This window comes from Vigna radiata, chromosome 6 (assembly GCF_000741045.1).
Source record: "Vigna radiata var. radiata cultivar VC1973A chromosome 6, Vradiata_ver6, whole genome shotgun sequence".
NCBI lineage: Eukaryota > Viridiplantae > Streptophyta > Magnoliopsida > Fabales > Fabaceae > Vigna > Vigna radiata.
This window is the reverse complement of record NC_028356.1, coordinates 10564307-10635353: the sequence shown is the minus strand read 5'-3', so window position 1 is coordinate 10635353 and position 71047 is coordinate 10564307. Positions and strand designations below refer to the sequence as shown.

At 33.5% G+C, this 71047-nt stretch overlaps 4 protein-coding genes across 6 annotated transcripts; 2 read left to right on the top strand and 2 right to left on the bottom strand.

The window, feature by feature from the left end:
* Positions 1-18857: 18857 nt before the first annotated feature.
* Positions 18858-20218, top strand: LOC106764474. Its single transcript, XM_014648756.2, has 2 exons — positions 18858-19235; positions 19455-20218. The coding sequence occupies exons 1-2, from the start codon at positions 19074-19076 to the stop codon at positions 20049-20051; spliced, it is 759 nt and encodes a 252-aa protein (XP_014504242.1). The 5' UTR covers positions 18858-19073; the 3' UTR covers positions 20052-20218.
* Positions 20219-23180: 2962 nt separating this feature from the next.
* LOC106764929 (endonuclease MutS2) lies at positions 23181-49930 on the bottom strand. 3 transcript variants are annotated; one of them, XM_014649372.2, is made up of 22 exons: positions 49595-49930; positions 48809-48937; positions 48513-48680; positions 48350-48433; positions 48046-48096; positions 41437-41493; positions 41273-41355; positions 41033-41156; positions 40894-40953; positions 37777-38019; positions 36925-37069; positions 35778-35905; positions 35457-35504; positions 35239-35369; positions 29403-29485; positions 28066-28169; positions 26903-26973; positions 25720-26030; positions 25313-25503; positions 24073-24241; positions 23856-23950; positions 23181-23693 (listed from the first exon to the last, which is right to left on the bottom strand). In XM_014649372.2, the coding sequence occupies exons 1-19, from the start codon at positions 49790-49792 to the stop codon at positions 25346-25348; spliced, it is 2376 nt and encodes a 791-aa protein (XP_014504858.1). In that variant the 5' UTR covers positions 49793-49930; the 3' UTR covers positions 23181-23693; positions 23856-23950; positions 24073-24241; positions 25313-25345. The 3 variants fall into 3 exon arrangements, with proteins under 3 accessions (XP_014504858.1, XP_022637813.1, XP_014504859.1); XM_022782092.1 differs by having other exon boundaries at positions 24073-25503; XM_014649373.2 differs by lacking the exon at positions 24073-24241.
* Positions 49931-55283: 5353 nt separating this feature from the next.
* Positions 55284-58025, top strand: LOC106764391 (UNC93-like protein 1). Its single transcript, XM_014648679.2, has 3 exons — positions 55284-55864; positions 56248-56956; positions 57641-58025. The coding sequence occupies exons 1-3, from the start codon at positions 55399-55401 to the stop codon at positions 57807-57809; spliced, it is 1344 nt and encodes a 447-aa protein (XP_014504165.1). The 5' UTR covers positions 55284-55398; the 3' UTR covers positions 57810-58025.
* Positions 58026-67841: 9816 nt separating this feature from the next.
* On the bottom strand, positions 67842-70635 carry LOC106765053 (L-type lectin-domain containing receptor kinase VIII.2). The gene has a single exon (XM_014649541.2). It carries the CDS (start codon positions 70471-70473, stop codon positions 68437-68439), a length of 2037 nt encoding a protein of 678 aa, XP_014505027.1. The 5' UTR covers positions 70474-70635; the 3' UTR covers positions 67842-68436.
* Between the last annotated feature and the right edge of the window lie 412 nt (positions 70636-71047).

Below are 71047 nucleotides of genomic sequence, written 5' to 3'. Positions count from 1 at the left end.
CTTACATACCAAGTGCTCACTGTCTTTAGAAGAGAATCCTTCAGGTTGTTTCATGTAAACCTCTTCTTCTAGATCACCATTAAGGAATGTTGTTTTCACATCCATTTGATGTAACTCAAANTCAAAATGAGCTACTAATGCCATAATTATTCGTAAAGAATCCTTCTTAGACACAGGAGAAAAAGTTTCTTCATATTAATTCCTTCTCTTTGAGTGAATCCTTTGGCAACAAGTCTTGCCTTATGTCTCTCAATGTTGCCTTTTGAGTCCTTCTTGGTTTTGAAAACCCATCTACATCCAATGGATTTTACACCATCAGGCAACTGAACGAGATCCCAGACTTTGTTGGATGCCACAGAATCCATCTCGTCTTTCATAGCATCATACCATAGGTTTGATTCTTTAGAACTCATGGCTTGTGAAAACGTTTCAGGATCATTTTCGGCTCCAATGTTGTAATCCGATTCTTGTAAATACACTTCATAATCACTAGAAACTGCTGGTCTTCTGATTCTGGTAGATCTTCTTAATTTTGTCTCAACATCTTGATGAGAAGCTTGTTGTTCAACCGGTTGTTCAACATTTTCTTGTTGCTCCTCGTCAACAACTTGATCTACATCATCATTCTCAACAGTTTGTGGAACTTCAATTATTGGTTATCTAATACGCTTTTGAGCTGGAGGAGCGTGAATGACTACCAATCTTTCATTTGATTGAGAGGTTTGAGCTTCATAGTGATCTTTTTCAAGATCAACGTCTTGATTTAAATCACTCTCACTAATCAAGTCATTTTCAAGAAACTTTGCATTTCTTGATTCCACAATCCTAGTGTTATGATTTGGACAATAGAATCTATACCCTTTGGACTTTTCAGCATATCCAATGAAATACCCACTAATAGTCCTTGGGTCTAGTTTCTTCTCTTGTGGATTATAAATTCTTACTTCAGACGGACATCCCCAAACGTGTACATGTCGTAAAGTAGGTTTCCAACCCTTGAATAACTCAAAAGGTGTTTTTAAGACAGCCTTAGTTGGGACCCGATTTACTATATACACAGCCGTCTTAAGTGCTTCAGTCCACAAGAATTGAGGAAGTTTTGAATTACTCCTCATACTTCTCACCATATCCATTAAGGTTCGATTTCTTCTTTCTGCTACACCATTCTGATCTGGAGAGCCAGGCATGGTATATTGGGCAACAATCTCATGTTCTTGAAGAAATCTAGCAAACGGACCAGGTGCTTGTCCATTCTCCGTGTATCTACCGTAGTACTCTCCACCTCTGTCTGATCTCACAATCTTAATTTTCTTTCCGCATTGCAATTCTACTTCAACCTTAAAAACTTTAAAGGCATCTAAGGCTTCATCCTTAGAACGAAGTAAGTACAGATACATGTATCGTGAGTAATCATCTATAAAGGTGATAAAGTATTTCAGACTACTTGCATCCATATCCGGACAACAAATATCTATATGAATAATTTCTAGTAAATTTGAACTCCTCTTAGCACCTCTTTTAGACTTGTTAGTTTGCTTTCCCTTTATGCAATCCACGCAAGTCTCAAAATCAGTAAAATCCAAAGTACTAAGTACTCCTTCACTTACTAATCGCTTAATTCTTTCAATGGAGATATGTCCCAATCTTCGATGCCATAAAACAGAAGAATCCTCATTCATAACACATCTTTTTAACCCAGCGGAAACATGCATAGAACTATAAGCAGCGTTGTTTTGCAATTTAATAAAGTAAAGACCATCGCATAATTCCCCAAAGCCAATAACTTTGGATTTATTCAATAAAGTAAAACCAGAATCCGTAAAATTAAAAGAAAAACCCAAAGGCGCAAGTTGTGAAATAGAAATTAAATTCTTGCTAAAACTAGGAACATAAAAGGTCTTTTCTAAACATAAAACAAAACCACTGCTTAAAACTAAGTTGCATGTCCCAATGGCTTCAACATGTGAACTCATCTTGCTTCCTGAATAGATGCGTTGTTCACTTCCCATCGGTTTCCTTAGGTTTTCCATACCCTGCAAGGTATTAGAAACATGGATTGTAGAACCAGAATCAATCCACCATGTGTTATGATTAAAACTAGTCAAATTAGATTCATAACAGACAAAAGGAAACAAGTTACCTTTCTTTTCCAGTCAATCCTTAAACTTTTGACATTTCTTCTTCATGTGTCCCTTCTTTTTACAAAAGAAACATCTGGACTCCTTCTTAATAACTGGCTGAGCAGGAATCTTCCCCTTCTTATTAACTTGGTTCTTCTTATTCTTAAACGAAGTGGTCAATTTCACCTTCTCCCCTTCTTCAATCAATAACCTTTCTTCTTCTTGAACGCACATGGTCAATAATTCATTAATAGACCACTTGTCCTTATGTGTGTTGTAAGAGATTTTAAAGGGAGCATAATGGTGAGGCAAAGTACAGAGAATATAATGCACTAGGAAAGAATCCGACATGGTAACTTCCAAAGCTTTTAGTTGAGCCACAATGTCCCTTATGCGCATGATACGATCACGCACTCCTCTAATTCCAGTGAGCTTTAAGGATGAAAACTGCATTATAAGAGTGTTGGCAAGAGATTTATCAGATGTCGTAAACTGTTCATCAATAGCCTTCAGTAAATCCTTGACATTCTCATACTGATCAACCGAACCCCGAATTCCAGCAGAAATATTGGTTTTTATGAACGTTACGGAGAGACGATTTGACCTCTCCCATTTTTCATAAAGTTCAATGGCATCTGGAGTGCTAGTCTCAGTAATACTCGGTGGTTCTGGTTTTCTAATAGCATAGTCTATGTCCATCCAGCCTAAATGAAGAAGAACTCTCTCCTTCCAGATCCTATAATTATCTCCTTTCAATTTGGGAATACCACACTTGATATCAGAAAAATTCACAGATTGAGAAACTGCAAATTCAAAATCATGTTCATTATCATAATTTGAGACTAAAATGAATGTCATGTTTTACCAATGCAAAACATGTCTTTACCAATAAGTCTATTAACATAAAACTTGCTTGTGGGCTAAAGTCTTACTCAATTAGACTCATTTAACCTTATGATAAAACTATTAAATTATATTTCATTCCTAATTCCTGTAGGAAAATTAAGAATTATAATTAATATTTTATCCTAATTAATTATACAAATGTAACAAAAATCCTGTGAGTATATTTCATCACAGTATATATAATTAATTACAATTAATGTTTTAATAAAGTGATCTTTATAATATAATTTAACTAATTAAAGATGTTGTGGCTACTCTCTAATTATTAAAAGTTATATTTATCACTAAGCATTAAATTATCTTTAAGTCTTATATTTAATCTAAATATAAGAATTATATTATAAATATATATAATATTCAAAATTTATTATATAATATTAAATATTAGTAAATATTCCACGCGCACTTTAATCCTAATAAAGTGTATAACAGTGTCTATAAAAGTGCCTAACATATATACAAATATATTAAGCATGTAACATTAACATGAAAAGCAGGGAAATTCACTTTCAATCTAAATGTTCAACGCGCATAATTAAATGCCTATCAAACGTGCATATATAAGTAATCATAAAAGACATCCAATAAAACGTAATAATATATATTAAAATATATGTATTGAAAGTAATCAGTGTGTAGAGTGAAAAGACAATTCTGGATTAAAATCTGAATTAAAACCAGAAGCAAGAGCGTAACTTTCACCTCCAAACCACCAGTGCACGTACGTATCCAACAAGTAAAGAAGAAAAATAAAAAATTGAAATATAGGTTTATGAAAGATACCCAAAATGAAATGCAATGCCAAATGTCGTTTCAATCATCTTCAACCTTTCAGCATCAAAATTTTCACGGAAAATTTTACAGAAAATTTCACCAAAAATTTCTTCTTTCTCCAGTTTCTAAATAATTAATAATATTGAAAACACAATACGCAAAGGAGTGAACCAAACAAGGCAAAGGATAAACATGCTCTGATACCAAATGTAAAAACATGTAAAAGATTCATACTGAAGATTCAATAAATCTAAATATATCAAACAAGCACATTTAATCATATTCAGATTTATAAGAATAAAAGCGGAAGCAGAAAGACCAACCTCCAGCCATTGTTGTACGCTTGCCTAATTTCTGGTTTCTGAACCCTTGCTCTTAAAACACGATGGTGATGTATATGAAGGAAAGAGTAGGCTCAGTGACCTGATATGAAATTTTTCTGTAATCTGTAGTACTCTAAAAACCATCACAGAGTATTTAACGTTAAAAGAGATTGTGGTGGAGAAATCATGGGCACGTTTTTTAAAAACGNTTTTTATCTTAAAAATGGANCACTTTTCAGAATATTAACTGNTTTATAATATTAACTAAAGGAAATAAAATAAATGGGAAAGATATAATATTAAGAATATAATATTAAAAATGTAACCTTTCTTCTGTATAAGGCTAACATTCCCTCTTTTCTTATGCTGATTCGCATCACAAGGGAGGGAGTTTCTTCCCTTTTCTCTTTCTGGTTCAGTTCTGGTTGCAAGGAGGAGGGTGCGAAACCGGCGCTTCAGATGCAACGTTCATCTGGTTGCCTCTACGGTGACGAGGGTTTCTGTGTTTCATGGCCAGGGTTTTCATTTCGGATTTTTGAGTTCTCTGTTCTCACGCGAGGCTTCTGTGAATTCAAGGTTCTGTGCCACATAGGGAAAGAGATGGTGGGACCAAACAAAGTTTCGTGATCTTGATTCCTTTCAGTGGCGAAGACTCAAATGGGTGTGTCGAAAATTCACCATCTACGACAGAACCCACTATCCTCAACTTCCACCAGAATGTAGAAGAAACCGTGAAATTTAAATTTTCATCTGCAATTTTTATCACTTCTTCCTGTGTTCTACCACAACTTGCTCACTGCATTCATTCATCATTTACCAGTTACCATACTTTATTCCTACCATATTTATTACCATTGTATTGTTTGGAATTTGTAATTAAGGCCTTGGCTCTGATTACAGAGGAAACTCTATAATAAAATATGTATGTTATATTCTTATACTTGGCACCACCATTTCGGGTTTTGATCTGTTCTTGTGCGAATTGGGGGTGGTGGTTTTTGATTCTCTTTCTGCAGATTGTAAAACGATTTGGCGTTCAACTGTTGCGATTTTGGGTTTAGGGTTTGAAATTGGATTTGAGAATTTCTTTGAAGGGTTTTAATTGGAGAATTATTGGGATTTCTCTTTCTCTCGCAGGAACCCAAATTTAGAGTCCCAGATTTTTTTTCCCAATCTGATTTGGATTTCTAAATTGTAGGGTTGCACTTAATTTTTTTTTTTTATTTTGTCCAATTTGCCTTTGACTACATCCGAAACAATTAGGTCCTTTTATTTCTTGGTATTTAAAAAATTCAATTATCCAGGTCAATTATCCACATCAGTTAAAAAACTGACTCCAGCATGCCACGTGAAACACACATTAACGTCATTGGATCCAATTTAACGGAAAGGATCCAATTGTTGCAATTTTCAAAAAATTGGGACCCAATTGAGAAATCGAAAAAGAACGGGACGAAATTGAGATTCCACGCGAAAATAGGGACTTACAGAATGATTAAACCTTAATTTTTATACTGGTTCGAATAAGAAGATGATACGTCCAGTTATTAATCACTATAAATAGTGATTAACCTTTTCACTAATATATTGTTTCATAGATAACAATTTATATGGAATAAAGAGTAGAACAAAAAACACCTTCGACAAAGGAATGGAAGAACCTTCCTTCGATAAACGAACTGAAAGAAAACTGCTCAGCCAACTTGAAGAGAACCGCTTCGACCTTAGACACACTAAGCGCGAGCTTCTCCTATTCACAAAAGCTTGACAACAGCACTCTATCACTTGAGAACTTCCTCAGATAAACATTGTATTCTCAAATGGCATAGATAACCCTCTAATGGGTTTGGTAAAAAGTATATATAGCCTAAAGGTCAGAAACTGAAAAGACATTTCTCAATTGCTAGTGATAATCGATTATTGTAAGTAATAATTGATTATTTGTGTCTGTTGTAGGGTTTTCAAAAAGGTGATAATCGACTATCCTGAGGAATAATCGATTATTTACACAACTTGGACAATTCTGATTCAGACCAGAATAATCAATTAATAATTGATTATTTGCGCGAGCAACTCTTTTTCAAATGAGCTCGTGATAATCGAATATTAACACCAAATAATCAATTATCTGCGCAAACTATCTCTACCTAGGAAAACTTCTAAATGTTTACATCAATAAGATTAATCCTAATACAGTTATACTACAATAATGCTTTTAAACATATTACAACAAGGATCTTCAAGTTCTTCTCTTTGTAGCATCATCAAAATTATAATCTCCTCAAATACACCAATGCACCTCATTGGTAACAATCTCTCCTTTTTTATGATGATAAAAAATTCCTTGTTTTAAAAGCATCTCTGATTTCCTGCATATATAACAGACTTACAAACAACAAAACATGTTAGAAGTATCTGCACTGTATGAAACATTATCTCCCCCTTTTTTATCATAGGCAAAAAGTAAGATAGAAGTACTCCCCCTCAATTTGTTCTCCCCCTCAACAAATCAATATATGCAATAAGATAATGAAAAGATTTGGTATTATATAGGCAAATGAAAGTATAGCACACATACAATAGGTAGGAACATAAAAGATAACAATGAAATGTTACAAACAATCATCTAAACTAAAAGGTAGGGCTTGGGGACGTTCTGAAGGTTGAAGGTTTAGACGTTCTTCAATGTTGCCCAACTGAGTATCAAAGTCTTCAAACCTTTCATAAACATAGTCTTGGTGAGTTTGTTGCATCTTAATAAGTTCATCAAATTTGACTTGATGAGCCAAACTCATGTCCTTCAATTGTTTAGAAAGATTGACAAAGTATTCTTCCATAGAGAGAGTTGAGGATGAAGGCATTGTAGAGGGACCAACTTCAGATGGAGTTGCAGCTCATACAAGTTCTGCCATATGGGCATCCATGTCATCATCTTCTTCATCCTGGTTGTCTTCATCGTTGTGAATAAGCACATGTCCACGGGCGAAAAATCCCATTTGGCAAAGGGTTGTCTCTCCAATTTCAGTGCCAATGGATTGGATGGCTTGGGTCTGCTCACCATCTATGCTTACTCCTTTGTATTCAAGAATTCTAGAGATTAGGCGAGCACATGGTAGGTGGTATGCAGAATATTTTTTAGCCTTCAACATGGTATCTGTGATAAGGGTAGGCCAATTGATATGAACATGATTCAAGATCTCATACAAGAGGAGAAGATCTTACTCAAAACATTGAGCATGATTGGTAGCACGAGGGCACAAGATCCACACAATCAAATAGTGGATCATTCTCTCTTTTACCTTGAATCCACCAACCAATAATTGACGACGGTTGGTTTGTTGTTGGGGGTTGCGTAGAAATGATTGGAATGTGAGAAGTCGATTGAAGTCAGGAACGCCAAGATGAACCTTTACAACATCATCCCGTATTGTGAGTTGTGCGACATTGGTCCATATATCGGTATCAAGAATGACTAAGGTTCCTTTTATCTTGGTTGTCACAATGCCATCACGATAATTGAGGTTGTAGTAGAACACTTTAATTAGGTCGAGATAGATGCATCCCTTTTGTTCAACCAAATGGGTGATACTTTGGGTTCAAAATAAATCAGGAAATTGAAAGCCATAGTATCTGTAGAACTCCAACCTGACATATTTGACTCCCATGATGCTACGCTCCTGCCAAGAATGGACAAATTCTTCTTGTTTCTCCGGGACAGAGATCCATCCTTCAATGGAGGCAGGACGAGGAGCTCTAGGACAAGATGATGAAGCAGCGAGGTCGCCTTGAGTCAGCCATTATAAGCAAGGGAGGTAGGAGAAGAGCATATGAGAAGAATGATGAGAACAAGAGTGAAATCTTGTGGGAATTTTGAGTTTGGTAGAGTTTGGGTGCAAAGAGTGGCTGTCAATCGATTATGAAGGAGTATTTATAGAAGAATTTGAAAAACTAGCAATTTATGGCCGTTTATAACCATTTTTTATCGTTTATAGATCGTCGTAGTTGAAAAATACTTGCTTCCTTCTTATGCTAGAAAAGTGTTCATAGATCCAACATTACTTAAATTGTGTTATACATTTCAAAAATATATCAAAACAAAAAATCCAACACAAATATGTACTTGTAGAATAGTGCAATATGAAGCTATTCAGCAAAGCTAGTATCCTCGAGCTGCTCATACGTATGTGCAAGTTTCGTGACGCCCCAAGCATATCTCGCACAAGAATTAAAGTCTCAAAGCAAATACAAGACTCGAATGAGATTGTCAATCTTATTTGCAAAAATGGTGCATTCAACCATATGCAACTAGTATGCATGAGCCATGCACTCCCAAAGTTTTTGCTCACAACACCCCTCATACACATCCTTGAGCCAGCTCAACCTAAGTTTAAAATCGCATGTTCGTGTCATATTAGTTGTAGCCTTTGAGTGGTCGGCGCCCAAGAGATCCATGATAAGAGATCAAGTCTTCTCAAATTTTAACGGCTTAAACTCACAAAATTGACCTATAATGCGTAGGTGCAACAGATTGTTCACATTATCTAATGTGATGGTCATCTCACCTACTGTGAGATGAAAAGTATTTGTTTCAAACTGCCACCTCTCCGCAAGTGCTAGAATCAATCCATGATCGGCGTTGTCATATGATAAGTTCACTAAAGACTCAACCCAAACATCGTGATTAAAAGCTCAATATAGCCTTATGATATAATCCAATTTTTTTCACTTTTTTTTTCGTCATGGGAGATCACCTTGATCTTCCCTCTATTCTACAAAATAAGAACAAAATATATAACATATATATATATATATATATATATATATATAACCAAGTACGAATTAACAATTAGGTTGTGGTATGAAACAACATGCCTAGATAAAAATAAGTTTAAGAACCAAACAAGAACAATTAAGAAATGAAATTAAAAGACTAACAATGAAAGAGAGAAAGGAGAGGAAATTTATGAATTGGAAGACATGCCATTTAAAAGGATCCAAGATAAATGCAAGGAGGATCGCCACTTGTTCTTCATAAGATAAGACTCAAAATTAGATTAAGAGACAAAATTCTATCTCAAAGAAGTAATGCAATTTAATGCAAAACACTCTTTATATTCAAATTTGAAGATGTGTCTACAAAGGAGACCTTACGTTACTTATATAGTACTAGGTGATGAAGTAGGTGGAGAAAACTAAAGGATGTGGGACTTGGAGGCCTACTCCACTCTTTCTGTACAAAGGTATAAAGGAGCAAATAAATAAGATGATTTCATTTAGTCATGCTTCTTGTCATCCTTTTATTCTCTTCATCCTTTGTCCTATTTATGATCACATTAGGTTGTGTACTAACCTGACCTTGTCATATGGCAAATGTAATATGTTGCGTACAATGTGTAAGCAGCAAGGTGTTTTGTGGACTTCTTGGGAATCCACCTTCTACATCTTGCAGTTGAGCAACATCCTCTTGCTCAACATTAGTTTCTTTTGTGCATGTTCTATGAGATGATGTCGTAGATCATCTTCTCCTTTCACCCTGTGATGAAAAGCAGTGTGGTATCCTGTGGACCTCCTAGAAATCTATCTTTTTTATCTTGTTGTTGAGCAACATCCTCCTGCTCAACATCCTCCTCCACAACATCAACATTAGTTTCTTTTGTACATGTTCTACGAGCTGATATCGTGGGTCATCTTTTCTTTTCACTCTATGATAAACTTTCACCATGATAAGTAGATGCATTTCTAGTTCTAGTCACATCTGTCAACCAAATATATTAAATACTTATATTTAAAAAATTGAAAAATAATACAATATTTCAATTTTACAGTATTTCAATTTTACAATATTTTGAATAATATATAATTAACTAAATATAATATAAACTTAGTAAATAAAAATATCTTATTATTAAAATATTTGAAAATTTAAATTTGTCAAGATATAAAAAAATAATTATAAAATATATGTAATAAAAATTTAAATAATCAACATGAAAAAACAAACAAATATAAAATTCAAATTTTAAAAATAAAATACAAAAAAAAATTAAATTCGTAAGTTTAAAAAAAATAGAAAATTATATATAATTTATATTACAAAATAAATCTAAAATAAAATTACATAATAAAAAATATTTAAATAAATAAAAAAATATAATATTACAAATTATATGAACACAAAACATAACAAAATAAATGTAATATAAAATTAGAAAATCATAAATTTTTAAATAAATAAACAAATATAAAATTATAAATTATAAATACAAATAACAACTAAATTAAATTCCTAATTTTATAAAATACATAACAAAATATTTTAAAAACATTTTTTTCTAAATAAATAAAATATAAAAATACAAAAATATAACACTAAAATAAACATAAAATATAACAAGAATATACAAGAAGACAAGTTAGAAACAAAAGTTCTAGCAGAAATTAAAAAATAATAATAATTCAACCAGAGTTAACTGATTTTTTGAAGGGTTCAATCGATTTTTAAAAATTGATAAAATCTTACCGCAATTTAAAATATATCTAGATCTTAACCAATTTTTAAAAATCGATAAAACTTCAACTATATTTCAAAATACGGTTAAAGTTAATATAATTAAAGTTTCTTCAACTTTTAAAAATCTCGTCATATTTTAAATCACAATGAGATTTTAATTAACTTTTAAAATTCAAGGAAGCCTTAAACTTATTTTGAATTATGTTATGATTAAGGTTGTCTCATCCTAATTTTCACATCCTATGATTTGAAACATGAAACATGCATCAACCATGAACAACATCATAAAAGAGAGAAGAATGAAACTTACCTTCAAGACATCACCGAAGACAAGAAATAGCATTATCAAAGAAAAAAATATCATTATCAGAAAACTTGGATTCAAAAAATATCATTATCAGAAAAAAATATCATTATCAAAGAAACATTCGAAACTATATTGGATATGCCATCAAACCAATGTATACACAAATAATTGGGTTGGTTGGTGTTGAATGTAAATGTACCAAAATTGATTTGTTAAACGATATCTTTTAATTTAAGTTTTATATGTTTAAAATAAATCAGTTAATGCGGTTCAATTATCAATCCACACGTTTAACTAATCTATGCACTAAATTAATTATTTCAATAAAAAAAATTTAAAATATTGAATAAAGCCAAAATAGTATCTAAGAATATTATTGGAATAAACTTTGCAAAAATAAAATGAAGTATATATTACAAAATAAATGGAAAGGAAAAAGTAATTACGTATTAAAAATCAGGTGTTACTCCCTACACCTCCCCATATCTCCCTCCACCTCCCCTTTTCTCTTTTATCCTTCAATTTATTTTTCTATTTCTATTTTATCCAAGTTTATTAAGAAACCTCTCTTAAACAGATCGATACGAGATTTGTTGACGGATTTCAACTTCAAGTTAAGATAAAAACGGATGTCGACGTCCGTTTTATTATCATCTTCACTCGCCACCGAGCCAGCGGCACCAAGCTCATGCATTTTCTTCGCCTCCATTGAATCATCACGCTATCATCAAACGATCCAGAAACAGAAGCACAGCCTTGCCGCCATCATCGCGCGTCCTCGTCATCTTCATCAAAAATTCGACTCGCATCTCTTCACGCAGCACCATCACCACCCTCACATAATCACCACAACCACCAGCAAGTCGCCATCGCGAGCCTACACCTCATCACCTTCGCATGTCACCCGACCTGCATAAGAAAAAAAACAAACGCAAAACCCAATTCCAGGTCTGCTTATCCAATTTCATAAACCTCCAAACCAGAGAGACGCACAGTTTGGTCATCTTCATCGCAACGCATAGAGGAACGCAGCTTGCTCGCAAATTGCCGAAGCCAAACCCAGGAATCTCAAATTGCAAATCGCACACAAAATCGCAGAAGCCAAAACGGACTTGCCACCCGCTGTCCCAACTTGCGCCGCCTCCAGGTCATTGACGCCAACCAGATGGGGTTGCTGAGCGTCACGGAGGAGCGTCGCGGAGGGGCTTCGCGGAGGGGCTTCGCGGGGCGTCATGAAGGGGCGTCGCAGAGGAGCGTCTCTCGAACTGCAGTGTGCGGAGGAGCGTCTCTCGAACTACAATGTGATTCAAAAGCTTGGGAAGGTAGGACTAGGAAGGTGCGCTGTGAGCTGAGAGTAAAGTAGAGTTGTGAGTTAAAAGTTAAAAAGGATAAAAAAGCAAAAAAGAAGATTATTTTTGTAATAAAAAAGAGTTGAAAAAAAGTTGGAGAGATAGAAGAAGGAAATGGGGAGATGGAGGGAGCAACACCCTAAAAATGCTACATCCTATGTAAAAAACGTGTTCAACACTTACCAGACATTTTATTACAAGCTATTGCTTCCTGCATCCCTACATTACTAACTGCAACCTTCAATAACAAAAAAAAAACTTAAACAATCTTCATCACTGTTGCTGTAGCGGAAAAGTAAGAAGAGACTGAGGAAGAAAAAAAGAGAAAATACAAAGAAAATCTCATTTCGAAAAGTTTCTTTTGGATCATATTTTATGTGGTTTCATGCAAGGTTGTTATGGAAAAAACATTTTGAAAATTCGTTCTCGAAATTTTGTTTCAAAAATCTTATTTGAAAAATTCCAGAAAGCTTCTTTTGGAAAGTATCCAAGTCATATAGAGAGTGGTAGATCTAAGATTCTAAGTTAATGAAGACAAATGAAATAGTATATTTGTACATTCTCATCTACACACTAGTTTATCATAAAGCAATAGCTAACGAAGGATAAAATAAAAAAATTTCAAGTACTTGATAATAATTTTAACAAAATCAAATACACCTATACACCCTCGTGTACAGTACACATACGTCCGTCAGCCACTGCTCTTAGAGGGTGAAAGACGAACATTTTGAAAATTTGAGGAGGTGCGAGAAGAAATTGTGAGGGTGCAGGAAGTAAAAGCCTTTTCGTTGGCTTTTTGTTTGAATTGTAGGGCCTAGTTCGACTCCAATTTGGCGAAATAATCTTAAATAATATTCACACTCTTTAATCTTTGTTATTAGAAAAATAAGGATTATCATGATTAATCTCTTCTTGCTAACTCATATTCCTCTTTTTACGATTTCATTAAGATTTGACGCGTCCAAAAAGAAGCAGGAACAATATATATTTATGAAGCCCAAAGTTTCTTATTTTTAATAAAATCACACTCACTTTTCTTAATTTATTTAAAAGTAATATATTCATTTAAAACCATGAAATTAAAATATTAAATTACATAATTATTATAAATAAAGCATTATTCTCCTTCCTTACTATCACTTCTTTCTATTCTTTCTCACTCTTGGATTATCTGTTTGACGATCAAGAAGTGTTTAGGCAATCCTAACGTCGAGGACTACCATTCCAACCGATCAATTTCTTAATTTGAGTCGGTGAGTTCGTTTCCCTTTTCTTAGTGATTTCTTGACTCTTGATCGTGCAAGGAATTTCTCTTTGCATGTGTCAAGTAGTCTTTTCCTTCAATTCTTGACTCCATTTAAGATCTAAGGTTGGTTTCCTATCACCAATCGATGATTCATAGGTTTTTCTAGAGTTTTCTTGTAGTGCAAGCATCAGTCGGGATTTTTCTAGAGTTGTGTAGTATTTCACTAAGGTAAGGGAAGCTAGAATTTCTTTAGTTAGTAATTACTTGTGTAGGTTTGGCAGTTTAGGATTTTTGAATTGCTTGAGCTGAATTCATGTTGTTAATGTAGATGAAAAATGTGTAATTGGATTGTTTGAGCGTGCAATTGATGAACTGTGATCGTGAACTGAATTGTATGATGTTTAATCTGTTATTGGTCATATGAAATGTGATAAATCTGTTATAATATTGGTTAGTTAGGAATAGAGTCACTTTGTAGTGGTTTAGAGTTTTGAGGAATTGAAGTAGTGGAAATGTGAATTTGGGGTTAGGTGCTCAATTGGTCTGTTAGAATAGCTTTAGTAAGCCAAATGGGACTTACTTGAGTCCCTAAATTGCTTAAAATTGTGTCAAAAGTGGTAGAAAATGATTTGGGTCCATAGGTTGATGATTTGTAAGTTTTGGAGATTGAATTGTTTAGTAAATACTTTAGAATGAGGTTAGAAGGGTTTAGACACACTTGGTTAAGTATAATTAGGTATATAACACAATCTAGGAGGGTTAGAAGTTGGGAAAAATAGTTGGAATTGGTAAATTTGGTGGATGTTGTGTAATTCTGTAAATTTTGTGTAAACTCACTAAGCGAGTGGAGTTGCTCAACGAGTGGTCGTGGAGGTTGGCAAACTGTTTGATGATTCGCACGACGAGAAGGTGCGTTGAGTGAGTGGTTGAGGTTTGGGAGCACTATCAATTTTATTCGATCAGCGAATGGATGCGCTTAGCGAGTGTTTGAGGGGTCTAGACCACTGTCTGGACTTTCGCACAACGAGTTGGGTCGCTGAGCGATAGATTGGGGTTTGGTAGCACTGGGACTTTTATTCGCTCAGCGAGTTGGGTCGTTGAACGAGTGGTTTAGGTTTGGAGGTACTATCTGTGGATTCGCACAATGAGTAGGGTTGTTGAGCGAGAGAGTTCTAAGAGCGCTTAGTGAAAGGGTTCGTTGAGCGATCGATTTGAGTTTGAGTCCACTCTTTTCTTTCTTGGTTCTTGAGTGGTTTGAATGGAGTTTTGATTCATTTTTGTATTAGGTATGTAGTTGTATTAAATTATGTGAGTATCAAAGTTATGAGTTGTTAATCAAAGTAAAGGAAAGTATGATTTGAAGTTATGAAAGTAAGTTTCAATGTGGAATCTCTAGGTGAGGTTCAATTTTGTTTAGAATGAATGTAGGAGCTCGATCTTAGGAGTTATCCTGAAACTCCAATGGTCATTCTCAAGTAGAAATGATTAATCCATGTCGTGAAGAGTAGCAGGAAGTTTTAGTTTTAGGGGCTTCCAGTATGTCTCAAGACCCGAAACAGACTAACCTTGTGAGTGTGGTAGGATGAAACCCGTTGGCAATGGTTTTGCAAAGCAGTAGATGCACCACAAGTGCATAACCCGTCATAGCTCGACAATCATTCTAAGTCTGAACAGTCAAGACTAGGTCATAAAATGTTAGGATATTTGAAGTCGTTTATCTTGTATGTATACTTATAGGTATTTTGTATTTTGTATGTTATATCAATGTATGATTTTTTTTTTATATCTAGCTTATTCTTCTATTTATGATTGGGTTTTGTCTGTGTGACCCTACGTTGTTCTAGTACACTATTATTAATAACAAAATTATATCGATTTAAAGAGTTAATAACTTTTAAAAAATTTATTTCCACTTATTTATTATAAATTAATTTTATTTTAATTAACTTGAGATGTCCAACTGAATTCTAAAATATTAATAATTCAAATGTAATTGATTCTAACCATATTTATTATATATAAGATAACTTTTTTTTAATAAAGTGTGTTTATTAAATAATTTGAAAGAAAAAATAGAAAATGTAAATAAAATGACATGAGTGTGCAATGTGAAAGGCATTCTTGGCATAAGAAAGCACAGTTAGATAAGCATTAACAAAATAGATATTAGACGTAACCAAATTAAATAGCTCCACCATTCAATTAATTAAAAATCCATTAACATAAATTATTCATGGGAACATATATAATACTTTATGGATTTGGATTAAGCAAAAACCCTATCTTGCCATTTAATGAAGAAATTCAAAAGTCAAAATCCAAATTCCAAAAGTAACTTCAAACTCACTCCATTAATTAGTCTTTTGTATGTATATAGTGCTTTTAGAGATGACAGCAATTTTACACGAGACTACATTACTTTTAGATAAACAATGTTATTAAAATAGAATAAGATAAGTATGAAAAATAAATAATATTATCACAATTGTAAACTTATACTAGTTTTATCTTAGAAATGAAACAAAAAATATATCCGCATATATTTATTATAAATATGCAAATAAATATTTTAATATCTATTTACAAAGAGATTGGATATAAGTATTATATTAATCGACTCACAAATACTCGTTATTCATAAAAATAAAAATAATAATTTAATTTATATTTTATTATGTTAAATTTAATTAAAATTAAATTTTAATTTATATTTTATTTTGCTTATATTAAATTTTTTATATATATATATATATATTTTAATTTTATTTTAAGAAAATATAAAATATATTTTTTAATATTTATAGATATCTACAAATATATACGAATTTCGAATATTTTTTAAAACAAGTACTTGCATAAATAATGGACCATTTTTGAGTAGAGTTTTCATATTTACAGTTGGAATCGTAAATAAATACTATTTGTACCTAACGTGTTTCCATCTATATATATATATATATATATATATATATATATATATGGTTATTATTTGTTCAAATTTTGTAACTGTTAAACAATTTAAAGATGTTAAGTACAATATTTCATTTTAAATAAGTTAATATTTTTTTCTTGAACTTGGTGTAATTTTTCTTAAAAGAAAATAATTTCATTAATATATATATATATATATATATGTTTATTTATTTAAATTTTGTTTATTGTTTGTTAAATTTAAAACTACATTAACTATTGTTTGACCAATTAAACTTTTTTTTATAGAAAGAAACTTATTTTCATTGAATTAAAAGAAAATAAACTTCATATACTCTATTAGAAGCATTTTGATGGAGAGAGAAAAGTTAATACTTTATTATATAGAGAGAAAATAAATTATTTTAAAGAAATAATTGATGTTTTTATGTGAAGAGAGAAAATACATTATTTTCAGTGACATTTTCAATGTAAAACAATGTGAAAATGATAAAGATATTGTTAGAAAAATAAAACAGTTTATTAAAAATTATAAAAGTTACCTTTTTTTATCGATTTCTTTAGTTAAACGTCAAAAGTCATCTAAAGAAGAGAGATGTATTGATAAAAAAAGAGAGAAAGATTCGTTAAGAATACAATAAATTTTCTCTAAATATTTAAGACAATACATATTCATTTTCTAATTTTTGTTAGTTCTCTTCTTCTTTTTTAATAAAAAATGTTAATTTTTAATCGTCATTTTTTAAATTTCAAATATAAAATAATTCTTTTTCCTGATTATATCGTTAGTTTAATTAATAGAGTGAATGAAAATAATTATGAGGAGAGAGAACAAAATATGATAACACATTAAATACATTAAAAGAAAAAAATTGAAAGAAATGTAATAAATAATAAACTTAAATCACTGACAAATGATTATTTAGTGATTGTTTTAAGTGAAAAGTAGTAATTAAAGTGAAACTGAGTTGTAAGCATTACTATGGTTACGTGCTGAAAACATTTTTAAGAGAATTATTAAGTAAAGAGTAAGATTTGATTTTGAAGACTATAAATAGCATTAATGTTCTTAAACAGAAAATTTTGGAGAATATGAAGAGTGATTAATAATATTAGTTTTTTGTAATGTGAATGTTTGTGGGGAAAGTTAGTGGGTTGGCTATGACATTCCTGTATAGCAGACACCATCGTCACAACAAGCTTTCACGTTATATATATATATATATATATATATATATATATATATATATATATATATATATATATATATATATATATATATATATATATGTTGGAGGTGGAAGAAAGATGTCCCATGGTAGGATTAACTATTGTAAATGTAAAATGATATTTCCATATATAAAATTTTTATATTTATTTCATATTATTGTTTTTTATATTTTACTTTTTTCTTTTTTTCAAAAAATAGAAAAATTTATTTTTTTATGACCACTTAATTTTTATATATTATAAGTCAATGTAAAAGTATATTTTATCACTTTTCATTGTAAAGTAATAATAGTCTTAATTTATTGATAGAAACAAGTAAAAAGTTCATTTTGCAAAAATTAACCTATATTAAATAAATAAATAATAATAATAATAATAATAAAAAGATAGTATTTGAATAAGATATATTAAATTTTACTTTGTGATAAAAATACATATTAAATATATAGATATAAAAATATACGAATTAAATATTTTTTAATTTTTAAATTTGATATAAAATTGAAATTTATTAGTGTTTAAAATTTCGATAAACTTTTAAACTGAAATACAATTTGGTATGTTTAATAAATTTAATGCAATTCAATTAGAAAAATTTATATATATTTAATTTTAACCAAATCAAAAGAGTTATATATATTTAATTTTAACCAAATTGTATTAAAATTTTAGATACTTTTTTTTTTTAATTTATATTAAAATTTAAGAACTAAAAATATATTTAAAGTTAAACAATAACTTAAATGTTATCATTAAATAAAAATTAATAAAACAATAATTTATTTTCCCAAAAGTTATTATTATAACGAAACTTTTATTATTGTGTTTAGATTAATGACTTTCAAATTGATATTAATTTATATATATAAATGATCAATGATATATTAACAATTTTTTATAATAATTTTTAACAAAAAGTCATGTGTCATTAGTTTATCTATTCATTTAAACAAAAAATATTTAAAACAAACTCATCATAAACCTTCACACAGACACGGTTAAAAAATTATAAAAAAGAATTTGTTAAAAAAATATTTTTCATATATATATATATTATATTATATTATTCAGACGTTACCTGAATTGATTGATGAGTTTAGAAAATAGGGAGTGAAAATGGAATGGCATGTGTGTTTGATTGTTCATGACATATAACTCCTCCATGTGTTTGATAGTTCTATATATACCAAATTTCATTATTTTCTTTCCATACATTCACGGCAATACCCTTCCTCCAATCTTCCATAATCACTTTTTCATCTTCCTCACAATTCAATCTCCAAATCCATTTTGTATTCTGCCCACACAGTTCTATCTCTACTGTGCCATTTTTCTTTCGTTTGTTAATCGATTCATTAACACATTGCCATTGAATGGAAAAGAAGGATCTGGATTTCATACTAGTCCCTGCTGGTCTACTTTTGATGTTGGTCTATCATTTCTGGCTCTTCTACCGAGTCATCAAACACCCCACCAAAACAGTAATTGGTGTTAATGCAATCAATCGCCGTATCTGGGTCCAGGCCATGATGGAGGTATGTCCACTGCTCAAAAGTTTCGATTTTGATTCTTGGGTTTTGCGTAATTTCAAAAATTATGTTTCTGGGAACGCATTACTCATTGCATGTCTTAGAACTTGTTTTACACACATCAGCTTTATCTAGGTCATGGATAGAAAGTCATTTGCTGTGATTTTTAAAGTAATTACTGGAAAAATCTTAAAATTCATTGATTTTGGATGATAATGTGTGAAGGATGTATCGAAGAATGGGGTTCTAGCGGTGCAATCATTGAGAAACAACATAATGGCATCGACCCTTTTGGCTTCCACAGCTATAATGTTGAGTTCCCTGATTGCAGTGTTGATGAGCGGTGGACATGAGAAGAAAACGGTGGTATCTGAGGTTTTTGGGGACAGGAGTGACCTTGGTTTGTCCATAAAGTTTTTTTCCATATTGGTATGTTTCTTGTTGGCATTTCTGCTGAATGTTCAGTCCATAAGGTACTATAGCCATGCAAGTATCCTTATCAACGTGCCCTTCAAGAAAGTGACTCCAAATGTGAGGCACCAAATGCTGACAGCTGAGTATGTTGCGACCACTGTGAACAGAGGCAGCTACTTCTGGTCACTTGGCTTGCGTGCCTTCTACTTTTCATTCCCTCTGTTCATGTGGCTCTTTGGACCAATTCCAGTCTTCTGCACTTCCTTTGCTCTTGTTTTCATGCTCTACTTCTTGGATGTTACATTTGATTGTGGATGTGCTGGGGTTCCTGACACTGACATTGCTCAAGTTTTTCAATTGAACAAACACCATGTTGATGTTGATGTTGAAATTGGAAGGGATAATTAGGTTGATTTTTCTGTTTGTGCTTCATTCTGTAACTTTGTTAGCTTGTGTAGGGTACTAAGATATGTGTAACAATGCAACTTCTGCAAAATACTGAAGATTCAAGTTCAACTCAACATGTAAACTTGATCCGAAAACTCTTATAAATGGTTATAATTCAATAGTGTTGGAGATGGTTAAACGTGATATTCTATGTATACATATATATATATATATATATATATATATATATATATATAAAGTATAATATGGAAAAACTTCAAAAAGACTTTTCCGTTTTAAATATTTTTTAAATATAAATTCAAATAAATCAATAAAATGATAACATGTGTGTCATTATAAAAAAAAAAATTGTCAAAATATCATTGTCCTTATAATATATAAATAAAAGCATATGTAAATTTTATTCTATAAGCATGTGGGTTGTATTAGACTCTTAGACATTGTTAGAATATATGATGATTTATTATTTGTTAAGCATATAATTCTTATTCAGATAATTTATTGATGTATAATTTTGTAAAATTGAGTAAAATTTAAAATTAATTTTATAATCGAGATTTCTTGAATTAAAATTAAAAGGGCAATTTTTTTTCGAAGGGATTGAGTGATTTACACTTATGGAGTAAATATGGGTTTTTATTTGTGACTTGTGATGTTATTAGATGTAATTGGTACCGGAAAAGAAGATATTTTGTTTTCCTTTTTTTTTTCTTTTCTTTTTTGTGAGGTTGAACAGCACCAAAAACGCAAATAACAATATTCCGTTTAGGTTCAGTATTTTGTTTTTAGTTTCTTTTTATAAAACTTATATGAGATATCACCGTCGACTATAAAGAATATCTATCAGTAACTATTACAAAAGCTTATTAATAAAAAAATAAAAAACATTTTTTATTATTTTAAAAAGTTTACATAGAAAATAATGAATACATTTTTTTTTCTTTTGATGGTAAAAGGAAGTTCAACAGAGACGAAGATTCAAAGAAAATATTCTGTGAATGCTAAAATAAAATATTAAAAATTGTTTCCAAGATGTGTGCATATTAGAAATAAAAAATCAAATAATTATATATAATATCACACTTTTTAAAAAGTAAACCAGCTTAATAATTTTAAAGCAAATTATACTAGTTTGATAAAAATTTGGAATATAAAGTTAATAGAATTACGTAAAGAAGAACGTTAATACTTTCTTTTAACAATATTTAAATAAGAATAATGTTAGAAAAAAAATGTAGACTGTTCCCTGTGTTTTTCTTGCGTGAAATGAGAAAATAAGAATGTTTTCAATTTTGATTTAAAATGCATTAAAATTAAAAATAGAAAAATATTTTAATTTAAATTAATTGTGGGTAGAAACGTATTTCTTCGTTTTATATATTTTTTATACAATTCCATTCTAACTTAAAAAATCAATATCTTATTCTTGAATTAAACTATTTTTAAAGAATTGTTCTATATTAATTTTTACTTTATTTTTTTCCAAAAATATTTTCTTTATCTAATTTAATTATTGCTTCCAGTTAAATTAAAAAAAAACTTAGGTGTTATTTTCCAAATTTGATTTTTAATAATTTATCCCGTTATTTCTGTCTTAATTTGATTTTTTTTAATTCTTTAATTTTTTTTATTCAATAAAATAGGACATTTATTTTTTATCAAGAATGAAAATATCTACTAGCTTTTTATATTATTTTAATAAATTATACTTAAATTGGAAAATACCTTTGCAATAATTAAAAAAAGTTGTTGATGGCATCCCTATATAATTCCCTAACAAAAAATAATCCAATTTGTATTCCACATCTTTGGAAAATTATGGAACTCAATTTCTTGTTGTTGATAATTGTTGTTAGCTCTTTATACATAGAAAAAGTATATTCATCAACAATGATTCGTTGTGAAGAATTCATCTTCATACATAAAAAGAGTATATTCGTCAACAATTGTTAATTGAAAAAAAAAACAATGAAAGTTTTATATTAAATATAAATGAGTAAAATAAACAATACATAAACAGATCGATTTACATTTTTTTTAGAAATTTTAAGTTTAAAAGATAATATTTTAATCTCTTCTATGAATTGTCCAATCCATCTAAAATCTTAAACTTGTGCCAAATTAATGTGTTTCTTAAACTTGAGTACCACTCTAGTTTTTCATACCAGTAATTCAAGGAACATATAAGACTAAAACAGAGAGAAAGGTGAATGTTATGATGCTAAAGCATTTAGTTATTTTAATGAATGTATATTTATATGTCACTATCTATTGTGGGAAGTTGATGCTTGCTACTGTTGCAGGTAATGTTGTATAATTTAGAATAATCAACAAATGTTTCAGCTTGAGAATTTAAACTACTGTCTATTGCCTCATTTAAATTGTTTAAAATTATGGTCTATTGGTAACAGTTTGAAAATTTAATTGAATCTGTGCAAGATAACAGTAGTGGTGTATGATGCAGCAGAAATAAACAATGGCAGAAAGTACAAGGACTAGTACAAAAGCAGATTCCAATGGTGGCGTGTGATGTAAAGCTGGAATACTTCGTTATGTGCAATATTTTTTAGGAAGCCAAGTCAAAACACAATGCAAATTCAAAACATAAAGTTAATTCCACTAACTAATTGTCTTGTGGAAAAAGGTATTGTCGTGACTCTGTTACAAACTAAAACACAACTCAAAAGAAAGAGTCTTGAGCTTTGTGGAAACAAAAATTTTGATTACAATCTTATATACCCAAATGACAAATGACAGTAAAATTTGAAGCTTTATAACCACAAAATCGTAAATACCAAGCAACACATGGCATTAGCAGTTGCATGAACAGAAGCATAGTATATCAATTTCTCCTTCTTAGTTGGTGATTTTCTTTCAGCTACCCATTAGTGCTTGATGAATGAAGTTCCACCAACTTGGTGGAAGTTTTGAATTCAAAATCTTTTGCATTTTTAATTTGATCAACTTTATTTTATGATAAAGTCAAGTACGTAATTGTTTTCCAACTTGGCCATTTTCTTAAGAAAATATTTTTAAACCTCGGATCCAGTAAGCTACTGTATCTCATGCCTAGTTGCAACTTGCAATAACAACAAAATTACTCCGTTTATTCCCTGACAGTACCACAAAGAAATTAAAACTAAATCAGTAGAGGGGGCAATAAACTACAATAATTACATGTGTGTTTGGACATGCATTTGAGAAGGTAAAATCACTTCTATTTCTTAAAAAGAACACAAAGAAACTTCACTAGGTTGCTTATGAAAAAAACTGCATTTCATACATTTTGATTGCAGAACCAAACACCCTACACAAAACTGTGTTGGAAATAAGAAAACTAGTTTTGTACATCAACCTTGTGTTTTTACCACACTCAATCTTTCTAAGTCACAAGGGTGGGGCTAGTAGTTGGGGAATCGAGATGATTTGTACAATATTCTAGATTCTGACTTGGTTATCGCCATTGTACTATATAGCAGATAAAAAAGTGTTTCTACAGTCACACCATGATCCCCTTTCAGAAATTGATTTTGTAAGGAGGGTGTTTTTTCAGTTAAAGGAATCCAATCACATAATTGGAATCCGGTAGAATCTTCTTCAATAGAGTAGGGACATTCCATCTCCATCAGTGTCAAAAAAGGCCTAAAATAGACAACACAAACAAAGGGGTTCATTTCTATAGATAATACGATCAGCAGTACCTAAAATAAATTGTACCTAACAAACTAAGAGGGCTCATTTCAATATAAAGTGAAAACAAACAAAGGGTAGAATACCGTAAACCTTTTTGTTTTCTATGAATACCTGTCACTGTTCTTTCCACTAAGCAAGCACCATGTGATGTTCACAACTTTCTTTAACTGAATAGCTTGTTTTCTTCTTCTTTTTTTTTTCACATTCTGACAAGGAGACAAAACAATAACAGGGTAGTGCTTCTCGATTTGCATTTGCCAACAGTTTAAGTTGCTTAAATTGCAGATCCGTCAATAGAATTTTGTATGCATCATCAAGAAAAATGTACCTTGCATAATTAGCACGCCAACTATTTGTACTGCTGATGACATTGCAAAACTGTATTTTTGACACATCCGGCTAAATCTAGGAACTGAAGTTTCTGATATTGAAAATCCCCCCACCTTTTTTTCCACTAGTGCCACATCGTATGATAGCACTTTCAATGCACATTTTCCCTTTTCAAGGGCATATAAATAAGTTAAACATATATTTTGGACTTCTAGAGGGTAAGGGTTGTTAGATATGAAAAATAAAAATAATAAAACCGTTTGGATGTCTTCACCTATCAGATCTTTTGGACATAGTTGGCTCATGAAATGCTGTCAAAGTCTATGACCAAGTGTTCTCTTCTTACATATATATATATATATATATATATATATATATATATATATATATATATATATATATATATATTCTTCAAATAAGTTAAAAGTTAACATTTAGTACAAGATGGATGCACTTGTGTAAAGGATTCTCATGTGAGGTACCATACTAGAGAGGCAATACAAAACTATTCATGTTTCTTCGGTTAATAGCAAAAGCATTCGGGATTGCTGGTTCATCACAGAAAAGGGTGGCTATATAGATCCAAATTTGTGAACCCATACTTAAGTTTGCAGACTTTACAGATAACAAACACTTTTTTGGAAATCTGCATAATTATAATCAGTTTACAGGCTCGGTCTGTTAAACCAGTGGACTTGATATTGCTGCATTTTATAAAAAATTGAATTTTGTTGAGTTCAGTAGATTTTAGTTTGACTTGATAGACTTTAATGTAGTAGATACTAGTTTGATATATTTTATCCTAACAAAGAAAGAAAGAATATACAAATTTCTTTTAAATTGATATATTTTTCATTTTTTTGGATTATCATTGAATCCATGGACTGGTCTGTTTATCAAGGGGCTTTTGTGTGGATCCAATACAGAAAAAATGAAGGCCTTCAAAGATCCGACTTATCTGGTTCATTTAAAACATGGGATCCACCGGGTCTTAAATGGGTCAGACTGGTCTCCTTACCCACCTCTAATCAAGGGATGGCGTATGGTCGAAGGCACAATAAAATGCACTGACTTCTAAAATAAAAAATTATAAAAAATCAACTTTTAATTCTCAAAACTTGATGCTGCATAATTTCTATTAATATATGGACTTTCCTGTGGTGCAGGGTTATTATTATTACTATGCAGTTAGAAAAAGACACCATATGAGAGATCCTATGCAAACAGAAAAGACTTACTCATTTATGACATTGGTCATGGTTTCCCTACTTCTATGATCTCTGAACGTCAGTTAGTTTCAGCTTCAACTTCATGATTCCAGCTTGAACTACAATTTCTCCTTTGGATGAATCCACTTCTAAAACCGTCACCTTTTTCCCAAGGGAAGAGATATGAACAATATCACCAACCTTGGGAGGCTTAGGTTTATCTGCAAGATCAATAAGGTGAATGACATTTGCATCAATATTTCTATCATTCTAATCCTCACTCTAAGACTAGACAGCATAACTTTAGCGTGTGCTATCAGCAGGTAAAAATAAACTAGAGCAGTACTCTTAATTCAGATGCAAGAAATTAAATATATTAACTCATTGGAGTTAGGTTTCCTTCTAAACCCCTCATGTTTCATTATCTTTGCACATACCTGAACCTGATGATGATTCACTAAAAACTTTTACGGCAGATGTATTTCTATCAGCAACAGCAGATTCTCTGTTATTTGCTGCAGTTTGGCTTTTGTTGGTTGCTGATAAATGAGAGCTACTAATAGTTTTGATGTTCTGTGGAGGTTGCTTAGCTGATACATCCAACTCCCTCACTTTCTTGTGAAGGATGGATCTTGCCATTGCCGCAGCCTCAGATACATCTCTCATCTTCTTTGATCGTATATCAGTACTATGTTTCATAATCTTCCTTCTGGTGTTCAATAGACTATTGTAAAGTCCTCTGGAGTGCCTACAATTACAAACAAAAAGAAAAAACTAAAAAAATTCCCAATTAAAAACTTACATATGCTCCAAGTCCAACGTAAAAGATGGGTCTTGTTAACAATTATCAGGAACAAGTTATGATGGATCTTGTTCATGATTATGTTAATAATTATTTTCAAGAATTAATTATTATAAGCTAAGGCAAAGAACTGCAGTACCCAGTGGCATGAAATGAAACAGTAAAGAAAATTAAGTTGATTTTAAATGGTTTGTGCACAATTAGTCATAATACAAGTAATGGGAAGATGATAGCCAAACTTTCCTCATTTTTGCAATCTGATTAGACCCTACTAAAGAATCTGAACAAGTTTACTAGGATTATATTTCCGTAATAAATTTTTTTGAATGGATTATCTACGAGTAATACTAATATATAGTACAGACTCATGCATATATTACTAATTACTAACAATAACTGTTACTAAATATATGGTTGGTTCAATGCTCAAATAAATGAATCCTTCAGCGTTAACCAACATTTCCATCCATTGCATAGAAGAGAACCCAGGTTAACAAAATCTACAGGTGATCAGTCTAACAAATTCTCTCAAATTATTAAAACAGAGAGATGGAAGCCTTATTACAAGTATTGACAATTCTTGTAATAACTAAAGAAAAAGAATAGTCAACAACTAAAGCAAGATGCAAATATGATTGCATGATCCATTTTTCCTTGAATGCATTAACAACTGAATGAGCTTACTCCATTGTTAGATAGAGAAATAAGTGCCCATGTTATAATCAGGAAACGACCTCTCTTTCAAGTATTGCATGAAATACTAATACGGGGATAAAGCATGCAATGAATTTAATCTTTTTTGAAGCAAAGAGTCTCACATCAGATAATTACGCGCTTCATCCATCAGCTCTTGGTAATTTTGTTTCAACCTTTCCATATCAGTTATTACCTACATGAAAAATAAACTATGTTAGAAAAACTATAATATTTGCAATACATTAATAGTGTGTTTGAATAGGGAATTTAATAGGGTAATTCATTTTTTTAAAGAATTTGAAATGCTTTATGGTAAAATACGTTGTCGAGGTAAGGAATTTCGAAAGAAATTGAAATTCCAAAATTTCATTGAAGTAATTGGTATGTTTAAAATTATATGATTTCAAATTCCACTTTACTCTTCAAATTATCCCCTCAGCCCAATTTTGCCTTTGGACATCATCCACTTGACCAAGGTTGAGTACGGTTGAGTTAGGCTTAAAATCCACTTCTTAACCGATGTTATTGGTTAATATTAATCAAGGAAAAGTCAACTTATCATATGTCTATTGTGGTTATTTCTTTTGTTGATGTTTGCAGTGATTTTTTAACAACAAAGATGTTATTTTTCTATCAAGAATTTGTTATTTTTTTCCCTAATTTTAGCTAGAAAACTTTCAGCAAACATTAATTAGAGTTGCCTTTTTACCAATGTTGATTGGAGAAATTTCACAGTCGACGTTGATAAAAAGGTTGATAAAAAACCCCAACCATCAACTTTGTAAAAATAGTTTTGACTAATGTCAGCCTAAATTGTATTCGACATAAACTGAAAACAATATTGACAAATAAATCTTGACGAAGTTTGACCGAAAAATAACTCAACCAAAATTGACTGGAAAAGATAATATCAATTTTGATATATTTTAATTTTTAACAATTATTTGATGTTGAAATAATTTTTTGTATTTGGTGGTACTTGAAATACTCTATTCAAACAAGAGAATTAATATTCATGAAATTGAATTGCGTTATGCAAACAAAACATTTTAAAAATGAAACAACTTGAAGTGAGATCAATTCAAATTCAATATATTTAATTGTCTTAAAAATTGAGAAATTTCCTGGTAAAAAAATTAGAATTAATAATGTGGTAAATATATGGAGGCAATTCATTAATTGAATTTAAAACAATAATATAAATAAACATCACGTTCTTAGAATATCATACACAATCATTACCAAATAATAAATATAATTAAGATATATCTCAGAGTACTCATACCTCATCTATCTCTGCACTAGCAGAACCATATAAGTTACGAGCGGTATCTACAACAACAGATGGTAGTCCCAACCTCTCAGCTATATTTATTGCATTTGAGCGCCCTACAATGAAAATCTCTTTTCGAGTTATACACATTAAGCGTCTACTACATCTGACCACATTTCAAATTGTCCATGAAATATGCAATTTCCTGTTTAGAACATAAAATTTAAAACAATGCTTCTCCCGTAATATACTGCAAACATAGCTAAAGAACAGAATGAATAGGTTAAACCAGAAACTGGTCCATCCGCTGGTAGGGTCCAGCCTTCCAAATTATTAGTAAACTGACCATTGAAGTGCTGTACTAGGTGCAAACCATCCTGAGTATTACGAAGTGGTCATCATTTGATTTGTAATCAATTAAAACTTTAGTCTAGAAACCATCAGTTAAATCTCTGAACCAGATGTAAGTCATTCTGTAAGAACCACTCATGTTTTAATTGATGACCACTTCATGCCTTATTTCATCCTGCTAGAATCTTCTAAATATAGTAACGGTGGATATTGGAATTTATTAGATTGATTCTATATTAAGGTCAAGATATTGTTACTTCTATAGATGATTTTTCCCGTTGCATGTGATTATATTTAATAAAAGATCGGTCAAAATTATTTTCTACTTATCAATCTTTTTTTAATGAAATCAATAATCAATTTGGTGTCCCTATTCAAACTTTACAAAGTGGTAATGTACATGAGTATTTGTCTGCTAAGACCTTTTTATAGTGTTCATAAACATCTTGTCCTTATACCCCCAACAAAGTGGGGTTGTTGAATGCAAAAGCAACTCATGCTCCACGCAACAAAAGCAATTCACGATTTTATGTAGGAATGAATTCAGTAGTGATAGTAAGATGAGATTTGTAGCTCAACCCACTTAACCATAACCTGGTGTCGAATACCCAACTGGAATAGTTAGAGCTGTCCATCTTCTCAATATAAACAATGTTGTAAGAAAAGGGAGAATCTATTCTGGAGGTTGATGAGATGTTGGAAGATATTCCTTTCTAGAGAGTTAGAAGAAAAAAAAGGGAAAAGTAACACAAACATACACACAAAGGAGATCAATCCAAACATAGCATCTCCTTTTGTTCTGACAGAGTTTGTGGCATACTGGAGAATAATACAAGGAATATTCGGTGTATGTTTGGTCCAATTCTTTTCTTTTCTGACATAGGATCATAACACAAACATACACTCAAAGGAGATGAATTCAAACATACAACAGGATATTAGAAAACAAGTGAAAGGCATAAACAAATGTGATTATGCATGAGTCAAAGAGTGCTTACCTGGAACACCCCACAGAATCTTGTAAGTTGGCTTCAAATTCACTTCATCAAACTCCATACATGCATTTTCAAAGGCTTCATCACTGCTCATGAATAAAAGTCAAATGTCAAAGCAGAACTAGAGATCACGATTTTGTACTTTTCATGAGAATACAAGTAAAAGGATCATATATTTTAAATGCATTGAAGAAAAGATGCATAGAAAACAAACATCCAAACAATGGATTTAAATTAAATCTGTTCCATTTGTATAGAAGTTCAGAATTATCAGTGAATTATTCCTGTAATTAGCAGATCATTAGTTTAAAAAATATTCTCAATGTCTTCATAGTAATTAGGAAAAAAACTTTAGAATATTCTGATTATTCATTTTAGTATATTTTTATTTCCTTTTTTAAAGGTTTTGTTTATTACAAATAGAGATGGTGAGAGTGTAATTATTGTTATGGTTATCAATAGAATAATTTTTTACTTTCTTACACAATTCAAGTTGGTATTAGAGTTGTCAATCTTGGGAGCTTTGTTTCCTCTCCCTTTTTAACAACCGTCATTGCCGTTGTTCACCATTAATGTTGTTGGAGATCACACATTGACTAAAGATAAGGCAAGTTTATAGTATATAAATGGATGCAAACCTTACCTTATATGCTAGTTTTGTTGGGTTCAGTTAGGCTTAAAGTTCACTTCATGGTATCAGAGTCATGAGTTTGAGCTTATCCTAGAGAGATTTGTTGTTTGATGGGCCTATCGTGCCACCCACTCTCAGGCCGCTATCGGACTACCCATTAATGTCTAGTCTCACACTCAAGATGTATATACCTCGGCATGACGAGGTGTGTTGAAGATCTCACATCGACTAGAGATAAGGCAAGTTTATAGTATATAAGTGGGAGCAAACCTCACCTTACAAACTGGTTTTATAGGATTAGTTAGGGTTAAATTCCACTTCTAACAATTTTTAAGGTTAGTGGTGTGACTTCTTGAACACCAAGGGGGTGGTGACATCTTATTTGATCCTAATTTAGTTCTTTTGAAAAACAATTTTCTTTTTGTTAGTAATCAAATCGATAAGGGTTGAATTTTTATTATCTCTTTGTCTTGTATTTTTCAATGTTTGGTACAAAAGCTTCTAAAGAGGAAATTAACCACTTGAGAAAAAAATGTTGAATCAATGACTAAGTCCTTTATATCATATACCCTACCCATGAAAGGTAAGATTATGTTCAATACTATTGACCCTTTGATTTAGGGTGTTTGGATTCTTGATTTAGGAGCAACTAATCACAACTTATTATAGTCAAAATGGTGATAGTGTACATATAATATGTCAAAATGACTAGATAACAACTTATTATAGTTGCAAATGGTGATAGTGTATGTATATATGGATCCAGGAATATAACTTTAGAATCTCATCTATTGTATTAAAGGATGTTTTATATATCCCACACCCGACCAATAGTCTTATCTCTACACAAAAAGCTTACAAAAGATTTGAATTGTTGAATAACTTTTTTCTCTTATTGAATATATCAAGAACTTGCCATGAGGAAGACCATTCTAATTGCTAAGGAGCAGAGTGCATTACATAGAGTGTGTTATATTTGTTGGAATCCAAGGTCCAAAACAAAACATATGTCATAAGCCAACAAGGAACATAAAAAACATGGGAAAATTCCCAAATATGTCTTCATCATAAAAGACTTGGGAATCTCTCCCAAATTCTGAAGCTTACAATGGAAGGAATAAAGTGTGCCTCCTAAACAATGCCTTACATGATGTTGAACAACTCCAAGAGCACGATTTGGGAGATTCACAAAACGCAATGGTTTCCTTATGATATAAACAAAACCAAGGAGTTCATACTGTATTCACAAAGCACTCCATTATAGGTAAACTTACACTACTATTGGTCTATGTTGATGACATGATTATTGCAAAAGATAATGAAACATAGAAACTGGCTTTAAAGGAGAAATTGGCAACCTAATTTGATATGAAAGACCTAGGAAAATCTAAATATTTCCTTGGAATATAGGTTGTGTATTCAAAATAAGGGATTCATCTTCCAATGCAAGATAAAGTATATTGTTCTAATGCAAAAGCTGAACTTCAAGCCCTTGCTCAAGGTGTGTGTGAAAGATTTCAGATGAAGATCATATTTGATGACCTTAAAATAAGGATTGACATCCTATGTAATTGTATTATGAATAACAAGTCAATCATGACATTGTCTATAGTTCAGTTCAATATAATAGGACCAAACATTTTGAAATTGACAGACATTTCATCAAAGATAATCTTGACAGGGGCCTAGTAGTTACAAGTAATGTTCCTGTAGATTGCAAATAACAAACATTTTTAGTAAAGGGCTTCTTCTGAGCAAATTCTAGGATCTTTTAGCCAAGTTGGAAATGATTAATATTCATCTACCAACTTGAGGGACATTGTTGTTACTAGAAGACTATTAGGAGAGAAAATAACTTTAATATTGTTAGGGGCTGGAAAGTATATGAGAGAAGGAAGTATAGGAGAGAGAGAGAAGGGGACCGAACGATAGAAGACAGGGACCGAACAGTAGAAGGCGGGGAGCGAACGGGCCGAACGGTGGAAGGCGGGGAGAGAGCGGACCGAACAGTAGATAACAGGGAGTAACCAAACCGAACGGTTGGAAGCAATGAGGAAGCATCCTAACTACCACAACAGTTAGGATGGGCGGGAAACTAATTAGAGTAATGAGAGCGATATTCTGAGAGGATATTTAGCAAGAGATAATTAGAGTAAACAAGGCCATATCTTAGTATAATATTCGGCATAAGATAATTATAGTAAATAAGGCTAAATATATTCAGTATAAGATAATTATAGCAAATAAGGTTATTTTCTAATATTCAGTACAAGTTGGGCGGGAAATAATTAGTATAAATAAAGGGAGAGTCTAGGGTTAAAGGTATGCTTTTGATTTGTGAGTTTTGTAAAGGAAGTTATGCTCCAGAATAATTAATGGAGGTTATGCTCCCAATTATTGGTTATTTTCTTTGATTAAGATATTTCTTTCAATAAAGCAAACTTATTCAACCATTATCTTTTATTGTTAACCATTGGTCACAAAAGGGCTATAAGTGTTTTTCCCCTTCCCTCAATCGTCATTTCATCTCTGCTAATGTCACTTTTGATGAATCTTCGTTTTACTTTTCACATTTATCTTCTAGTTCTGTGGGGCGCATTCTGAGAACTACTGTTGATATTCCTTTTTTCTATGATACTTCTCCTTCTTTAGACTCTCATTCCCTACAGGATCGTCCTTCAACTCCACCCCTTCAGGTTTATAGTCGCTGCAATCGTCTCCCTCATGACTCACTTCCAGTGTCGCCTCCTGTGTCTCCTCCGGCTCTAGCAAATGAGTCTGACCTGCCCATTGCCCTCCGTAAAGGTATACGCTCCACTCGTTACCCTTCCCCCCATTATACTGTTCTTAGTTACCACAAATTATCTCCATCTTTTTACACATGTCTCTCATCCATTTCTTCTGTGTCAATTCCCAAGTCTGTGGGTGATGCCTTAACTCATCCTGGCTGGCGTCAAGCCATGCTGGATGAATTAAGTGCTTTACAGAAAAGTGGAACTTGAGAGCTTGTCCAATTACCATCTGGAAAGTCCGTTGTTGGTTGCAGGTGGGTGTATGCTATCAAAGTTGGTCTTGATGATACAATTGATCGTTTGAAGGCTCGACTGGTTGCCAAAGGCTATACACAAATTTTTTGTTTGGATTACGGTGATACTTTTTCTCCAGTGGCAAAAATGACCTTTGTTCGTCTATTCATTGCCATGGCCGCTCTTCGACAATGGCCTCTTTACCAAGTTGATGTCAAAAATGCTTTCCTTAATGGTGATTTGCATGAAGAAATTTACATGGAGCAACCGCCCGACTTTGTTGCTCAGGGGGAGTCATCTGGATTGGTATGTCGTCTTTGCAAATCCCTATATGGCCTAAAACAGTCTCCTCGAGCCTGGTTTGGTAAATTCAGCTGTGTTGTTCAACAATTTGGTATGTCTCGCAGTGAAGCGGATCATTCAGTATTCTATTGCCACTCAAGTGCTGGATGTACCTACTTAATAGTGTATGTTCTCACAGGAAGTGACTATCTTGGCATCTCTCAGATGAAACAACACCTTTGTCACCATTTTCAAACCAAAGATCTTGACAAACTCCGGTACTTTTTGGGTATTGAAGTAGCACAATCCAATGATGGTATTGTCATATCTCAGAGGAAGTATGCTTTAGACATCTTGGAGGAAACAGGGTTAATGAACTGTAAATCTGTTGAGACACCTATGGATCCTAACATCAAACTCCTACCAAATCAGGGGGAGCCTTTCTCAGATCCTGAACGGTACAGAAGATTAGTTGGTAAATTAAACTATCTTACTGTTACGCGTCCTGACATTTCCTTCGCAGTTAGTGTGGTGAGTCAATTTCTAAACTCCCCATGTAAAGACCATTGGGATGCAGTTGTTCGCATACTGAAATATATTAAAGGATCACCTGGAAAAGGTTTGCTATATGGTCCTAACAACGATACAAAAATCGTTTGCTATTCTAATGCTGATTGGGCTGGTTCCCCTTCTGACAGGAGGTCTACTTCTGGATATTGTGTCTCTATTGGTGGCAACCTGATATATTGGAAAAGTAAGAAGCAATGTATTGTGGCAAGGTCCAGCGCAGAAGCAGAATATAGAGCTATGGCATCTGCTACTTGCGAGCTTGTGTGGCTTAAACAATTACTTAGTGAATTGAAATTTGGAGATGTCACTCACATGACACTTATATGTGATAATCAAGATGCTCTTCACATTAGCTCTAACCCTGTCTTCCATGAGAGAAGCAAGCACATTGAAGTTGATTGTCATTTTATCAGAGAAAAATCATATCTGGAGATATCAAGACTGAGTTCGTTAACTCAAGCAACCAGTTGACAGACATATTCACCAAGTCCTTACGAGGACCTAGAATTGACTATCTTTGTAACAAGCTTGGAACATATGATTTATATGCTCCAGCTTGAGGGGGAGTCTTAGATGTTATGTTGTGTGCTTATGTTAATTGGGCTCAGCCCATTCTGTATTTCGGGTTTAACCCTTATCTCTCATTATAAATAAACTACCCTATGTGTATGCTAAACACAAGGGAGATTAATCCCATACATAGTTTTTCAGTATATTTAATACCAACAAAGCTTCAGGCGGATGGGCCAACATTTTGGCCAGTACAAGTTTTGGGGAAGAGACAAATACAACAAGAGGAAGAAGCAGTGAACCAAGTTTTGGTTGAATGGCGAGAAGGAGGCGAAGAAGGCGTTACATGGGAAGATAGCTTGACTATGCAGGACCAATATCCTGAGCTTAACCTTGAGGACAAGGTTGTTGAGGAAGCGGAGGGTAGTGTTAGGAGATTGAGAGTTTATGAGAGGAGAAAGAGGAGTTAGTTAGCTTAACTGTCAAGGCAGTTAAGGAAGTCAGGATGTGTTTGTATAAATAAAGTCTGTTAGTCGTTAGAAGATACTCTTTTGAGTCGTGTTATTTTGTACAGGCTTTGATAAACCTGTAGGGGGAGGTTAAGCTCTCAATGGTGGCCTTATACTTGTATTCTTTTGTTGATAATACGAAGAAGAGGTTATTCAGCGTTCTTTGGTGTTTTCTTGTGTGTTAGAGTGGGTTTATTTTACGTTTCTTGATCAGAAACCTATCAATGTTTCTCTATTTTACAGGTGAAGAAAATTCTATGTAGTATATCCAAAATCAATATTTTAAAGCTGTTCTCATTTGTAATGACTACCTGTATTTTAGTGTTTTCAATTCACCATGATGAGTCGTTGCCATAGTTAACAAACAACTATCATGAGCAAAAGATTCCAACAACGACATTCCTAGCGCTGCTCCTTCAAGAGGGTTTGTTCCTGCACCAACCTAACAATTGCAAACAAAGTACTATCCATCACATACTTATATGACATTACCAGTTCAAACTGTTAATTAAACTCAAAAAATACATGCCTCATCAAGTAGCACTAGCGATTGGCTCGTTGCCTGTAATTTAATATGCTGCAAGATAAAATTAGAAGGCAAAATAAGATTTTCTTTTAAATTTTGAAAATAATAAAGGAAAATTGTCACTCGTTACCATAACCTGAAAATATCAACATTCAAAATTTACTGATAACACTAAACTGAAATGTTTTTAAGACAATCAATTTAATCATAACTCTGTTATTATGCATAGAGGTATGAAATAAATAAGCAATAACAGAAATTGAATAACAAAATGAAAGGGTCTTCAGCATTTAAGTTATGCACAATTAAAACATTATTACTTACACTTATCTGCTTTAAATGGCCAGAGAACGTAGACAAAGATTGTGATAAGGACTGCTCATCACCAATGTCAGCAAAAACAGAATCAAACCAAGGAATTTTCGCAGATTCTGAAGCAAGAACATAGAGACCTGAAACATTGCAGATTCTGAGAATAATATTCAAATTTTTAAACAGCACAAGCAGAACACTTATTTGATTCAAATATATGATTTCTCTAATTAATCCTACATAGCGTATTCATGAATAACAATGGTATACTGATAAGTACACCAACACTTGAGGAACTTACCCTAGCTATTAAAGGGGAAGAACCAAACACTTAAATATTTTACCAAACATTTCATACTACTCAATGTGAGACTTGTACCACATAATACCGAACTTCCTATTAGAGCCTCGTCTCTAAGAGTTGATGTCCTGACAACTTTTTACTTGGTGACACTTCACTACACTTTTTGTTAGTCAGAACTTTCCACCGATCAGAATCCTCCGTAGGTAGTCCAATTTTGAGACAATGATGACTGGATCTGAGACTGAGACGAGTTGAAAGACAACCTTTTTCTGTTTCTTTTCACTCTTTCTTAAAAACTACAATAGAGATTCTCCTATAATTTATTAGGGGTTGATTTCTAATACTCCCCCTCAACCTTGGGAACAAATATTAGCCATTCCCATGTTGCCAACATTAAACTCAACTACATCTTAGTGAGCATCTGCTTCCTATTGCAATGGTAAAGTTGCACCTTGGTGAATAGTAAGGTCATGAGTTTATATCAAGAATACTCCTAAAAACCAGGTGGGCGTATAGAGTTTGCTAGCATACACTTATTCTTTTAGAAGCAATATGTTAGCAAACTATAACTACAAATTTCTTAAAATACACCTAGTACACAACTAGTTAACTTATTCCTTTTAAAATACAAGAGGTTGTAAGTTAGTATGATGTATATTTCATGGATGAGAAGACAGTGAATTAATTGAAATTAGATCACAAATCAAATGATTCACTCCCCCTCCAAATTATCATGTCCAGGTTTGAGGAAGATGTCATAGGATATTCATGTCCAGCAAAGAAAACCAAACCATGTCAAGAAACCAAAGGTTAAATATCAATAGGCTCTCAATAATTTAAATTAAATGAACATACCTGATTTTGCCATCATAGCAGCCAATCCTACAGTCTTCAAACATATGGTTTTACCACCAGTATTTGGACCAGTTATAACTATAACACGAGTTTTCTTAGACACCAAAAAATCAACTGCTACTGGTAGGGCATTGTCTGTGCCATCCTGACTAGCAGAAGTACTTTATCATGAGTAATCACCAAATGCATGATAAGCACATAAAATAAAAACATTCAAAGTTTCAAGCAGCATATCAAATGTCCAGAAAAATAAAATAAAATATGATATACATTGGTTTCAGTGGAAGAACCCTAAGGCAATTTCCTAAAACCCCAAGTTACATTTCTCCTCTTTATGATGTATTCTTTTTGTCCAATTTTGTCCTGAAATTTTCTCACGGGAAGAAAATAAGAGGTAAATGGAAGTAATTGATCAATATAAGTAACAATCACGAGACCTTTTTTTTAAGCCTACCTAGATCGAAAAGTTTGCGGTATTACAGACAATCAACACACCTTTTCATCAAAGATTTTCCACCAAGGAATAGAAACCACTCTCCCATCCATTCACCAATAAAACGAAAAAAAGGGGACACAAATTAATATGAACGAAACAGTGGTTTTCTGTTTTTCAAAATACATTTTCTTAAATGCATCCCCCAATAAAGCACTAACGAAATATATTTTTCATGTATCAAATGTTTAAACACGTTTAGTGTTCATAGGCGTTAGTTGCATCACATATAATCCTAGGGAGATAGTAGTCTTCACTAGGTCTACCAAGAGAGTATAAATTTGTATTTAGTGTTTATCTCCTCTCAAGTCCCCCCACCCCTTTTCTTTAAACTCAACATGTGGCATCTTTGACTTAACTGAAGTAGCAAGATTGACATCCTTTTTGGTCTTCCGCAAATTCTCCCTATGCCTATGGAGCAAAAGAGGATGATAAGCTTTTAAAAGATACAACTTCCATTCCCTTTTTTTGGGCAATGGTCCATAGGAATTTTCATTCCTTCTTGAAAAGGCATCTGTAGTAGAAGAGCCACTCCTGTCTGGCAAAAATATATGGGGACTTGACCCTCCAAATGAAAGTCCATAAGTAGCACGAGCATTAATCTGCATAATAGGATCCACATTACTGACTATCTTTTCGCACAATCAGAAAGATTATCATGTCATCAAATATACCTACCAAAGCAAGCTCTTGAGTTTGTAAGCAATTAAGTGGGGTGGCCATGGGGGCACTAAATCCTAAGTTTACACTTACACTAACACTATTATTGTGGTTTATATTTTATATGATGTCAAAAGATAATTTTAAGGGCAATCATAAGTATAGTCAATTCCATTGGACCTCTTAATGTCAGATGCAATAAAAAGTGATCATAACAAACACAAAATTTGTTCAAAAGCAACATATGCATTTACCTGCCAAATCTTATACTGGCTGAATCAATTGCTTATCAACTTAAGTGATTTTGTTAGAAACCATGAATTGAAATAAGAAAAAAAAAATGGTTCTTTTATTAAATAAGGTGAGAAGAACAATGAATAGGAGAGGAACTCTCCTCCAGGGGTTCCTCTTTCACAAAGAGCCAATGCTCAATTTATAATAACAACAAATCTCAAATCTTTCCCATCCTTCTTCCTGCGTTTGCATCAAACTAATCCCTCTAACTAAATGACTAACTCATTAATTTATTCCAATTATCTTAACTATCTCCCCTTTCTCCTTATATCCTAACAATAACTAATTCACGCTGCATTGAAGGAGCCATGCATGTGCACACATTTCTTGTTGTGCCCAAGTTTCACATGCCACTGCAGAAGGGGAACCAGCCCAATCAGCATCTGAATAACAAACGATCTTTGCATCGTTGTTAGGACCATATAGCAAACCTTTTCCAAATGATCCTTTAATATACTTCAGTATGCGAACAACTGTATCCCAATGGTCTTTACATGGGGAGTTTAGAAATTGACTCACCACACTAACTGCGAAGGAAATGTCAGGACGCGTAACAGTAAGATAGTTTAATTTACCAACTAATCTTCTGTACCGTTCAGGATCTGAGAAAGGCTCCCCCTATTTGGTAGGAGTTTGATGTTAGGATCCATAGGTGTCTCAACAGATTTACATTTCATTAACCCTGTTTCCTCCAAGATATCTAATGCATACTTCTTCTGAGATATGACAATACCATCATTGGATTGTGCTACTTCAATACCCAAAAAGTACCAGAGTTTGCCAAGATCTTTGGTTTGAAAATGGTGACAAAGGTGTTGTTTCATCTGAGAGATGCCAAGATAGTCACTTCCTGTGAGAACAATGTCATCGACATACACTATTAAGTAGATACATCCAGCACTTGAGTGGCGATAGAACACTGAATGATCCGCTTCACTGCGAGACATACCAAATTGTTGAACAACACTGTTGAATTTACCAAACCAGGCCCGAGGAGACTGTTTTAGGCCATATAAGGATTTGCGAAGACGACATACCAATCCAAAAGACTCCCCCTGAGCAACAAAGTTGGGCGGTTGCTCCATATAAATTTCTTCATGCAAATCACCATTAAGGAAAGCATTTTTGACATCAAGTTGGTAAAGAGGCCATTGTCGAAGAGCGACCATGGCAATGAATAGGCGAACAGAGGTCATTTTCGCCACTGGAGAAAAAGTATCACCATAATCCAAACCAAAAATTTGTGTGTAGCCTTTGGCAACCAGTCGAGCCTTCAAACGATTAATTGACACAGAAGAAATGGATGAGAGACATGTGTAAAAAGATGGAGATAATTTGTGGTAGCTAAGAACAGTATAATGGGGGGAAGGGTTACGAGTGGAGCGTATACCTTTACGGAGTGCAATGGGCATGTCAGACTCATTTGCTAGAGCCGGAGGAGACACAGGAGGCGGCACTGGAAGTGAGTCATGAGGGAGATGATTGCGGCGAGTATAAACCTGAAGGGGTGGAGTTGAAGGACGATCCTGTGGGGAATGAGAGTCTAAAGAAGGAGAAGGATCACAGAAAAAAGGAATATCAACAGTAGCAGGTGGAGGTACAGATCGAGAAGATAAATGTGAAAAGTAAAACGAAGATTCATCAAAAGTGACATCAGCCGAGATGAAATGACGATTGAGGGAAGGGGAAAAACACTTATAGCCCTTTTGTGACCATGGAAATCCTAAGAAGACACATTTGTGAGATCTAGGAGATAACTTATCAAGACCAGGACTAAAATCGTGAACAAAACATGTAGACCCAAAAACTCTAAGAGGTAATGGATGTAAAGGGTCTTGAGAAAATAAGATAGAATGAGGGATTTTGTTATCTAGGACAGAAGACGGCATGCGGTTTATGAGATAACATGCAGTAAGAACTGCATCACCCCAAAAACGCGAGGGTACTTGACCATGGATTAGAAGTGTACGAGTTGTTTCAATAAGGTGTCTTATTCTTGCGCTCAGCCACCCCATTTTGTTGAGGGGTATAGGCACATGAGGTTTGGTGAAGAATACCATGAGAAGTCATAAAATGTTTAAATGGTTGAGAAAGGTATTCACGGCCATTATCACTGCGTAAAGTGCGAATAGAAACCCCAAACTGAGTTTTTATTTCATTGAAAAAAGTTTGGAATATAGAAAATAACTCAGAACGATTCTTCATTAGAAACAACCAAGTACACCTGGAATAGTCATCAATAAAGCTAACAAATTCCTTGTGTTGTTTATACACGAGTTTTCTTATTTATAATGAAGAAGTACAATAATAATAAACAAAAATCAATATCTAATAATGGAAAATATGTGGTAAAATATTTCCCATCAAATTATATCATATCTCCCTATTTAATTTAATCAAATCATATTTCTAACATAAACAAAATGAATCTCACAGGAGAATAAGTGCATATGGTGTACTATAAAGAGAGAAAATGAAAAGTGGTGATCCACTTCGCTTTAAAAACATCACTAGGTATTTACCACATCTAGTTGAACCAAACTGTTCAATATCTTTTCAATATCATCAACGTCCAACTGCATCTGTACACAAATTAAGGAGACATCATATGAGAAGAAAAGAACGTGACCATTAAAATCTTTATAATATGACATTCATAACCTTTTTGGTTAATGTCAAAAGCACATCTGCTTCAGCCTTTTCCACCGAACTTCTTGCTCGCTGCAACTCATCATTTAAAGGCACAACAGAAAGTGGCTCTATAGTACTTCCAATTCCCGATCCACTGCCAACAAATACTATCTTAAGGAATGGAATTTACGTGTACATACTAGCTTTATTGACAAACATTATTTCATGAACAATAAATGATCAAAGTTATGTTGATAAAATTTTGTGCACCTGGACAATAATAGACCCTTAAAACTTGTCTTTTGTCTAGAATCAACTTTTATGCACCACCTGCCATCTACATTATTCACTTCCTGTTTGATTTGTTACAAAATCAACACAGAAAGAAACAATTATACGGAAAAGAAATACATGTAGAGTCAAGTGAATCTTACAAGAATTGAGGTTTCACTCCTTTCGCTCCTGATTATGTTCTCTATTAGCTGTTTTACCTGAACAAAGGAATTAAATAATCTTAATGGAATGTATAAAATGAACTCTTATAAAGTAAAATAAACATACATATATTGCATGTCTGACAATATAGATATACTAATACACCGTCTTACATATTAAGTGTGTGAAAGAATTCATTGCAAAATAACAATAATGTGGAGAAGAGAATATATTTCACCGATATAGAACTGGTTTAATGGTGAGGTATAAATTGGAAGAGGAGAACAATTCTCTACAATAATTTGGCCTAAAAATCAGGAAAATAATTATTCTGATAGGAGACTGAGAGTTTACAAGAGGAGAAGGAAGAGTTAGTAGAGTTAGTTACTCTAACTGTCTTAACAGTTAGAAGGGGCACGGGTTGGACTTGTATATAGATAGTTGTTAACTGATGAGGGACACACTTAGATTACTTGTATTCTTTGTACAGGACTCTTATTCCTATTGGGGGAGGTTAAGCTCACATAGTTACTCTGTATCTGGTATTCTTTCTGTGAATAATATGATTGGAGGAGATTCAGTGGTCGATTGTGGGCTTTGCGTGTGTGTTCTTGTGATTTTCTTTAGGTTTCTTGATTAGAAACCCAACATATTCATATAATTGCTATAGCTTTAAAGAAGGGAAGACATTCTAATTTCATCAAGCATTAACAGCATAAATCAGACTGTATTAATCTTGATTGATTTCCATATATACAAAAAATACCTTGATTCTGGTTTCTTTCCTTAATTTTCAACAATATTATATCAGTATTAACTCCAAATCTGAATTCAACGTTCTCCTAATCAATTTCCACATGTTTTGTTTTATCAAGATGCACAAAACCTTTTGCAGTGCTAATGGCAGCTTTATTATTGCATAATAAACTCATTGTATAATTAGTATATGGACCTTAAGCTCTTAAAGCATTCTTTGTATCTATATTCCTTCACAAGTTCCATGGGACATAGCTCTGAACACAGCTTCTGCAATACTCCTAGCAACAAAAAATTGTGTCTTACATCTTCAAGTAACTAGTTTCTCCCAAACAAATGAGCAGTACCCACTAGTTGACTTTCTGTCAGTCACTAAACCAGCCCAATTTGCATCAGAAAGTTTTTCTACATTAGTAGTCGAGTTCTTGATATGAGCCCTCTTCCTAGTGCTTTATTAAGGTATTGTCAGAACCGGTTTACCCCTCTCATGTGTGCCTCGTTGGGCCATTCATGTATCATCTTACTGTGCTAATAGACTGACCAATGACAATTTGAGTGTATGTTAGATTGACAAGTCTCTGAACCAGTCTTTGGTATTATCCCTTGTCCAGGGGTGGACTCTCTTCAACTCCAACTTTCACATATAATTCCATAGGTGTATAGGTGCAATCCAAGGTGGTGACAAAAATCCCTACATTTTTGTGACAACCTCTCAAAATACTCAAGATTTTCAATTGGGTGTTGGGTCCATGATCTCACCCCTTTCCTTAAGGCAATATGTAAGTGATATGAATCTACTTATGAATTAGCTAGAAATGGCATGGGAACTTGATTTCTTTAACCTTGTTTAAGGATTTAAGAAAAACAAAGAAACTCAAAGATGTCCACCACTAAACACAAATTTAATCCATAGAATTATGTTCGTGTGAAAGTTTGCATCTATGAGTAGAGCAAGAACAAAAGAATTTCAACCCGACAAAAATCAACAAGATAATGGTGGAAATGGAAATGAGAAAACAAAGAAAAGATGAGAACACTTAAGAGATGGAGAATGGAGCACCACTTGTAGAAGAGGAAAAGGACTTCATGCTTCTCCAAGACCAGCTCCATGTGAAGAATCACCACTTGACTCCTAACAATCAGGATAAGACTCAAAGAACTTCATTCCCGCTCATTGCCGAGAATTCTCTCTCAATTCAATATATTAAAAGTGTTTTACAAGAGAAGAAACATGGGTACTTATAGGAGAAGCTATCTTTCAAATCAAATCTAAATGTAAGTGCAAATCCTAAACTAATAATCCTTGGAGGAAATGTATGGAGGGAAATTTGAATTTTAAAAATTCAAATTCCCCTTTGGTTGCACCGAAAATTAGAGAAGTATGTGTGATGCTTGGGTTATTCTTTCTTTGATCCAAGTAGTCATTATTGCTCCAAGTAGTCAGGTTTTCCTTGCCTTCTCTTTACACCCATGAACCTCCAAGTACACCCCTCTCTTCTTTGGCCGAAATTTTGCACTTGCTTGGATTAGCCCACTAAACATATATTCTACAAACTACTAATTACACCAAGAGAATAAAATAAAAGCATCTCTTAATTTTTCTTGGAATTGCTTACTCTTGCTCATTTTATTGATTTCCATTTATGAACTCATCATTATGTCCAATTCATCAACATTGGAAATAACATCTACTAAATTTGAAGGAGAACCAAGAAAATGTGTTACCTAGTGAATATTTTTAGGTTCTGAATATTAATCAGAATCTAGGTTTTGCCTCAGAAGGGTGCACATTTCTGCCTCAGTTTTAGTTTTCTTTTTCCTTGAGTGGACTGGTAGTACTTTATCTTTGAGACCATTAGAGATATAAATATAAATAGTTAGATATCTGTTTTAGTGCTATGATTAGTTAGTTACTGTTGCAACCTCTTGTTGAGCCTATATATGCTCAGCTTGTATCTTCTTTCTCATTCAATACAATTATAATCCATTCTCTTCCTGCTAACCTCTGTTTTCTCTCACCTAAAATTTTGATACCCTACCTAATGAATCAGAAACTAAGTCTCTACCTAAGCCTCCTAATAGTTACTCTATGCAAACACGATCTAAATCCAGTCTTCATAATCCTAGAATTCATCCTTCTGTGTTTTTAATCAACCTTGTAGTGTTAAAAGGAAATGAATAATCCAAATTGGGTTCCAACTATGAAACAGGAGTATGGTGCTTTAATTCACAACACGTGAGATCTGGTTTCCTTATCCCCAGACAGAAAAACAAATAACTTCTAACTTCCAGCTGAGTAACTGAATGTTTACATTTATATCTCTAACAGAGAGCATTATGGAGGTACTCCTTACCATTGTTAGTTCAAAGGACTTGAATGTCGACTTGAAACCATGTTTGGATCATTTAAGGAAATTTTCAAAAACACTTGAATAGTAGGAGGGAATGAAGAAATATTTTATTAATACAATCCAGCTAGTTACATTCTCAACTCTAAATGCAACAATCACATTTTCTTAAAAAAAGAAATAAAATTTGTTGGAATGAATGTGCAGATTCTAGGAATATTTTTTCATATTATTATACAGAGATATTAGAATATTTTTATCCTACTGATCCCGTATTTGCCACACTCCCCCTAAAGTTGATAAATGAATATAGATAATTTCCGACTTATCTACACGATATTAGAATCTGCCTCAGTGAGTTTGATAGACTTCTTTGGTCAAGAAGTCTATCATTCTTTCAAAACAGCACACACCCACACAGAATACTGGACAACAACAGTACTGAATATTATTCTGATGAACAAGAATACAAATGTAGAACACCCAACTCTCAAGGGAGCACTCTCCCTCTACAGGAACAAGCTCTTATCAATACAAATAATATCAAAAACTCCCCTCTACCAGACCCCCCTTGCCTTCTTATAAAGGCAGCCCACTTCTAACTACCCAACAACAATTAATTCCTAAACTGTTTTCTCTGTCCTGCACCTATTACCTATTATAAACTACCATATTATATCCTATCATTACACCCTGCTACAAAACAACCTTGTCCTCAAGGTTGGTACAGTAATGCTTGTTCCCATGGCTCATCTTCATCATAGGAAGGGAACCCACTGGCTGCTGCCCTCCAATTCAAGTCTGGAGGCTTGGGTGGTGGTCTATATGAAAGAATTGTTGACTCCTTTGAGAGTTGCTTCTTTTCCAGAATTCCCATGGACCATATGATTTTTCTATATTGTCTTCTGACCTGGTGACCACTTACATGGGCCTGGATTTTAACTATTTTCTGATGAATGATCAAGAATTCTTTTCTCTTCTTCCAACCCCAAAACTTTTTTTGTATTTTAATAGCAGCAGCACTGGCTAAGCCCTCTCCTTGCCCAAATTTGTTCATCCTAGAAGCTAAAAAGGAAAGAACTTGTTGATCTGACCATCCAATTTCTTCATCATCATCATGTTGAGCTAACTGTTTCCTCTGAATGTTAAATTGCAGCCATGCAAAGAAATATCTCTGCCATTGGTCTTCTAGTGTTTTATATGCATGTGATGACCATATCTTTTCCCCACTCAAAACACCTACATCTTCTACTTTATTTCCAGTCATAATAGTCACCCTGTTCCCACCATATTCTGCTTTCTTTCACCCTTCTTCACTGTTGTGACATACACCTCACAACTTACCCCACTATCTCCCCTAGAAACAACAGCTTTTTCCACTTTCTGGACAGCAATGCCAACAATGTCTCCATCATAGTTTTTGTCTTCTGCACTGATATCTCCTTTTCTTTCCTTCACAGAAACAACAGCTTTTGCAACTTTACTTGGAGAAGCAAGAATAACAACCTTCTCATCACGGTCTTCACTTGATGTATTTTCCCTACCAACATTTGTCACGTCATCCACCCTTACAGCAGCAACTCCTGCAACTTTCTCAGCAGCAGCTTTTGTGACTTCTGCAGTTTGGGCTAACTTCTCAAAAATAGAACTTCTATCTCTTCCTCTGAACCTCCTTATCAATGCCTCTTTCAACTCTTTCTAAGAAGGATTTTTGGTTTTATTTTTCCAGACCCTGAGACAATAGCTTGCACCTGCCCCCATGCTAATGTAGACCAATCTTAATTTTTCCATTGCTGCCACGTTTTGGATCTCAAAAAATTTCTCTACTTTGGATATCCATCCCTCTAGATCAATACCCTCAAAAGTAGGCAATTCTACCTGCTTCCTCCACTTCCGATGCCCTTTGCCCCTGTCTTCCTCCAGCTCTTCCTCTGAACCATCTGTCTTTCCTTCCATGATAGCTTTCTCACTTCTTTCTGAGCCCTTTATGTGAATCTTGATTTCCTGCAACATTTCTTTTAATTATTGGATATCTCTTCTCCATTCTGCCATCCCCATTTTTTGTTCGCTGGCCCTCCTCTCTAAGGTATTGTCTCTTCCTTCCATGCTTCCACCTTTTCTTGATCACTTCTTGATCCCTTCTTCATCCCCTCTTGATCCGTCACCTAAGGATATCTGGCAAGTCGGACCAAATTGATAGACTTCTCTGGTCAAGAAGTCTATCTTTCTATCAAAACAGCACACACAATACTAGACAACAACAGTACTGAATATTATTCTGATGAACAAGAATACAAATGTACAACACCCAGCTCTCAAGGGAGCACTCTCCTCCACAGGAACAAGCTCCTACCAATACAACTAATATCAAAAACTCCCCTCTACCAGCCCACTTCTAACTACCCAACAACAATTAATTCCTAAACTGTTTTCTTTGTCCTGCACCTATTACCCATTATAACCTACGATATTATATCCTATCAAAGTCCTATAGCAAAAAGGTTTGCTAACTACAGTCTAGCCTTATAGGGACATGGGTTGTAACCATCATACCTCTGTCAAGATTATCTTTGTTGATGAAGTGCTTATCAATTCCAATATTTTTGGTCCTATAATGTTGTACTTGGTCGTGAGCAATGGTCATGGCTGAATTGTTATCATAGCACAACTGCATAGGTATGTCAACATTTATTTTAAGGTTATCTAATATGATCTTCATCTAGAGTACTTCATACATACCTTGAGCATAGGGTCCAAATTTAGCTTCTACACTAGAACAAGATACCCTGCCCTATTTTTTTGCATCCCCATGTCACCAAACTTTCTCCTAGAAACCTACAACACCTAGAGGTAGATTTTTTTGCCAGTAAAAGAACCTACGTAGTCTGTATTAGTAATTATCTTCAGGTTAAAGTGTTCTCTTTTCCTAAAGAGTATTCCCTTTCTTGGGCTTAACTTCAAGTAATGAAGAATTTTGTTAACTGTTTATGTGTGTCTTTCTCTTGGACCATGCATAAATTAGTTTACCACACTAACTGCATAATTAATATTTCATCTTTTGAGGTTTAACATCCCAACTTACCTATTTTTTTGAGGAGATCAAGTACAAATTCTCTTTTGGAAGATGAGAATTCCATTTTTTGAATAAGTAACCTCTACTCCTAGGAAATACTGAAGTTTTACTTGATCTTTCATTTCAAACTAGGCCACCAAATTTTCCTTTAAAGCCAATTATTGTTTCATCAGCTCCTACAATAATTATGTCATCCACATAGACCAGTAGTGTATGTTTACCTATAACAGAGTGCTAATTTTTTTTTTCTATTCTATTTTTTATCTAAATACTTGAGATAGCCATGAATAAATCTTTCTGTTGAATAATTTCTTTGTCAAACATTCAAATCTAAATCTCAACTAAAAACTATTAAACTATATACATTTTTGGTGGAGCCAGTATGTACAGAACCAACAGTAATAAAAATAGTAAAAATAAACAAGAGTTACCTTTCTCTCAATCACTTGCACTTGTTGCCGCGAATGTTTAAGGGCTGGACTCTAAGAAGAATATGTGTTTATGTTACAAATTATTTTGCATAAAGTGAACAATGTAAAACTGACAGTCAGCTGTATGACAAGAAAAGAAAGATGCATAGCTAAAGTATTCTCTTCATTGAAAATGTTTACTAAAGAATGCTAAAAAAATTTAAGATAATCTATGCCATCTTAAACCAAATAAAATAAGTGGCTAACCACTGTCACAATATGCACAATTAGAAAAGGGGAAACTTGAAGAAGACGTGAAACAAACCGCAGAGTCCTTAATAGATCCATCTTCATCAACAACTTGCTCTATCACTTTAATTAAGGACCGATTGATGACAAATTCCAATATCTGCAAGCATGTTTAGGTGGGTGAAAATAGCCAGAAACATTAATTATACATGAATGACACGTTCAAAATCTCCATTTACCAGTTCTGTAAGAGGCATGAAACGACCATGCCAATCTTTATCTTCCTTAATTGCAGCCTTGAGATCACCCTGCAAGATTTCAGCACACTGCAGAAGAGTGACAATGGCCCGTGCCTCATTGCCACTCACTGGTGTACTTCTCCGGGCATGTTGAATGGCGGTTTTGACCTACAGGAACCTTGATTAGCAACTTGGCGGAAAAGAAAACAGAAAGATGAAGAACTGTTTTGTGTTTAATTGCAAATATTAATATAATTACTATAAAAGGAACCTATTTATACACATTGGTTACTGACCAGCATAGCATCAAGGTGCCCCAAGTGCAATCTGAGAGTGCCATGCTTGTGCATTTCAACAGCAGCATTGGTTTCCTCGAGAAGGGCAAGACTTTCTTCGAAAGTTTGATTCAGAGACCATAGCTGGTCCTGTCACACGAACACGCGACATCATAATATGGAATAAGACATGTTTACATATCTAACGGAAAGTGGAATGTAATTGAATGGGAAAATTTGTAATTTCATTATTTAGTTTAGATAACCTATTAGTTTTACACCAGCAATTATTTTTTTTACACCGTGCTCACATTTTAACGTTAAATACATTCTTGAGGTTAATTGAAACACACATTTCACATGCATAATCTATTTTACCAAAATGAGTTCTATCCCAACTTTACATGTTTGGTTTCATGTTGTGTCATTCAAAATCACGATGAAATATGAGCTATCGTAATTTTAAGTAAATGTTCACAAAATCAGTCCCATGTTGAAGAATTGGTAATGAATCCAAAATTGATTTTGAGTTGAAGTAACTTTAAGTAGCTTTTGTGTTTAATCAGAGATCGTGTATTGAGCTTTTTCTATTACCTTGCTTCTTCCCTCTAAAATCAATTCTAATCAAAACCAAATTCATTCAATATCAAACTTGCAAAAAGCTCAACAGGCATAAGAAATTAAATGAACACTTGGTCTTGAACTCCAACCAATTAAACATAATATTATTTCATTCATCCATTTGCATAAATTTCAATGGACTCAACTCAACCCAACCAAACATAGGAGAAAAGGCTGAAAAGGGACCTTGAGGGCTTGACGGCCCAAAGAAGTGGTGGCGAAGGAAGCGACTACATCGCAAAGCTTGTCCCATTCGAGGACTCTGAGGCTGTCGTGGTGAATAGAAGCTGACACCCTTTGCCTTAGCCTTTGCAGATGTCTCTGCTTCCATTTGTTAATGGTGATTACTTGAACAACAGGTATGGTTATTGCGAAAGATAGCATTTTTATGTCAAGGGTATTTCTTAGAACAATTGGGTTCTAAAGATTGCACAGCAATGGTGCTGAGAGGATGAGCAGAGGAAGCAACACCACTATAGTTGGAGCAGGATTACACTCATTACAACATACAGCTTTCGCTGTTGAACCAGCTTTTGAGAATAAAATATAATACTACCAAAAATTATTAATGATTTAAAAAGATAAAATATGGTTTTGTATCTCTAAAAAAAATTAAATTTGGTTTTCGTTTATGAAAAAATTACCCTAATATTTTCTTCTAATTCAGAAATTGTTTTTAGTCTTCAAAATTACTATAGTTAAGATTTGATGACAATGATAAATAGTTGCAAAACATGTTTGTGGACAAAAGTATAATACTTTTAAATAGGATAAAAAAAATGGAAGATTAAACTTGAACTTTGGAAAAATTAAAAAGAAAAAAACAAAGGATACTTTATCCTAATTTTAAAATATAATATTATAATTAGAAAACTGGTATGTCATTTTTTTAATTATATATTTTTTAAAATAAAGACAAAATGGCAAGAGAATTTTTTTTAATTTCTTCAATTGGAACAAAGAAAATGTAAATGCCGGAAAATAAATTCACAAATAAGATTTTAAGGTCAAAAACAAATTCTAGAGAGATGTTCATTAAAATGTACCTTAAAGAAAAGGAAAATGTTTCTTTAACACCACTTTTTGACACAAATTTGACATCGTCCATGTGTCAAATTTATATTGGTTGTTATCATTTAAATGAAAAAGGTTTTTAAAAAAACTGAGAAGGGTAATTTTGGAATTATGGTGATATGAAATTTCATTTTGGCGGTTTCGTTTTCTTCTTTCACTCACTTTGGTTTTGAACTTTCGTCTATATCATTCGTCTCTCCCATTCGGCTTCCAATCCTCTGCCTTTTCCATTCGGCTTTCGTCTCATTTAAAGGCGTCATCTCAACCAAAAAAAGAGGTCTTTCGCAATCACTCTGTTGAGGTAAGCTCTCTTTCGCGTTTCGCGATTTGGGTCTCTTTGGCGTTGTGGCTTTGTTTCGGTTTTTCACTTTCTTTCGCATTGTTTGGCTTCTCTTTCGCTCTCTTTGGCGTTTTTGGTCTGTTTACCGTTATTTATTCTTTTTGTGTTTTGTGAACCCTAATCTACCATTTTTTTTTTGCAATTGCAATAGCTTCCGAAAACCCAAAGGTAAGTTAAAGTTTTGGTATTTTATTTAGTCGCATTTTTTTGGTAAGTAATAACAATGTTTTCGTAATCTTTTGTAGAAAGCAATATGTACGTGATTGGATCCTGGACGACGAGAACATAAGACTGCTGGATGCGCTAGAGGTGTATGGATTGTTGTAGGATAGTTCTTCAGTGTAAAAATGTGTAAAAATGTAGTGTAATGTAGTTTGTTTTGATAGGATAGTTGTCCTGTGTAGACATGTAGTGAACATAGTAAGATAAAATAATGTATATGAAGACAGTGTATTTTTTATATATATGAAGACATTGTACAAATTCTTATTGGAATAAGATGATTGATTTCAAGATTGTTTATGTGCAATGTACAGATGATTGTTGATTGATGATTGATGTCTAGTTTTTTTGTATGTGCAATGTATGAAAGTGCCATAGCAATTAAGGCCAAGTACCGCAATCTGTACAGCAAAAAAGACCCTTGTAATCGTTTACAATGGGCTGGTAATCGTTTACACGAGTTTGTCCTGTTTTTGGACAAGCTGTTGCACTGAAGGAACCACATGTGGTAACGTGGGGGACCACAGGTGATTTCGTGTGTTTTTTAAGACAACTTCACTGTTTTGTGGTATAAGTGTGAGTGTATGCTTGGATGTGATGTTTGGGAAACCCCATGATGTAGAAGGGGCCCACCTAAGATGATAACATGCACCTTGGTGAAGTCATTTTAAATATGCCACATAAAACACTCTTGTAACTTCAATTGACTCAAGATTCTCAACATGGGTGGTCCCCCCTACATCATGGGGGATCCAAAACATTAGGTTCATGCATCCCCTCACTCAAGAACCTAAAATTACAATTTAAACCACTGGACTTGGGTAAAAACACACTATGGTCCCCTATGTTATCACTAGTCGCTCCTTCAGTTCAACAGGATGTCCAAAATCTTGTTCAGACACGCGTAATCGTTTACAGCCTGCTTGTAAACCATTACAAGGCACATTTTCACAGCATACATAACAGAACTTCACTTGACTCAACATTCTCAACATGGGTGGTCCCACCCTACATCATGGGGGACCCAAAACATTAGGTTCAAGGCTCTCCTCACTCAAGAACCTAAAAATACAATTTAAACCATTGGATTTGGTTAAAAAGACACTGTGGTCCCCTATGTTATAACTGGTGGCTCCTTTAGTACAATAGGATGTCCAAAATCTTGTTCAGACTCGCGTAATCGTTTACAACTTACTTGTAAACAATTACAAGGCACATTTTCACAGCATACATAGCAGAACTTTACTTGACTCAACATTCTCAACATGGGTGGTCCCCCCTTACATCATGGGGGACCCAGAACATTAGGTTTAAGCCTCTCCTCACTCAAGAACCTAAAAATACAATTTAAACCATTGAATTTGGTTAAAAAGACACTATGGTCCCCTATGTTATAACTGGTGGCTCCTTCAGTACAACAGGATGTCCAAAATCTTGTTCAAACTCTCGTAATCGTTTACAGTCTGCTTGTAAACGATTACAAGGCACATTTTCACAGCATACATAGCAGAACTTCACTTGACTCAACATTCTCAACATGGGTGGTCCCACCCTACATCATGGGGGACCCAAAACATTGGGTTCAAGCCTCTCCTCACTCGAGAACCTAAAAATACAATTTAAACCATTGGATTTGGTTAAAATGACATTGTGGTCCCCTATGTTATAACTGGTGGCTCCTTCAGTACAACAGGATGTCCAAAATCTTGTTCAAACTCGCGAAATCGTTTACAGCTTACTTGTAAACGATTACAGGTCACATTTTCATAGTAGAGGTACCGGAACTTCAGCTGTGGTCCCTTATGTTGTAACAGGTGACTCTTCAGTTAAACAGGTTGTCCATAATCTAAGTTAGACTTGCGTAATCGTTTACAGGGCCATAGTAAACGATTACATTGCACAATTTACCTCCATTATCTTCATCAATTCAGCTATATTCATCAAATCACAACCATTACTTCATTTTTTTCACAAACATTATCACTTGCAAATCAAAATATAAAGCACTTCAATAACAGACACAATAAATTTGCAATTATGAATTACATAAATGGATTGAACCAAACATGGATATTCCATATATTGAACGAAATAGGTTTAATTACAACGTCATGTTCTTGTCCTAAGAGTGAAGCCTAATACAATAATTATTCATTTTTCTTTATAACTACTAAATTTGCGGTGTATGGTGTCCTAAGTAATTGACTCTTATAACGTCTTCTTGATCCAATCCTAACATATATCTTCAACTATGATTGGTTGTTGGACATTCCACCCGGTGCATTTGGCGACATTGCACCTTCTTTAGTGTTGCACATTCCACCCACTTCCTCGTTCGACATTCCACCAGGGGAAACAAATNCACTGTTACTGTTAGTGAATGCTTGTGGACGTCCAGCACTTTGTACACCATCATCTCTAATTGTCCTTTTAGGTGTTCTTCTGGCCTTCTCTTCCACCAACTCTGCCTCTACGACATTGACCTTCCTTTTAAGCTCTTCAATTATAGATTTTTGCTCCTCTACATACATCCATCAAGTGTTCGTTCAAAGTGCAAACATACATCGTTGAAAAATAATGACGAACCGTCAACTGCTCAACGAAAACAACACAAATGTAAGCATAAAAGAAAATAACCATAAAAACTCAAATGCGGTTGAAGAATCGACAAAGAAACCAAAAACCCAAACCAAAAACTCAATACCCAAACGACAACATCAACGGAATGTGACAGGAAACCAAAAACCCAATACCCAAACCGACAACAAAAAGGTCTGAGAACGAATTTACCTTGCTCCAACGAAGCTGCTGTCCGGAACTTCCCATTTTGAGCAAACTGCGAGAACAGAGAAACAAAAACGAAAAGGGGTTGAGAGCAAAATGTGAGAGAACGAGTAGTGAGAGAACGAAATGTGAAAGAGAATGTAATCAAAGAGGGGAAGGGCAAAATTGGAAAGAAATGTAGTTCAAACCCTATTTATTATCGCTGTCAGATTTCATGAAGAAAAAAAAAATTGAGCCAATCAGAAGTTGACACCTAGCAGTGTCAAATTTATGTTAAAAAAAGAGTGTCAAAATAACGGGACCCTAAAGAAAAAATAGATGTTCTAGTTTTTTTGAGATAAAAAATTATTACTATATTAAATCTATAATAAAAGAGAATATTTGACATAAATATATAAAGGACAAAATTAATGTAAAAAGCTAAAACTTATATTCACTCAAAACTTTTAACATAATATATTTATGAATTTTTTATTTATTTATTGTTCACTTTAATCACTTTTACCCAATATAAGATTCACCTAAAATTTCTAAGTGTATATGTGTTAGGCATTCTATTATAGACTGAAAAATTCATTAAATTAATCTTCATATTAAGTTTAGCTATTATATTACCAACATCACATTGAAATAATATTACTATATTTGTATTTAGATGGCAAATATATTTAAATAACTTTTACAATATGAATAAAAAAATAGACTTTTTTACATGGTCAAACAAGATTTTGAAAAGGTATATTATAAAGTGTACCAATACTCTTCTTGCAATCAATTCTATTTCTTATCTTATATTTAATTAGTAAGAAGAAAATTTTCACAGATAGATGATAATCTGTTCACATTTCATTGGATAAATATGTGAAGTTAAGAAATGCAGAAGAAAGTGGGAATCATATATACCAGATGCGGTACACATATTCTTCTGTAGGTTAGAGGCATGGTCAATCAAATTTTCCAAAGTAGAGTTATTGGTTATATTCTTCTTCAACATTTGGGTTGGCTATTAATTGAGGTTAGAATCTTACTGCTACAGAATTAGATTCCGTGACAGATATCGAGTTTTTTATTCCTTTTGCAGACTTTGTAAGGAAGATAAGCGAATCCCAATGTTGTGCATGCAATGGAATGAATGCTTTTGGATGATGATACTTAAACAATATTTTTTTACAATATTTGAACATCATCATACGTGTCATTGAGTGATTGGTTCATAGTGGTGTCACTGTGTTATTTGGACCAATCACACAATGACACGTATGATTAATGTTCAAATGTTGTCAAAAAATGTTGTCTATGTATCATTATCCAATGCTTTTAGAGAAGGGAATAAGGTACTGATGTTGATTTTATCAAGTTTCTGACATTAGTTTATGTTCTTCTATATCTTCTGTTAATTAAACATTGAAATTAGTAGGAGTAGAATAACTTACATAATTTTAGAGTTATTACATTGTTTAGTTACACCGTATATACTCTATTTCCTTTGTTCAATAAAACTCCATTATCTTTCTCACGCATTTACACATAGCACCACACACTAAGGCACCAAATTCAACTCCATTTCTTAATGGTTTCCAATGGAGATGAAGAATCAAGCAACCAAGTCCAACAATCTGAAACCTCTAAAAGTTCACGATTACCCTTTTTAAGGTACAATTCGCCACTAGTTCAAGTGATCCTCATTGGTGTTGTCTGCTTTTGCTGCCCCGGCATGTTCAACGCCCTCTCAGGAATGGGTGGTGGAGGCCAACTGAACCACACTGCCTCCAACAACTCCCTCACTGCCCTCTACACCACTTTTTCCTTGTTTGGCATCCTTGGCGGCGCCATCTACAACATCCTAGGACCTCACCTTACCCTTCTCGCAGGATGTTCCACCTACGTCCTCTACACATCCTCCTTACTCTACTACAACCATCACCACCACCAAGCCTTTGCCATTCTTTCCGGTGCTCTCCTTGGTGTAGGAGCAGGCCTCTTGTGGGCAGCCCAAGGTGCAATCATGACATCTTACCCTCCAACCAATAGAAAAGGTAGAAAGAAATCTTAGCTTTATGGTTTGACTGAATTATGTGTGTTTATAAATGTGAAAACTTTATTTACAAATTAATTTTGTAGGATGTGAAATCTACTTCTTGATATGATATGAAAGCCTACATAAAGCTGCTTTTGTGTTTAGTACCTTAAAAAGTGAGAATGTTTGCTTGAAGTGCTTCAGAGGATGATTCAAACACTCCCTAAGATGCTAGTTTCATTACATCAGATCTATAAATAGGAGAATCTGTCGTCTATCTTAAGAAAATGTCAGCAAACATGTTTATGTTACTAATTACGAAATAAAAAGCAAAAAGTTTTATATTGATTTTTTGACTAATATTCTGAAGATACTGATTATCACAACTGTTACCGATGAAAGGCACTTACATATCTATTTTCTGGAGCATCTTCAACATGGGTGGAGTAATTGGTGGCTTGATTCCTTTCATCTTGAACTACCATCGTAGTGAGGCTGCTTCTGTGAATGATGGAACCTACATAGGTTTCATGTGCTTTATGTCAGTGGGGACCCTCTTGTCGTTGGCCATCTTGCCTGCATGCAAGGTGGTTCGTGATGATGGGAGTAGGTGCACCAGCATGGTGTACTCCAATGTGTCCACCGAGTGTGTGGAGGTTCGCAAGTTGTTTTCCAATTGGAAGGTGCTTCTTATGGTTCCCGCAGCTTGGTCCAGCAACTTCTTTTACCCTTATCAGTTCAATGATGTTAATGGAGCACTGTTTAATTTGAGGACTAGAGGGTTCAACAGTGTGTTCTATTGGGGGGCTCAGATGCTGGGTTCTGTTGGGATTGGTTATCTGCTGGATTTCAGCTTTGAGAGGAGAAGGATGAGGGGGTTGCTGGGAGTTGTGGTGGTTGGTGTTCTTGGGACTGCAATTTGGGGTGGTGCACTTGCTAATCAGCTTAGGTACAACTCCAATGTTTTGCCAGAAAAGTTAGATTTTAAGCACACAGGATTTGCTGGACCTTTTGTCTTGTACTTTAGTTTTGGATTGCTAGATGCCATGTTCCAGAGCTTGGTCTACTGGGTTATTGGAGCCCTGGCTGATGATTCTGAGATCCTCAGCAGGTAAATTAATTCAGACTAATTATAGTAGTGTCTGCGGGTAGATTAATAACGTAATTCCCATGAAATATTATTGAGAATTGTGTTAATGAAGTTATTAACATCGTTTAATACAAGAGTATTTTAGTATAATCCCTATACATATTTTACTCCTATCATGCTAAATATTTAAACACAGCTTCCGATAACTGAACATTCACATATCCGATAATAGTGTTTCATAATAAATGCAATTATAGACTTACCAAATATGCTTTCTAGAACTTTGTTTGACACTTAAATAAACTCTAGGAGCTAGTTCATGATTGATTATCATCATTAATATACACTATTTTAGTCAAATTATTAGGCAGAGGTTCTGCATCCGGTTATCAACTGATAGGTTTTTTTAGAGAGAGTACTCATTAAAAATAAAAATAAAAATTATATATATCTATATATATAATTTGAGTTTAATTCACATAAGGACATTATTTTTAACTTAAAATTTTGAGATTTTGAATTGATATTAATAGCTTGATAGTTGAGTTGGTATATAATATATATATATATATATATATATATATATATATATATATATATATATAATATATTTCCTTGATAGTGCTTAATCTTCTATATGCCTTAGTTTCCAGCAGTTGGTGAATGAAAAGAGGTAGTAAATGAGTTATGCAAATATGTATACAGGTACAGTGGTTTGTTTAAAGGAATTCAGAGTGCAGGGATTGCTGTTGCATGGCAAGTAGATGAACACAATGTGTGTTTGATGTCCCAGTTGGTAGTGAATTGGGTGCTCACAACAATAAGCTATCCATTACTCTTTGTTTTGGTCATGTTTGCTGTGAAAGATGAATAGGGAGAATATATATACAAGGTTGAGGAACCTGTCATGGATCAAGTTTGTTCCATCAGCAGCAGATGATGATATAACAATGTCCTCTTCATGTTTGTCTTGTAAATTTCTTTTTAGTTTCATTTGTTGAAATCAATAAAGAGTGTGTTGGAGTTTGATAAATTCAGATAAAACAACACTTTGAGTGTAATTTAGTTTTTATTTTTATTGTAAATAATATTTAAAGGGTTAAGTTTATTTTTAGTCTCTAAACTTTGATGTAAAACTGAAATCTATACCTTCTTTTAAATTTTCTCAGCTTTTTAAAAATTAATTAATATATTTGTTTTAATCTAACTACTTTAACTTTTTTTAATGACCTAGAAAATAAAGTATTAGAGTAGATACGTGTATTAAAATAATGAGACCGGGTATTTTATTTTAAAATAATCTTCTAGTATAAATAGAATTTTATAAAGCTCGTCTCATTATCTAAAACACTGTCTATATCTCTAAAATCTTTTTCTTTTGTTTTCTCTGACTTCTCTCTACACTTTCTCACTATTGGGTTATCTGTTCGACGATCACGGAGTGCCTAGACGATCCTGGCGTTAAGGGCTACAATTCCTACCGACCAATTTCCTGTTTTGAACCGGTGAGTTTGTTTCCCTTTTTCTTCTCAATTTCTTGAGCAGTGATCATGCAACAAATTTTGTTTACATGTACCTAGTAGCTTTTCTCTTCAATTCCTAACTCAATTTAGGTTCTAAGGTTGGTTTCCTATAACCAATCGGTGAGTTGTAGGTTTTTGTAGAGCTTCCTTGCGACGGAAGCTTCAATTTGGGGTTTCTTCGAGTTGTTCAGATTTTCTAAGGTAAGGGAAGCTAGATTATTGTTTTAATTAGTGGGTTGGCATGTAAGTATGATGATTTTGTATTTATGGTGCTAATTGAACTAAACTTAGGTTTTTGAGTAAACTGTATTGTGTGAAGATTTGACTGTGGGATTGTGACATTGATGAAATGTGTAAATGAATTGAATTGAATAGTGTTTGATGTGTTATTGATCACTTGAAATGTTGGGAATCTATTACGAGAGTGATTAGTTAGAAATTTAAGAGATTTATACTTGTTTAAGTTAGTTTTGAGGAAGTGGGGTAGTGAAATTTTGATTTAGGAGTTGGGTGTTGAGTTGGTGTGTTGGAAAAACAGGTCAATTAGGACTTGCTTGAGTCCTTAAGTTGCTGAAAATAGTGCCAAAAGTGGTAGAATGTAATTTTGGTCCCTAAGTTGAAGAATTTTATGTTTTGAAGTAGGAATTGGTCAATAAACACTTTAGAATGATGGTAGGGAGGTTTAGAAACAATTTTTCAAGTATAATTAGGTATATAATATAATTTAGGAAGGCTAGAAGTTGGAAAAAATAGTTAGAATTGGTAAACTTTGGGTGAGTTGCATAATTCTGCAGAATTGATGTTGCAGAATTATGCAGACTCGCTGAGCAAATAGATTCGCACAGTGAGTAGTCATGGCGAGTTTCTCTCTGTCTGAGCATTCGCACAACGAGAAGGTGCGATGTGCGAATGGTTGTAGGGGTTGGCTCTTTGTTTGATGATTCACACAGGGAGGTAATGCGCTGAGCACCTGGTTATGGTCTGGGATCACTAGCAAATTTATTCGAATAGCGAAGGGGTGTGCTTTGCTAATGTTTAGGGGGTTTGGACCACTGTCTAGACTTTCGAATAGCGAATTGGGGCATTATGCAAGGGGTTGAGGTCTAGTACCACTAGAAGTTTATTCGCATAGCGAGATTAGGTCTCTCTACGAGAAACCTCTGGATTCGCTTTGCGAGAGTATGTAGTGAGCGAATGGTCCATGCTTAGTTTACTCTTTTCTTAATTATTCTTGCATGATTTAAATGATGTGGTGGAGTATTTTGGATGTTTTATGAATGTATATTGAGTCATATGAGTATTAAAGGATGAAGTTGTAAATTCAAATGAGAATAAAGTATGATTTCAAAGTGATGTGGCAAGTTTCAATGTGGAATCTCTCAGTGAGATATAAGTATGTTTAGAATGAATACAGGGAGCTCGGTATTTGGGGATATCCTAACACTCTAATGATTTTTCATTCCCACATAGAGAGAATTGATTCATGTGGTGAGAGTAATAGGAGGTCCTAGTGTAGACGCTACTTGGAGGTCTATTGCGTAATAAAGGGCTAACCTTGTGTGCATGGTAAGGTGAAACCCATGGCACTGGCTTTGTAAAGTAGTAGAGGCCACCACAAGTGCACTCCACCATAGCTCAGTATTCATTCTAAGTCTGGATGGTCAAGTCTAGGTCATAACATGTTATGATGTCTTAACTAGTTTATCTTACTTGAATAATTATGTGAATGTGATATGTTATATAATTGTATGAATTCTTTTATATCTAGCTTACCCTGTTGTTTGTTGTTTGTGTTTTGTATGTGTTGGTGTTCTTTCCTTTACAATGATCGTCCTATGTGGAGCATGCGCTTGATGAGGATGACCCAGTGGCTTAGTTAGTATAGTCTAGTCTGTAGATATTTTGTTTTATCCTGTTTGTATATAAAGTTTAAATTTAAGGTTATATTGGATAACTGTAAGTTAAACTTTATATTTTATTTAACTGTTCTATCTTATCCTTCATGTGATGACTCTTTTAATATAGTAATTTACTATATTTTTGGGATGTTACATTTTTTGTGTTAAATATGTTTGAAGTTAACATTTGAGTTATTTAACAAGCCAAAAAAGAAAATAGTGTGATTGGATTGAAATGATTATATCAATTCATTTTTAAAGTTTCAAAATAAAAATGTATTAAAGTTGGTGAGAAAGACGAATTTCAATTTCAAGACAAAGTTTATGAACTAAAATCATATTTAATCCTTGTTTAAAAATATAGAAGTATCTTAATAATAATTATTTGTGAATGAACTAAAACCATGTTTAACCCTTATTTAAAAATATAGAAGTATCTTAATAGTAATTCTGTGTGGGAGATTGAAGACTAATTACTCTAACTACATAATTACCAAAAGGCAAAATACTACATAATAAAACCTATAAAAAAATTAAATTTAATCTATAATATATTTTTACTTTTTAATATAAACCAATTAATTACACAATTATTAAATATGTTTATGCTAGATATTACTATCTTGACATGAAATTTTTATCAAAGAAAAAGAAAAGAAAAACATAAGAACCACACCAAATTTATGATAAAATTATATTACACATAGGCCAAAAAAATCTATTTTGAATATACTAAGTAAAAACATGAAAAAGCCTTTAAAAACTTTTTTTTTTCGAAGGCATTATTTTGGAGGATTCGGTATTACTTTTTTATTCTTATAGGTATCAAGTTTTCTTGTAGTTTAAACTGACTCATGTTCTTCAGTATTATAATCTTTTCTCTCATCAAACATCTTATTTAGAAACTAATTTCAATTCTTCTATAAAACAAATTTCCTTAGACATCAAAGAATTAATAACTATTTTAGAGCTACTATGTGGTGAATGTATTGTGGTAAACTGATAAGTGTTAAGTTTACTTATAATTGCATATCATTTAGACACTTATCTTGTATGAACTTGATGTGAATCTTAGTAAAACAACCCATTTTGCCGTTATAAAAAAGGGTGAGGAATCACATTGGGTCTGATAACCTTATATTCTAAATGGTAATGAAGGGTTTACAATTTTACCTTAAAGAGAACTTTAGAACACTAAAATAAAAAAACATAATTTATAGTAAGTTAAAGACAATGCAATGGAGGAAGAGTAACCAAGTTCAATCTCAACATCTTAATCATCATCACTTATTTTCATTATTTAATAAAAGTTGTTTTTAAATGACTAGTCAAAAATACACTTGAATAGGAACGATCCATGATGTTTTTAAACCAAACTTTTATCATTGTTTCATTGACAAACTTGAATAGATCATAAGTTATTGCTTTATCAAACAAAATCCATATGGATACGATCTTGTTATACTACAATCGAACCAATGTACTTGTTAAAAAATTTAGAACTGTAACTGGCACACAACAAAAACTTGATAAACTAATGCGAGTGACATTCTCTAAAAAAGACATAACAGCTAAGAAATCAGACTCCATTGTCATACCACTAGTACTAACATCTAGACTTTTAACAAGAAAAATTCATTCACAAAACAAATATTATCATGATTAACCACCATTAGCTCTAACAGTAACTAAACAATATGTTGTACTACATGCTCTACCAAAGATTCCACCATTATTTGCTTCCCACCATAAATATCATTAACATCTTAAGAGTCTACAATTAGATAAATCATAACTAATCATTTTTAATTTGATCAAAATAGAGACAATTTCTCATACTCCACATCATCAATAAATGCAAATCCATTTCCACCAAAATTTAATTAGACAAATAAGATAATAAATCAATATCAACCAATATACATGTATAAAAAAAGCTCAAGACTTATTCTTAATACAATTATTTAAAGACAAATGTGTCATTTTAATATGGTATTAAGAAAATCAATTTTAGTTGTCAATATTCCAAAGAAAGGTCAATACTTTAACATTAAATTTTTGTAAGCTTGATGAAAGCTAGGACAAAATCTTGTCTAAAGAAAAGCATAAACAATGCCTAAAAGATATAAATTTCAAGTGTCGATAGTTAAAACCTTTTACATATCTTTTAAAAAAACATATTCGCAGAACTCTTTGCCAAATAAAATAACTTTCCATTAATTCAAATATTTTCAAGTCACATAAAGTCTTTTACAAAAATTCAAATGTATAAACGATTTATCCTCTTTTATTAACAAAACACATGCAAATGATTTTATACTCTTCCAAACTTCTTCAATAATTTGTACAAAAATCATGTCCTTTTTATAAAAAAATAATTATGATAAGAGAATATTACACGAGTTATTAAAGAGGGACAAATATAGCTGTTCATAGATTTGAAAGATGGAGAGGAAGATAGTTTCCCTAATCCTAATGATCCTGAAACCAACCCCAAAAATTATAAAACCTGAAAAGAAGTTAAACTTCTCGAAAAAAGACCATCGCAACAGTGCTGTGAAACTGCAAAGCCTGGCAAAGCCTGCAAGGTTCAGCGTGTAGGTTTTGGACCAATACTCTAAAAAGTACCGACACAATTGCAACAAACCTCACATGCAAGAGAACTGTACCCATCTCAGACTACTAACGCACCGCCGCCAGCCTTCAGCCACGTCAAGATCCTACCTAACACACCTTAGCCTGCACCCAAAATTTCCTTCTATCTTCAAACATTTTAAATATAATGTATCTTCTTACCCAAGTATTTCATTTTCCAAAAAATTTCCTAAATTAGGTGTAAATACCACACTAAATACAATATTCTTTCTCACTCGTCATTATGACCAAACACAAGATTGCTACATGTACAGGGTGTTATAGTTTTGGTTCCTAAATAACACAAATTATTAGATGACTAAGGTATTAGATGGTTTAATCAGAAGAGTGAATTACAACACACTTTCTTATCTAGAATGCTTTATTTTCTAAATAATCATATGAATTGATATATTCATCTAAGTATTTGAAAAAAAAAAATTAGCTATAACATTCAAGAAAGTTATCTTGTGATAATAACATTATAAAAAAAAGTTTTTAATCAAACATTCAAATCAAATGAGTATTAGAAAATGATTGAGAACAAATTCTTTAATTGAATGTAAATAGTATTACTTTTACAATTCAAATATATAAACATACTCCACAAAGTTTCCTTAACATAATAATTGTGAACTTGAAGAACATCAATAAATTTATAATTGAAGCTTTAAAGAATGACGTTCAAGATTTAAGCTAAAAGAATCAAATTAAAAAATTGATCAAGTCATTTCATATCAAGAAGATTGTGATATAAATTGTAATTTGAATTCTCAACAACTATCATTGTAGTAACTATATAAAGGATGTAAGGACTTACGAAAAGATTAACAAAAAAAATTGAAAGAGATAAGAGTGTTGAGAAACTATATGTCATTAATGGTTAATGAATTGGGTTGAGAGCAAACAATATATTGTTCACTTTGTGAAGCTATAACCTCTGAGTAATATTGTACACTCTTTTTGTAAGAGTGTTTTCTAATTATTCATTGTAATTGAAAGTTATTGTTCCCATAAGGAGATTGAGACATGATACCTTGAGAGGTCGATACTTGGTGTAGCCTAGAGAAGTTTGTACTCGTGTAGGGTGATACTTATTTATAGTCAAAGGTGTTGATTAGTGAAATTTCTTAAGCAAGTTGCTTAAGAGTGTAAACATGGCCTCATATGGAGGTGAACCCATATAAATCTCGTGTCCATTTTCTCTTTCCTTACATTTTTACTTTGAATAGTTAGTTCGCATGTCTTTGTATATTTGTACACGTAGTTTTTGAATTTATTTTCAGACTCTATTCACCCCCCCTCTCAACATTTCAACAATTCACAACATCACCATTGAAACAATTATAGCAAATCATACACACATAAATGAAAGGCATTACCGAAGGCCAAAATCCCTCGGAAAAAGTCAAAAACCGTCGGTAATGACCTATTACTGGCGACTTACCAACGGTCCAAAAGCCGTCGGTAAATCGTTTGTCACTAACCATTACCAACGACCTTTAAGGGCCAACGCCTTCGGTAATTATCGAAGGTTTACCTTCGATAATTACCGAAGGACAAAAGCCTTCGGTAATACGCGTTTTTACTATAGTTACTTGAATATTCACATAAGTCGTTATGGATACGACATTTGTTGTACTACAACTGATCTTGTGCACTTGCTGGGATTAAAACAAGTAGGTCAACAATGCTCCTTGAGTTCAAGAGCATATTAGACAACCAATTATTTGAGTTCCATAAGTTGTTGAAGATGATATGCAGATCAAGTTAATGAGGAACAAAAAATAAATGTTGGAAAACCAATTGAACAACAAGTTTCTCATCAAGGTAGTGAAACAACACTAAGAATATCTACACGAATAAAAAGATCAAGAACTTCTAATCATTATGAGGCTTATCTACAAGAATTAGATTATAACGTTGGAGCCAAAAACGATCCTAAAACGTTCTCACAAGACATGAGTTCTAATAACTTGAATTTGTTGTATAATGCTATGAAATATGAGATGGACTCAATGACATCTAATCAATTATGAGATCTTGTTGAGTTATTTAATGGTGTAATGTCCATTGGATGCATATGGGTCTATAAAACTAAGAAAAGTTCAACAAGGTAACATTAAGAGACATAAAACAATCTTGTTGTCAAGCAGTTCACTCAAAGGGATCAATTACAAGGAGACTTTATCTCTTGTATCTCGAAAAGATTCTTTATGAGTAATCATGGCATTAGTACCTCATTTTAATTTTTAGTTACATCATATGGATATGAAAATGGCCTTCCTTAATATTGTCTTAGAGGAAAAGTTTTACATGAAACAACTTAAAGGATTCTTCTCTAGTGACGAGGAACGTTTAGTTTGTAAGCTTTGTAAATTCATCTATGATTTAAAACAAGCTTCGCGTTAATGCTATTTAAAATTTCATGAAGTTATTTCTTCAATTGGTTTCGAAGAAAACATCATGGATCAATGAATATACCAGAAGGTTAATAAGAGCAAACATTGCTTTCTTGTTCTATATGTGGATGACATTTTTCTTGCAAATAATGGTAATGGAATGTTATATGTGGTGAAATAATTTCTCTCAAAGAACTTTGATATGAAATATATAGGCGAGGCATCTTATTTCATAGACATTAAGATCCATAGAAAAAGATCTTAAGGTATTTAGTGTTTGTCTCAAGAGACCTATATCATCAAGGTTATTTAGAGAGGTTTAATATGAAAAATTATTCATCGAGTGTAGCTCCTATTGTGAAGGGTGATAAGCTTGAATTAGGTTAGCGCAAAAATTAATCTTGAAAGGGATCATATGAAAAATATTTCATATGCTTTAACTGTCAGAAGTATGATGTATACTCAAGTTTGCACTTGACATTGCATCCACAATTGGAATTTTAGGGAAGATATTAGAGTAATCAAGGAACAAAGGATCTCATGCTCATAATAAACGAACTAATAATTTGGAGGTGATAGGCTACTTTGATTCAAATTTTGTTGGCTGCATTGATACCAGAAAATATACATTTGATTATTTTTTTTATGCTAACTTGTGGAGTTGTATCTTAGAGTAGCAACAACCAAACCTTGATTGTTACTTTCACTATAGAGGTTGATTTCGTTTTTTGTTTTGAGGCTACCTCACATAATGTTTGGTTGAGGCGTTTTTATTTGAACTTAGAGTTGTGGACTCAATTGCTAGGCCATTGAAGTTATATTGTGATAACTTTGTTGCGATATTTATGGCTAAGAATAATATAAGTAGAAGTTGAAATAAGTACATTATTGACATTAAATATCTAACTATAAGAAAGCATGTTAAAGAAAAGAAAGTGATCATTGAACATGTTAATGCTAAGTTGATGATTGTCGACCCTTTTACTAAAGGCGTGCCACAGAAAAAAAATTAAGCATCATGTAGTGCAAATGAGACTTGGTTCCATGTCATGACAATCATTAAAATTTTCTCATTTGTTGTGCACATATTTGTTTACTTTAAGAAATTTCATTTAATTTAGACTAGAATAGACATATGGTTTACTCACTATAGTTAAGGGTCTTTGATGAGAGACTTGATATATTGTGATATATGGGAGATAATAATTAAATTCAGAGGACCTATCACCATGGTTCATATATTTAGTTTCTTGTTCTAGTTGATAATGAGATAAATGGACCAAGTAAAAGAATGTTGGTAATTGCCCATGTGCAACTCGTATTTTATAGGAATACGAGTATAATATGAGATATTCACATTCAAAGCTATTGTCCAAAAATATGGTTTATTTTGAAAACGATTATCAGAGCAGTAGAAAGTTTGGTATATTCCCACAATTTTGTAACTATGTGATGGATAGAGATTATAAAACATCACAAATGTTTTGTGCCTTATGCCATCAAATATATTCTCTTTTAGAATATACTACACCATCAAAGTTGGTAAGAATAAGGACTTGAAACCGTACAAGCACATTTAATAGAAGACTTGCAATCGTAACAATAATTGGAGGTTAAATGACTAGAGATTAGTGTTATTTTCTATTTCCTCTTAAGTTTACATTTACAATAGTTGACTAATGTTTATATAGTTATTATATTGACTGTTGGCAATCCTACATCCTTGTACAAGCTTATTTCATAACATCTTGAATTGGTGTAAACATCATTTTCAGAGGAATCATCTCCAATTTCTATCATTGCAAGATGTTTCACTAATCTCTAAAATTTTCAATTTGTTTCGCTACTTTAGCCATTTTCATTGCACCTTCATAATCCCTACTCCTTCACCAACAAGATATTATAGATATGACTACAAAAAAGCTAAATAAAATCATCATTATATCAATTAAAATTCAAAGATGTATTGTAAGACCTCATGGTTATACTTTGACCTATCATATGAGATAAGGTCCAATAGTCAACCAGCAAAGGAATTAGGTCTAACACAGATCAATTTAAGACCAAGCACAATTATAATCAATTGAGTCGTAACTAGGCTATTATTGATCTAAAACTCATTCCAAAATTTATAAATACAAGTTTAAGACGAAAGAGTAGAGTTGTCGAATCTTTATTGACTTTGACATCAAAATATCTTCTGCAGATAACCTCCAAATTTGACCAAAGGGCTTACTAGGAAGAATGACGAAGTGATTCAGACTTTCAAGACACATGTAACTCAGTAAACAATTAACCTTAACCTTATAACCCAAAAAAAAAACATATTGTAAACTACATTACATGCGATTTACATGCTATATGGAACAACAAACCACCCACCAAAATTAATATATTTTCGATACCTTCCATCTTGTTGGAACGTTATCAATACAAGCATAATGCATTGTGATTTGAATTTTAGGCCCTTTATTGCTAGTACATTGTACAAAAATGATAGACAGACATCATTAAAAGGCTAAGAAGAATTATTCTCACTGCCTTTTTCAGTGTTACCTTGACATAAAAACACAATAGCCCAATCATAATTTCATGCACAAACTAAAAACAGAAATAATCAGAGTAATGGCCTTGGGGCTAAAGAACTGGACGGGGTAAAACAAAATGCATTGAAAGGGGTTACACTTGAGCTTTGATTCATACAATTTAACATTTCTTCATAAAAATAGTATTGATTATGTTTTCCCTTTTTACCATTATCAACCATCTTTCACTTGCCATGTAGCTAGATGGACTCTAAACGGAGCCACAAATCCTCCTAACCTCGAGCTTTGAATCTTGCAGAGAAATGCCAAAGCATGCTGAAATTGAATACCCCAGGCTAAATACAACACTATTTATGTAGCATGTCACAAACACACAAACTTTAAGCACTTGCAGCATTTGGAAAATCAATCCAATCGATTGTTGCAGGCTTAAGAATGGTCCCTTCAACTTTTATTCTTACATCTCCCACATAATCATTCACCAACATCATGACTTGCCTAAAAAGTGCAAGAATATGTATTGCAAAGTCCTGTATTGGCGCTATTATAGGGGAACAAGGAAACAGGGCGAGTTCTTGGCAGTTCAGGAATGGGCTTATCCATGTTCAGAAAAAACTCCACCACTTGCTCCATTGAGGGTCTTCCTTTGTTCTCATTTAAGGTGCAAAGCAACCCAATTTCGAGAACACGAATTGCCTGCTCCAAGTTGATCAATGATCCCATCCTTCTATCCACCAGCTTAACTTTCTCATCAATCTGATGCAAGTTCCAAGCATAATCCAACAGGTTCCTCTCTTCTGGATTTCCCTCCTCTTTCTCATCCCTTACCCTTCCAGCTATCACTTCCAACACAAGGACACCAAACTCAAACACGTCTGCACCATGGCACACTGCTGACTCAAACTGTTTTGATTCTGCCCCCAACAGCACAAACCCAAAATCACCCAAAACAGCTCTGAAGTTAACATCTAGAAACACACTGCTGCATTTCAAGTTCTTGTGGGCTAGTTGCTTAGTGTGGAGGAAGCTCAAGCCATCAGCTACATCCTTAATAACTTTGAATCTCCTAGTCCAAGGAAGAACACCAGCGCCAAATAACCATTTGTCTAGGCTGCCATTGGGAACAAAGTCATAGACCACCATGATTTCATGGTTGTCTTGACACCACCCTCTGACAGGAAGCAAATTCGGGTGGCGAACATGGCCAATGACTTTGATTTCCTTCAGCAAACGCTTCTTGTCTGATCCATGTGTGTGGAGAAACTGAGTTGAGAACCTTTTCACAGCCACCTGGCTTCCATTGGAAAGCTTTCCTCTGTAGTATTCTCCTCTAGAATCACTGCCAAGCAACTCTATCTCACTGAATGACCGAGTTGAAGATGAAAGTTGAGAAAATGTGAAGCGGCGTGGTTTGTTTGGAGGTCTTGGCAAGTGAATCTCTGTCTCCACCGAAGTCTTTATCTTGGAAGCATTTCTCCTGTGCCTGCTGATGAAGTAAAAGCCAAGGAAAAGAGCCAGAGCCAATGCCACAGAAGCCATAAAAATCAAAAAGCTTTTTGGTGGCTCATTCTTAGAAGACTTCTCAGTAGTTGGTGCTGCTGTACTATTCTCAAGTAAGATCTTACCCTGGCAGGTTTCAGATGAAGGGAAGCGCAGAAAAGCTTGGCTTACAGAAGTGAAGTTCCAAGAGAGTATGTTGTGGATTTGTGTATGGTTACCGGTGGAAGCTGAGAACCCCACAAACATGTACTCATTCAGATAAGGAGAGAGATCCAAAGATTCTGAGAAGATAGGTGTGGAAGGATAATCCTCTTCATTGGCCCTTCCAAGACGAATATCCATTCTCCTCTGAGGACCATCGTAGGTTATCCAAGCGCGGTGAACAAAACCATCCTTAAGGGAAACTCCAACATCAGAAACATTGATAACTTTGGTAGATACTATGGTACCTAAGTTGATGCCAACATGGTTGTCATTAGGATCTCCAAACTCTGGGTTCTTTCTTGTGTCAAACTCCACGGCCACTGCCTTGTAGTCATTTTCACAAGCATCATTGAGCATGCCAAGCCATGGCCCGGGCCTTCCCACAGTGAACTCATCAGGGACAATGATGAAAGTGAGGCCACTACCCCCATATGCAGCTTGCTCAGAGGCAGTGGAATTGTTGAGCTGAAAAGAGAAAGTTGTTTGAAAGGAAGCTGGGGTCTTGGTGGTTGGATCTAGCAGGCGAATTGGGAAGGAATAGATGCCTCTACCAGCTTGGTGTCTTATGTCTGCGTATTGTGACTCATCTGGGATTTGAAGAGAACCCTTTTCATCTGAGAACTTAGCACTGCCAAGAAGCTTCACATCATGGACTAGTCTGGGGTTGTTGCTGAAGCTGAAATTGTAGAAGGAAAAGTGCTTTGTCACATTAATCGGAGCATCACCAGCTGAATGAACTGCAACTGGATATGGCCCTATGGAGGAAAGAACATTAAGCAAAAAAAGTAAGAGGAAGATGTTGTTGCATAAGGAAGAAGCCATTGAATGCATAGAACAAAGGATGTTTCAATAATTCAGCTGGATGATATGGTTTCAGCCAGAGCTAATAATTGTGGTAGTAATGCAACGGATGAAGCAAAGATAGTTGAATTAGGTGTCAAACGTTAATAAACCAGAACAGAAGAAAACAAATATGATTAGACTATGAATTGGACTCAAGTTGAAAAGATATTAAGTAATTGAAATTATGTGATGTAAATTATTTTGAAGAGGAAAATGATGGAAGCAGAATAACCTGCTATGTGGGGTCTGATATGACATTGCAGATATATGAGGTGAAGAATTGGTAGAATGGCTGGTCCACTCGGTTTTGCTTTTCTTGCTAAACCATATCATTTCCGTAACCTATATGCAAATGAAAACATAATCATAATAATTTAGACACAGATGTTAGATCAAGCAAGTTTCAACACGTGTATACGGAATATTGTTCGCTGATATGTGTTGCAGAATGATAATTTAGAAATGTAATTATGGATCAAATAAACATGCAGAACACCGTCTCCTTATTATTTTACAATTTCTGATCGGTGTAGTCCATGATCAATATTTATAATTTATTGAT

Excerpts from the sequence above, each read along its gene's own strand:
- LOC106764391 (XM_014648679.2), top strand. The coding sequence starts at position 55,399 with ATGGTTTCCAATGGAGATGAAGAATCAAGCAACCAAGTCCAACAATCT. Across the intron at positions 55,865-56,247 it reads CCCTCCAACCAATAGAAAAG|GCACTTACATATCTATTTTC; the intron begins GTAGAAAGAAAT and ends TACCGATGAAAG. Across the intron at positions 56,957-57,640 it reads GATTCTGAGATCCTCAGCAG|GTACAGTGGTTTGTTTAAAG; the intron begins GTAAATTAATTC and ends ATATGTATACAG.
- LOC106765053 (XM_014649541.2), bottom strand. The coding sequence starts at position 70,473 with ATGCATTCAATGGCTTCTTCCTTATGCAACAACATCTTCCTCTTACTT.
- LOC106764929 (XM_022782092.1), bottom strand. The coding sequence starts at position 49,792 with ATGCTATCTTTCGCAATAACCATACCTGTTGTTCAAGTAATCACCATT. Across the intron at positions 40,954-41,032 it reads TTTTGACATTAACCAAAAAG|ATGCAGTTGGACGTTGATGA; the intron begins GTTATGAATGTC and ends ATTTGTGTACAG. Across the intron at positions 25,504-25,719 it reads TGAATCATCATCAGGTTCAG|ATAAACCTAAGCCTCCCAAG; the intron begins GTATGTGCAAAG and ends TTGATCTTGCAG.
- LOC106764474 (XM_014648756.2), top strand. The coding sequence starts at position 19,074 with ATGGAAAAGAAGGATCTGGATTTCATACTAGTCCCTGCTGGTCTACTT. Across the intron at positions 19,236-19,454 it reads GGGTCCAGGCCATGATGGAG|GATGTATCGAAGAATGGGGT; the intron begins GTATGTCCACTG and ends TAATGTGTGAAG.